This window comes from Triticum aestivum, chromosome 7A (assembly GCF_018294505.1).
Source record: "Triticum aestivum cultivar Chinese Spring chromosome 7A, IWGSC CS RefSeq v2.1, whole genome shotgun sequence".
In the NCBI taxonomy this organism is placed as follows: Eukaryota; Viridiplantae; Streptophyta; class Magnoliopsida; order Poales; family Poaceae; genus Triticum; species Triticum aestivum.
Window position 1 is genome coordinate 66,278,747 of NC_057812.1, and position 64,978 is coordinate 66,343,724.

The following is a 64,978-nucleotide window of genomic DNA, read 5'->3' on the forward strand; positions in this document are numbered from 1 at the left end:
TCCAGCGCAATTCCAGGGCGTTCAAAAGGGGCGCGTGGACGCGTCACAAGATACAGTTGGAGTGCGACATGCACGTGATGTGGCACAAGACCGGCAATATCTTGTCGGTGATGGTCAACGGCCGGCAGATGGGCAGCAAAAAAGGTTCTGGTGCTGCACACCAACAAGAACTTCGACCAGCAGAGGACCAACTGGGTGATGCACCAGTACCACCTCGGGGACCTGGACCAAGAGAAGGAGCGGGAGCTGGTCCTCTACGAGATTTTCTACCAGACGAACACTAGGGCCAGGAGTAACAAGATTATAAGTTAGTTTGGTATTGGTAGTTGTACTACCTTGTCGTCCGCAAGTTGGTATTGTTGTTAACGATCTTTTGGTATGAACTTGCATTTGCTTCCAACCATCATGCGGAGGGTCGACGTGGATATAAAGCTGAATCATTTTTTTCGAAACGAATTTTTAGGCACCTGATTTTCATTTGATGGGTAGCATAAGCACCCGCCATTCGAATTCCCAGTTCTCTAATTTTTTTTGAAACAAGTGCATGCACTTATTATCACGATAAAAAAAACAATATCCATGCTGCATCCAAGTTATCAGTCTGTACTTGCAGAATTCTCTCGTTTATTGAGCACGTATATTGTTTTTTCAGGTCGAGCAAGTTTCAACTGGGTTGTAGATTGTCAGGGTTGTTTTGTTTTTAACAGGCCCAGCCCATGACGACAACGGGGCACAAAGATCCAGCAGGTATCTACTGGCCTCTGGCCTGCCAGTGTTAGTTATATTTTGTCTTACAACATCCGCACACAGTTTTTTTACTGAATCAAACACACAACCCAGTTCTATTTTCTTCTTGAAACTCATGTCCTACATCCGTTTTCTAAGCTCTACCTATAGTTTTACTAGTTCATATACACGTATCATTATATTGAAAACACATAAAATTCCCTTTTCATATTTACATCCTTATTTTTGTTGTTTTTTCCCACCCAGCGCTGATTTTTTTACCACTGGTTTTCCCTTAAACCAACTAAATTTGTCCCACGTCTTATTTGCTTACAAAAACAAAACGGTTTTTTGGCAAATCAATAAGTTCTTAAAAAATGTTTATCATTTCGGGATTACAACAGTTCAGACTCCACAGAAATATGCAAAATAAGGTTGGACTTTTTGACTGTGGTCCTAGGTAGAAAATGGGCTGTAATAAATTACTTAAGAATTAGCAAATGAGTTGCAAATTATAAAAAATAGCAAATGGGCTTTATGTTGTCTGCCACAGATTTGGAGGCTGACTTGTGGGCCTACTAAGTTCATGCGTACACAAGGTTTCTCAAAAAAGAAACTTAGTCAACAATCGACTCTACCGGCGTCAGACCGTTAGATGTCAATCTAACAGCAATCATGCTTCTTCAGTCTCTGATCCTCTTGCCCCAGCCGCCCAAACCAGCGCCGTCGGAACCGCCTGCTCCCGCCTCCCGTGACCGGCAGTGCTGCCGGGAAGGCCTCACGGCCCCATCATACTCGCATCCCTGGCCTATCTATCCCTCTACTCACCCACACCTCCTGTTATTTTCCGGCGACGGCAGCCGAACCAGTCAACCCTCATTGTCGGTGTCAAAACCGGCGGATCTCGGGTAGGGGGTCCCAAACTGTGCGTCTAGGCCGGATGGTAACAGGAGGCAAGGGACATGAAGTTTTACCCAGGTTCGGGCCCTCTTGATGGAGGTAAAACCCTACGTCCTGCTCGATTAATATTGATAATATGGGTAGTACAAGAGTAGATCTACCACGAGATCAGAGAGGCTAAACCCTAGAAGCTAGCCTATGGTATGATTGTTAATCTGTATGTTGTCCTACGGACTAAAACCCTCTGGTTTATATAGACACCGGAGAGGGTTAGGGTTACACAAAGTCGGTTACAATGGTAGGAGATCTACATATCTGTATCGCCAAGCTTGCCTTCCACGCCAAGGAAAGTCCCTTCCGGACACGGGACGAAGTCTTCAATCTTGTATCTTCATAGTCCAGGAGTCTGGCTGAAGGTATAGTCCGGCCATCCGGACACCCCCTAATCCAGGACTCCCTCAGTAGCCCCTGAACCAGGCTTCAATGACGATGAGTCCGGCGCGCAGATTGTCTTCGGCATTGCAAGGCGGGTTCCTCCTCCAAGTACTTCATAGAAGATTTTGAACACAAAGATAGTGTCCGGCTCTGCAAAATAAATTTCCACACATTGCCATAGAGAGAATAATATTTACACAAATCTAATCTGCTGACGTATTCCGTAGCGCGACACACCACGGCCAAGCCTTTATCCAAGTCGTTTTATTATCCCACCTCAGCGCATCATGCGAGGCGGTTTCCTTGGCATGTCTTGTTAAAGCAGAGATCGTGTCCCCTTATTCCGGGATTCTCATCAATACGGGCGTGGGTAACCCAACCGCTTCTAGGGCTCCTAGATTATAGGCAAGTCCAAACGGACACGGAGAGGACGCTTGATATTCACCCTCTTTATAAAGGGACAAGGCTTTTATTTTTCCCTCCCGTGCTCAATCGAATCCTTCCCCCACCTCAAGCTCAAACGCCCAAAGTTCAGGTCAGGTGCTCCGAACCTTCAATCATGTCCGGATCTAGCCTTCAAGGCCGATGGGTGGCTTCCTCCGTCACTGAAGAAGACATCAAAAAGTTGAGGGAGGCCAGATATCTGACCGCCGAGATTTTGCATCGGCTGCCTCCCCGAGGGCAGGCCGTCCCCTCCCCCGAACCCAACGAGAGCGTCGTGTTCGTATCCCACTTCCTCCGAGGTCTAGGCCTTGCTCTGGATCCTTTCGTCAGGGGCTTGATGTTTTATTACGGGCTAGATTTCCATGATCTAGCTCCGAACTCCTTTCTTCATATCACGACATTTATTGTTGTGTGTGAGGCCTTCCTCCGGGTTACCCCTCACTTTGGCCTGTGGCTCAAGACCTTTGAAGTAAAGCCGAAGATGATCGAGGGGCAACATGCAATGTGTGGAGGTGCCTCAATATGCAAGATGATGGGAGCTCCATGGCCCAAAGGTTCCATTCCAGAGGTGTCTGAATTGTGCCAACAGGAGTGGTTTTACATCACGGCTCCTAGAAGTGCCAAGTGGGCGGCTGCCCCTGTTTTCTGCTCGGGCCCTCCACCACAACTGACGTCATGGATCAGCAGAGGCCTGAGCTGGGGTCCAGCCAAGGATGTGCCTATACTGCAAAGCCGCATTCGAGATCTCTTCAATGGAGATTTTAGTTTGGTTGCGGTAATACAAGTTATGTTGGTTCGTCAAGTCCAGCCTTGCAAACGCCGGCCCCTTCGCTTGTGGGAGTTCAATCCCGAGGGACCGCGTGTCATTCAAAATTTCCTCGGCCTGACGCACGAGGAGATGTACAAGTCGTTCTTTAGACCTCATGTAGAGTGTCCGAAAATCTCCGAGGACGTGGGCCTGAGTAGTAACCGCGCCGCCGAACAGGTAAGGAATCTTCCAGCCGAACATACTATCTCTCATTTGTTACGAAGTTATTTCTGAGAGTTCGCTTTTTGACCAGGGCTGGCTAACAAAGGCGAAGTTGATTCGGTGTTCGCCCCCCCTCCCTGAGGGTTTGGAAAATCCGGTATTGGAAAAGATGCTCCAGATCGCACCTTGCCTGGAGCCCTTGAAGGAAGATACTACGGAGGATAATACGGGCGGATGCGTGCCCCCAACGCTGCCCATTCAAACTGAGGGAGCGAGCGTCTCCATGAAGGAAGACAACCAGAAGAGGAAAAGGACTGCGCCCGGGGATTCGGAAGCCGAAGCTTCCAAACGGGAGAAGAAGTCTCCCACAGAGGGTCCTACCTTGGGGGGTGCTGTTGCCGCACAAAGTCCGCGGGGAGATCAATTCTCCCGCGAGTCGTAAGTGACCCGAAATACTTTAATAGTACAGATATGCCATCTTTTTCTTCTGAGAAAATAACGACCGCATATATCTTTGCAGTTCGGGCCTTAGCCCCTCCCAGATGAGCTCGTCTTCGGGGGATCTTCTTCCAGAGATGATGGAGAGTGAAACGCCTCCTCCGGACTCCTCCGCTCCGGAAGCGGGCGACCCTGAAGTGTCGTCGCTGAGGGCCTCTCCGAGTCCAGTGAGGCCAGAAGATAATCCCATTGACCCCCAAAGCTCCTAGTGTCCGGCTCCCGAAGAGAGCAGACAAAAGAGTCCGGCACCGTCTAGTGTGCGATTGGATGTTCTGAGGGAGTTGGTGGGGCGAGCGGTCATCTCAGATGAACACCGTGTGCTGATGAATACGGTGATGAAGAGAATCTCGTCCGCCGAAAGCGGATTGCATGAAGCTTTTATGAGTCTACTGACAGGCTTTGAGGTACGTAAAATAATGTATGATAGTCCTGCACATGCTAGGTGTGCCCTGTGTAGATAGTAGCCCCTGAGACTCTGGTTGTCATCGGAGACGACGACGAACAGAGGATCATATTCCTAGGTAATAACCATACTGCCTTTATGTGCACGTGATGGAAGCTCCGGTGGCTAGCCGGACTAGCGAGTTTGCCCATTTAAAACGGCAGTTGGATGCGGCAGACACCGACATCGAGCTTGTTAACAAAAGGCTTGACGAGGCACAGGGTAAGTGTCATTATCTGGTAAACGCCACATAGGAAGAGCAGCATAATGCCAGTATCTTTAATATGTTGTGACTGCAGATGGAGTTGCCCCTGTTGAAGCCTTGCGGGCAGAACTTGCCCGAGCCAAGGAACAAGCGAGGTTGGGTAATGCGGCTGCTTTGAAGGCGGCCGAAGAGTTGAAAGCCGAGAAGGCCACGCATGGCGAGAGCTGAGATAAGATGGCCAAGATGGCCATAGAATTAAAAGCCGCCGCCGACCGTTGTCGGGTTCTTGAAAAGGAAAACCTAGCGAAGGCATCGGACCTTGAGAAGTCTGCTGCGACGAGAAAAGACCTCCGCTCTGCTATGAGGACGAAAAAGGAGGAGCTGCGGGAAGCCGAGGATATTGTAGCTGGGAAATACTTTATGTTGCGGGGGGAGTTCGGAGATCCACGGTATGCCCCTCTGGATCGGATGTGGAGTTCGGAGGATGTGTATATGGATTTGGCGGCGAGCGCTGCCGATGCGGCCAAGTACTTCCAGGGTCAGACGGACTGTGAAGTAGACCAGCTGTTTTGGAGACAATTCCATTCTTCCGAGCATCCGCTTTCATTGACTGACCAATTAGCCGAATGGGCTGAACTGAATAGGTTGTCCGGACTCGCCATAAGATCTGTTGTTGATCAGCTATGGCCAGAAAGGCCAAAACCGAACAGCTATTTCAGCTTGGTGCAGTAGTTCCTTGACGTGGTGCCGCGCATTAATGTGATGAAGAGGTCGGCGTGCATAGAGGGCGCACGAATGGCCTTTGCCCGTGTTAAAGCATACTGGGCGGAGATGGATGCTACCACTGTTGCAGCGCGGGATTCGGCCATAGGTCGAATGGCTGCTGGACACTACTTTGAAAAAGTTCTTGAGGGTGCTCGTTTGATAGAGACCCAGTGCTCAAAAAGTATTATGTTTGAGTGATATGTAATCTCATTGTAAGTGAAATGCTTTTATAAATTTTTATAAGGCTATTTTTATACTTTTTCCTGAAAGTAATATCATGCCTCCTGGACGGCCGTTTATGTATACATGTGTATAACTTGAAAGATTGCAGCCGCCGGCTTCAACCCTCACGCATATAATACGGAGGTGCTCGCAGAAAACACGCGTGCACACTTAACCCAACGTCTTGGTCCTATTAAGGAGGTGATAGCGGAGCGAGCGAGGCAACCGGACTATAATGCTTTAGCACTTTCACTTAGCCATAGGAGTTTGACAGTGGGGCTACTAGATAGCCCCTGGTGGCTCTGCACTCTCCCGATCCCGGGGTGCGTATATGCCTGGCCGGAAAACGGCCCTTCGTTAAGGCGGGGGAATTCTAACATTCCAACAGGTCATCGAGTGGTTGACCAGTCTCACGCTATATCATGACAGTCAGTTTTCGGCTTTCTCTACTGAGGTGCTCGTCCGGATGAACCAGGGCACAATCGCAGTAGTTCTCCTGGTGCTACCTTAGCCGGTAAAGTGGAACGTAAGGCACCAAAACACAGGAGCCAGGCAAACTCAACATTTGACCAAAGACAATGATTCAGAGCTGATGCATATAAGGCCAAACTCGCGACGCCGAACACTCCCCAAGGTATTCGGTCTTTGTGGTATAAACCGGGCCTAAATAATGGCCTTTGTAAGAAGCCCCTTGTGTCCAGGTACGTGCATTGTTCTGACATGGCCACATGCCAAGACATCAGCATCCTTCTCAACGGTGGATATGTATCAACAAGAGACAGTAAAAAAGGTTTACACAGGGTCTTAATCTAAAAAGAATCCTTGGAGCGGGTCCCTGCTGCACGTCTGCGCCTGTGTCTCCGTTGTGCCGTATCCTGGACGGGTGTAGCACGATGATCGTCTGTAAAAGAGAGGAATTTAGGTGAAAAATTTGTCGTGCAAAAGGATAGTTTTTAAAGAAACCATGTATAATTCAAGATGAGAAGAAATTGCCACTTGTCTGCGCGCGTTGAGCCCCTTGTATGGACAAATAGGGGTGTAACCATTTATTCGGTATAAATAGCGGCGTCGGACTTGATTAGTTGTGTCTGAGGTCTTGACGACCTATTGGATGCTTTCACTGGTCCGGGCACCTTTAGTGTGCGGCTGCCAAGGCAGCCACACTCTCTTCGGCGCGCAGAGATCGCTTGATATTTCCGTTCACTGAAATGATGCCCTATGGACCGGGCATCTTGAGTGTGAGGGAGGCGTAGTGTGGTATTGCATTAAAGTGAGCAAAAGCTTCACGTCCGAGCAGTGCTTGGTAGCCACTTTGGAACAGAGCAATGTGGAAGGTTAAATGCTTGCGGCGGAAGTTATCGGGGGAGACGAATATAACTTGTAGTAGGAGGGAGCCCGTACAACGAGCCCCTGGGCCTGGCGTTACTCCTTTAAAGGTAGTATTGCTATGGCGAATTTTTGTTGGGTCTAACCCCATCCCGCGGATTGTATCCTGATATATTAGGTTTAGACTGCTGCCACCGTCCATCAAGACTCGTGTGAAGTGATATCCTCCAATTACTGGGTCTAATACCAGGGCAGCCCATCATGCGCATCGGATACTTGCTGAGTAATCATGATGGTCGAAAGTGATCGGTTGAGACGACCAGTGGCACTTGGGTATATTTTCCTGGGAGTGCCGCGTTATTTTTTCCCATGATCACGTGTAACATGTTTACTGTTTTGACTTTTGGTGGAAATTTCTTTTGTTCCCCGGTGTCTTGTTTGGGAGGCTCGTCCTCGTCTTCACTTGGTGTATCCTCCCCCTTGTGTACGGCGTTGAGCTTGCCGGACTACTTGAAGACCCAACATTCTCTGTGGGTATGATTAGCAGGTTTACCAGGGGTACTATGGATCTGACATACTTGGTCCAGAATTTTGTTGAGGCTGGACAGTTCATCCCTGGTGCCTTTAGAGGGCGGCTTTTGACCTGGCCGAGAGCTTTTGAATCCGGCGTTTACTGCCGTGCCCTTCGTGCTGTCTTCTTTATTTCGGCGTTTGTTATTGCTATTGCGCCGTGATTTCCCGTTTCCATCTCTAACTTCAGATGTACTGGGGTCGCTGGTGTTGCATCTGGCTAGCCAGCTGTCCTCACCCGCGCAAAAGCGGGTCATGAGGTTTGTTAACGCGGCCATCGTTCTCGGCTTATTTTGGCCGAGGTGTCTGGCGAGCCATTCGTCACGGACGCTATGCTTAAAAGCTGCCAAGGCTTCGGCGTCCGGACAGTCGACAATCTGGTTCTTTTTAGTAAGAAACCTGTTCTAAAGCTTTCGGGCTGACTCTCCAGGCTGTTGAGTTATATGACTCAAATCGTCCGCATCCGGAGGTCGGACATAAGTCCCTTGAAAATTTGCCGAAAGGCGTCTTCGAGCTCTTCCCAACTTCCAATGGAGCTTTCGGGGAGGCCCTTAAGCCAGTGACAAGCTGGCCCTTTAAGCTTGAGGGGTAAGTACTTGATGGCGTGGAGATCATCTCCTCGAGCCATATGGATATGAAGGATGTAGTCCTCAATCCAGACCCCAGGGTATGTGGTTCCGTCGTATGTCTCTATCTTTACAGGTTTAAATCCCTCTGGAAATTCATGGTCCAGCACCTCATCGGTGAAACATAGAGGGTGTGCGGCACCCCTGTAGCTGGGTGTACCGTGTTGTTCGGATGTTTGTTGTGTTGCATTGTATGCTGGGGCGCGCTTGCGTGGTCCATAGATGGATCTTGTTGCACTGTCCTTTGGGTGCGAGCCCTCGCATGGGTCGCGTGTTGTATTGTGAGTGGCGTTGTATGCCGCCCTGTGTTGGTAGAGGGGTCGTCTATCCGGCCAGGTGGCTGCTTTGATATTTGGTTGTGGGGGGTCTGAGGCCTCCTCATCGAATTCAGGTAGCAGTTTCCGCTTTGGGTAGCTCTTGGAGGGGCGATTGTCGCCGTACCTCGCTGTTGTGTTGAGTATTTTGACTCCATCTGATTTGGAGTGTGTCTTGCGCAGCCTTGAGCCTTTGCTTCTGCTTTTTAAGACTCCTCGCGGTGGCAACAAGCCTTTTACGGGCATTCTGCTGCTCCGGGTGCCTGTCCGGCGTTATGTCGTCCGGACCATTATCCTTGATAGAATTTGTTTGTTCGGTTTGATTATCCGGATTGCCGTTGTCCGGCGGCGGTTTGCCCTGCTCCAGCGATGGGTCTGTGTGATCGTTATTTCTGTCGAGGCGGGATTTGGGGCGGCTGTCGGTGTCAAAACCGGCGGATCTCGGGTAGGGGGTCCCGAACTGTGAGTCTAGGTCAGATGGTAACAGGAGGCAGGGAACACAATGTTTTACCCAGGTTCGGGCCCTCTTGATGGAGGTAAAACCCTACGTCCTGCTTGATTAATATTGATGATATGGGTAGTACAAGAGTAGATCTACCACGAGATCAAGGAGGCTAAACCCTAGAAGCTAGCCTATGGTATGATTGTTGTATATGGAGTTGATCGCCTACGGACTACAACCCTCCGGTTTATATAGACACCGGATAGGGTTAGGGTTACACAGAGTTGGTTACAATGGTAGGAGATCTTGAATATCCGCATCGCCAAGCTTGCCTTCCACGCCAAGGAAAGTCCCATCCGGACACGGGACGAATTCTTCAATCTTGTATCTTCATAGTCCAGGATTCCGGCTGAAGGTATAGTCCGGCTACCCGAACACCCCCTAATCCAGGACTCCCTCAGTAGCCCCTGAACCAGGCTTCAATGACGACGAGTCCGGCGCGCAAATTGTCTTCGGCATTGCAAGGCGGGTTCCTCCTCCAAGTCCTTCATAGAAGATTGTAAACACCAAGAGTAGTGTCCGGTTCTGCAAAATAAGTTTCCACATATTGCCATAGAGAGAATAATATTGACACAAATCAAATCTGCCGACGTATTCCGCAGTGCGTCATCACACTACGACCAAGTCCTTTACTCGAATCGTTTTTACTTTTCCACCTCAGCATGTTTTGCGAGGCGGTTTCCTTGGCACGTCTTGTCAAAGCAGAGATCGTGTACCCCCTTTACGGGATTCTCATCAATACGGACGTGGGTAACCCAACCGCGCCATTTATCATGGTGCTTGGGAGGCAAGCGAGTTTTACTAGGCAGGTGGGGACGCACAACGGCATCCGCCCATATAAGGGGACAAGGATCCACCCTTTTTACCTACGCCTTCTTCCTCCTTTGCCTACCCATCTCCTGCGCACTCGAGCTCCAGCGCCCAAGCCTGCACTTCCCACCTCGACCTTCTCCAGCGATGTCCGGAGCGCGAGGCAAGTGGAAGGTCTCCTCCGTCACGGAGGGCGACGTCAAAAAGCTTAGGAAGGCCGGATACTTGTCCAAAGACATCACGCACCGGCTTCCCGAGAAGGGGCAGCTCCTCCCCACCCCAAGGCCCCACGAGAGGGTAGTATTCCTTCCCCACTTCCTCCGCGGACTGGGTTTTCCACTTCACCCATTCGTCCGGGGGCTCATGTTCTACTACGGCCTGCATTTCCATGATCTGGCTCCGAACTTCATCCTCAACATCTCGGCGTTTATCGTCGTGTGTGAGGCTTTCCTCCGCGTCCGCCCCCATTTCGGCCTCTGGCTTAAGACCTTCAACGTCAAGCCCAAGGTGGTGCGCGGCAGCCAGGCGGAGTGCGGAGGCGCCATGGCGGGCAAGATTGCCAACGTCCTGTGGTTCGAGGGCTCCTTCGTAGAGACCCTAAAGGGGTGGCAAGCCAGGTGGTTTTACATCACCGAGCCACGCGATCCAAAATGGATCGCAGCCCCCAAGTTCTGATCTGGACCCCCCACGCGGCTCATGTCCTGGAAAGAGACGGGCCTATCATGGGGTAACGAGGAAGAGGTGACCAGACTGAAGACATGCATCCAGTCCCTGGTAAACAAGCCAATCAGGCTTGTAAATGTAGTCCAGGTCATGCTCGTTCGCCGAATCCTCCCGTGTCAACAACGGGACTTTACTCTATGGGAGTTCGACCCGGCACAGCACCGAACCCTTAACAGGCTCTTCGGCACGACGTATGAAGACGTCTGGAAGGCGCTAATCAAAGGTGTCGAGGCTCCCGCATCCACTTCCAAGGACCGCGGATACAGCTCGCAGCGTCACGCTAGCGAGGTAAGCTATTTTCACCTTTTACAGGGCGTTCAGCTTTTTTCATAGTTTAACTCTATGCGGGATCTAAACTCCCTTACCTTTGACAGGCTTGGCGGGCGATATCCGGACCGATTAACTGTCCGGCTCCGCTGCCCGAAGACCCAGCCCCAGCTCTACTAGTGAAGCTGCTAGCTCCGGCGCCTTATGTGGTGCCGGAAAAGAAGGCCAAGAAGAAGAAGACCACAGGGACTCGAAAGAGTGCCCATAACATGGTGGTGTCGGACTCGTCGTTTGACGAGTCCGAGACGCTCTCCTCCCGTGAGAACGAGGATGAGGAAGAAGAAAACTCTCCCCCTCCAGCGGGGGGAGGAAAGAAAAGGAAGGTCGCCCCAACGGGGGAGGCCGAAGGGTCCAGGAAGAGGAAGACCCCTCCGCCGAACTACTCCCCCAACACCGAAGAGGACGAAGAGGAGTGGCCAGATAGGGCCAAGCGTCCGGCGAAATCGTAAGTATTCGGATATCAGAGTAACTCATGACGTTCCTTTGTCGCACAGCTTTCCCTAATGTCGAACATAATTATGCAGCCCGCCCCGGGCCGAACTCAACGAGTCGTCGAGCGGCTCCCTGGATTCATCGGACGTGAAATCAGTTCCGCCCGCTGTCTCCCCCCGCACTGCGAACGACGCCGAAGTGGTGTCACAACGAGCTCCGGGGCAGGAGGAGGTGGTCCTGGAGGAGCCGCAAGGCGACCTCCCGGACCCCAGGAGTAAAGGGGACAAGACCCCCCAGGGCTCCAAGTCCGGCTTTGTGCCGGACACCGCACTGGAATCTTCAACAGTTCCGGACCGCGGTAGGCGAACTCCTTCCAAGAGGAGCAAGCCTTCTGAGCCGGCAGCCTCCGTCCAACCGGAGGTGCCGGACAATCTGCTTGAGGTGCTTGACGGCGCCTCCATGACAAGGAGCACCGTAATATTATGAGTACGGTGATCCAGAAGGTTCAGTCCGCCAAGAGCAGACTGGCTGAAGCTTGCGCTAGCCTTCTAACAGGCTTCGAGGTAAGTAAACATATATAAAAATAGTACCGCATAGACAGTAGCCCCTGATGCTCTGTTTGGCGTTCGGAAAGAAAAGCCGAATAGAGGATCTAGTAAATTTCGCAGGAGTCTAACAATAAAGAGTCAATATGCGTGTGCAGGCTTCGTTGCTATCCACTGCCGCACTGACTGCGGAGGTGGGTGTCCTGAAACAGGACCTCAAGCGGACCGAGCAAGAGCTCGGCCTTGCCAAGCGGCAGCTCGAGGAAAAAGAAGGTAGGAAATACCTTACAGAAAAAGTGCCTATAGAGAGGCGTGATTGCAAAAAATAACAGGATTGCACTGCTTATTATAGGACCACGACTGAGGTGGCGACCCTCAAGCAGGCGCTGTCCGAGGCCGAAAAGAAAACGGCCGCGGAGCGCACCGAGCGAGAGAAACTTGGGGCTCATGTCGGCGAGGTGCAGCAAGAGCTTCAGGCTCTCATGAAAAAACATGAGAGTTCGGAGCTTGAGTCAAAGACCCAAGCGTCCGAGCTCGGCGGCCCTTGAGACTGCCAAGTCTGCCAAGGCCGAAGCCCAAAAGGCCCTCCAAGAGTTGGAGGAGATGAAGAAGATAGCAGCGGGTAAGGCATTCTTTATGCAAAGCAGAAATATAAAAGTAAACTACTTGTTACTTACCTGAATCCGGAGTTCTCCAGGGGCATTCGCAGATCTTCCCCGCAGCGTATCCGACGCTGCCGCATTCTACCGAGCTGAAGAGGGCAGCTCGACGGAGAAGGTGTTCTGGTCTCAGTATGCTGAGGCCGGACACCCTGTGCCCTTCAGAGACCAGCTGAAACAGCTGGTCGAGCTCCACAAGGCGGCCAAACAGGCCATGAAGGGCTTCATAGTTCGGCTGTGGCCTGGAGAGGCCCTGCCTGGGAGCTACTTCGGGCTGGTGCGGTGGCTGGTGGAGGCCTGTCCAAGGCTCGAGGTCATCAAGCGCTCCGTCTGCATCGAAGGTGCCCGTCGGGCCCTTGCCCGTGCAAAGGTGCACTAGGTAAGCTGGACGGTGAGAAGCTTGTGAAGGACGGGCCGCCGCCGGGGAAGGAGCATCACAAGCCCGAGAACTATTACAAGGATGTTCTTGCGGGTGCCCGCCTTGTGGCGGATGAATGTACCAAGGATGTAATTTTTGAATAAACTCGCTCGTTTTTATCCTGTGCGCTGAAAACTTGTTCATAGGCGCTTAAGCAATGCTTGTTGAATTTAAAATATTATTTTCTGTGCGGCCATTTATCAAAAATTGAGAGATGGCCAGTCGTCGGCTTCTGCCCCATGCCACTAGTGCTGGGGTGTTCGGGATAAACCTGAGCGCTCTTTTTCCCATAGTTGGGTCCTTCGAGGGAGGCGCTCAGCACAACGAACCAGGCAATCGGACTATAATGCTTGAACACTCTCACTTAGCCATAGAACTTTATAATTTTAAATTTCGGCGAAGCCCCTAGTTCGGAAGACCGAGTTCGGGGCGCTATCCACGCCTTGGCCGGACAAATCCGGCTCCTCGCTCGAAGCGGCATAAGTCTTTAGGGACTCAAAAAACCTCTCGAACAGCGACCGGTCTCTCGCCTCATCATGACAGTCAGTTTTAGCTTTCTCCACTGAGGTGCTTAACCCAGCTCAACCGGGGCACAATCGCAGTGGTTCTCCTAGTGCTACCTTAGCCGATATAGCGGAACGTAAGGCACCAAAACATAGGAGCCGGGCAAACCCAACTATTGACCCAAATCATGATTCGGAGCCGATGCATATAGTGTTATAAGTTCGGGGTGCTGCACTTGTGAAAGTGTACGGACTTCTCACACCATATTAAAGGGTACTGAAGCCCCTGGCGTACTTGCCGTACCACAGTGTACGGGTGCAACATGTCATTAATGAACATATATAAAAGAGAGTAATGCAGAAAATAGACAAAAGCTATGCATTGTTTATATAAAGGCTGCTGTCAGAGTAGAACGATACAAGTGGTATTATAAGGTAAAGATATTGGACTATTTAACATGTCCTAGCCAGGGGCATGCCGCGGAATTGTATTCAAAACAGGTATACTGCTCGTAATAGAGACCACCTGGGGGTTCCATAATGCGGCATGGCTTGTCTGCCTCCCTAGATCTTGCATCGTTTGTGCGGAAGTCGAATTGCCGAACAGGTCGTCTAAAGTATGGAGTCCTGAAAGTAAGAAAAAAATTAAAAAAAGAATCTGGCAGCCCCTAGTACGTTTTAAGCCGTATTTTGGGCGTGCCGTTATTGTGCCCCTTCCCCTGTGCCCATGGTATTTCAAGGGCGTAGTTATGTACGCGAGGTACTGGTTTCGCTATGTCGCGACAACTGGGGTTGGGGCCACATTGCTACGCTTGCTCAGAGTGTGCCAGGCGGTCCTGCTATGGGTTACTCTGGGCGCGCTTGGCAGTGTCTGACTTTTTAATGGCCGGACTGGAGAATTGCCTGAGAAGGCTACTTTGTACCTCCGCTGCGAGAGCCGCCGTATGATCCTCCGTACGGAGGGAGCATTCGGTGTTTCCGTTGACCGTAATTACTCCTCGAGGGCCTGGCATCTTGAGCTTGAGATATGCGTAGTGCGGCACCGCATTGAACTTTGCGAATGCGGTTCGTCTGAGCAGGGCGTGATAGCCACTGCGAAACGGGACTATATCGAAGATTAACTCTTCGCTTCGGAAATTGTCCGGGGATCCGAAGACCACGTCAAGTGTTACTGAGCCTGTACAGTTGGCTTCTACACCTGGTATAACGCCTTTAAAGGTCGTTCTTGTGGGCTTAATCCTTGAGGGATCTATGCCCATTTTCCGCACTGTATCCTGATAAAGCAGGTTCAGGCTACTGCTGCCGTCCATGAGGACTCTTGTGAGATGAAATCCGTTGATGATTGGGTCGAGAACCAATGCGGCGAAGCCGCCATGACGGATGCTAGTGGGATGGTCCCTTCGATCAAAAGTGATTGGGCAGGAGGACCATGGGTTGAACTTTGGGGCGACTGGCTCTATCGCATATATGTCCCGTAGCACACGCTTCCGCTCCCGCTTGGGAATGTGGGTTGCGTATATCATATTCACCGTCCGCACTTGTGGGGGAAAGCCCTTCTGTCCATTGTTGTTCGGTGGCTTGGGCTCCTCGTCGTCGTTGTGCAGCCCCTTGTCTCTGTTTTCGGCCCTTAACTTGCCTGCCTGCTTGAACACCCAACAGTCCCTGTTAGTGTGATTGGCTGGCTTTTCGAGGGTGCCATGTATCTGGCACAAGCGATCGAGTATTCGGTCCAAACTGGACGGGCCCTGAGTATTCTTTTTGAATGGCTTTTTCCGCTGACCGGATTTATAGCCTTTGAATCCGACATTGACTGCCATTTCTTCATTGCTGTCGCTGTTAACGCGGCGTTTTTGCTTTTTCCGACGTGTCTTGCCACTTTTGTCCTTGGTATCCGAATTACCAGGGTTCTTTGATAAGTTGTTACTGCGAGCTAGCCAGCTGTCTTCTCCCGCGCAAAAGCGGGTCATGAGTGTCGTGAGGGCTGCCATGGATTTCGGCTTTTCATGTCCCAGGTGCCGGGCAAGCCACTCATCGTGGATGTTATGCTTGAAGGCTGCTAGGGCCTTTGCGTCCGGACAGTCGACTATCTGGTTTTTCTTTGTTAGGAACCGTGTCCAGAATTGTCTGGCCGATTCCCCTGGCTGCTGAATTATGTGGCTTAAGTCGTCGGCATCCGACGGTCGCACGTAAGTGCCCTGGAAGTTGTCGAGGAATGCGGCTTCCAGGTCCTCCCAAGAACCGATTGAGTCTGCTGGCAAGCTGTTAAGGCAATGTCGGGCCGGTCCTTTAAGTTTGAGCGGGAGGTATTTGATGGCGTGTAGATCATCGCCGCGTGCCATGTGGATGTGAAGGAGATAATCCTCGATCCATACCGTCGGGTCTGTTGTGCCATTGTATGATTCGATGTTTACGGGTTTGAAACCCTCTGGGATTTTATGATCCATTACTCCATTCGTGAAGCATAGCGGGTGTGCGGCGCCTCTGTACTGGGCTATATCACAATGCAGCTTGGAAGAGCTATGTCTATTGTGTTCGGCCCGGCCGGATTTGTTGTATCTGGAGTGAAGATCATTGTCACATGCCGTAAGGCGCCTGCGCGATCCGTAGATCGATCTTGTTTGTCTTGCCTTATCCTCCAGTATGTCTCGCAGGTCGGGCGCATTTTCCCGTGCCTTAGTTGAGCAGCGTCGGGGCATGGCTTGGGTGGAGGGCCGAGAGGCCTCTCTGTCACGGCCGCGAGGTGGCCGGTCTGCCATGTCATGCGCTGGTGATGTAGGTGCTTCCTCCTTTGATCGGGGTAGCGGCCTGTGCTTCGGGTAACTCTTGGAGGGGCGTTCGAGTTTATACTCTTTGGCCGCAAGGACTTCAGTCCATCTGTCAGCTAGCAAATCTTGGGCAGCTCTAAGTTGTTGCTGCTTTTTCTTGAGGCTGCTTGCCGTGGCTAAAAGCCTGCGTTTAAAACGCTCTTGTTCGGCGGGGTCTGATGGTATGACGAATTCGTCGTCATCGAGGCTTGCCTCGTCTTCGGAGGGAGGCGTATAATTATCATCCTCGACCTCTCGATCTGCCGCTCTCTCATGAGGGTTGGCTTCTCCATCTTCCTGTGCCGAATCTTGCTGAGGTGGGTGTTCTTCGGTGCTATCTGGGGTAGTATTATCTCCCGTGCCGGAATCACCGTTTTCGTTTTGGCGGGATTTAGAGCGGCGCCACTGACGCTGGCGCTTTGGCTGTTTCTTGGGGGCATCATCCCCCACTGTTCCATCGCCATCTCCATCTTTTGGAGTGTCCACCATATATATGTCATATGATGAGGTGGCCTTCCAGCGCCCTACAGGTGTTGGTTCCTGTTCGTCTCCTACATCGTCGTCCATGTCGTCGATGTCTTCGGAGCTAAAGTCAAGCATGCCGGTTAGATCATCGACAGTGGCTACAAAGTGGGTGGTGGGTGGGCTTTGAATTTCCTCATCGTCCGTATTTCACCCTCGCTGACCGTAGTCCGGCCAGGGCTCTCCTGATAAAGAGAGAGACTTAAGAGAATTCAGGATGTCGCCAAAAGGCGAATGCTGAAAGATGTCTGCGGCGGTGAACTCCATTATCGGCGCCCAATCGGATTCGATTGGCAGGGGCGCGGGGGGTTCGGAGTCCGGGGAGGAGTCCGGATCCTCGGAGTCACGGGTAGTGCAGAGTGCGGGGCTAGCGTTCGGCTCGATCGCCTCTGAGATCGCAGCCCCTGAGGCAGCATCCAACCGCTGATCCTCGATCGGCGCAATAGGCTTCGAATCAATGGTCGAAACCGATGCGTATGCGGCCTCCAAGGCGCTGTTCGGCGGCAGAGCTATATCATGCCCATCGAGACAGTGCGACGCGCTTGGCTGTGGCTCGAATCCGTCGAAGATCAAGTCCCCGTGGATGTCAGCCGTGTAGTTAGGCTTCCAAACCTGACCTGATGGCCAGGGGCGTAGCTTTCGATCTGCTCCAGGTGGCCGAGCGAATTGGCCCGCAGAGCGAAGCCGCCGAAGACAAAGATCTGTCCGAGGAGCAAAGTCTCACCCTGGACTGCATCGTTGTTGATGATCAAAGGAGCCATCGCCCTAAAGGCGACGACACAGAGGAACTCTCAATGAAAGCACCAATGTCGGTGTCAAAACCGGCGGATCTCGGGTAGGGGGTCCCGAACTGTGCATCTAGGTCGGATGGTAACAGGAGGCAGGGAACACGATGTTTTACCCAGGTTCGGGCCCTCTTGATGGAGGTAAAACCCTACGTCCTGCTTGATTAATATTGATGATATGGGTAGTACAAGAGTAGATCTACCACGAGATCAAGGAGGCTAAACCCTAGAAGCTAGCCTATGGTATGATTGTTGTATATGGAGTTGATCGCCTACGGACTACAACCCTCCAGTTTATATAGACACCGGATAGGGTTAGGGTTACACAGAGTTAGTTACAATGGTAGGAGATCTTGAATATCCGCATCGCCAAGCTTGCCTTCCATGGCAAGGAAAGTCCCATCCGGACACGGGACGAAGTCTTCAATCTTGTATCTTCATAGTCCAGGAGTCCGGCTGAAGGTATAGTCTGGCTACCCGAACACCCCCTAATCCAGGACTCCCTCAGCGGCGCTTGCGTCGCCGCTTTGACTGCTTCTCAAGGGAGCAAGCCTTCGGTGCATCCTTCCGCTCCTCGTCGTCATCTTTTGGTGTGTCCACCATGTATACGTCATATGACGAGGTGGCTTTCCAGGGCCTAATAGGCGCTGGTTCTTCATCGTCTCCTTTATCGGCGTCCATACCGTCGATGTCTTCGGAGTCAAAGTCGAGCATGTCAGTTAAATCGTCAACAGTGGCTACAAAGTGGGTGGTGGGTGGGCTTTGAATTTCTTCATCGTCCGTATCCCAACCTTGCTGACCGTAGTCCGGCCAGGGCTCTCCTGGTAAAGAGAGAGACTTTAGTGTCTTCAGAATATCGCCGAAAGGCGAGTGCTGAAAGATGTCCGCGGCAGTAAACTCCATGATTGGTGCCCAATCGGATTCGATCGGCAGGGGCGCGGAGGGTTCGGAGTCCGGAGAGGAGTCCGGCTCCTTGGCGTCACGAGTCTCGCGGAGTGCGGGGCTGGTGTTCGGCTCGATCGCCGTTGGGATCGCAGCCCCCGAGGCGGCGTCCAACCACCCATCCTCGGTCGGCGCAGTTGGCCCCGAATTAAGGGTTGAAGCCGATGTGGGTGCGGCCTCCAGGGCACTGTTCGGTGGCAGAGCTAGATCATGCTCGTCGTGACAGTGCGGCGCGCTTGGCAGTGGCTCGAATCCGTCGAAGATCAAGTCCCCGCGGATGTCAGCCATATAGTTTAAACTTCCAAATCTGACCTGACGGCTAGGGGCATAGCTTTCGATCTGCTCTAGATGGCCAAGTGAATTGGCCCGCAGTGCGAAGCCGCCAAAGATGAAGATCTGTCCGGGGAGGAAGGTCTCACCCTGGACTGCATCGCTATTGATGATCGTAGGAGCCATCAAGCCTGACGGCGATGACACAAAGGAACTCTCAATGAAAGCACCAATGTCGATGTCAAAACCGGCGGATCTCGGGTAGGGGGTCCCGAACTGTGCGTCTAGGCCGGATGGTAACAGGAGGCAAGGGACACGAAGTTTTACCCAGGTTCGGGCCCTCTTGATGGAGGTAAAACCCTACGTCCTGCTCGATTAATATTGATGATATGGGTAGTACAAGAGTAGATCTACCACGAGATCAGAGAGGCTAAACCCTAGAAGCTAGCCTATGGTATGATTGTTAATCTGTATGTTGTCCTACGGACTAAAACCCTCCGATTTATATAGACACCGGAGAGGGTTAGGGTTACACAAAGTCGGTTACAATGGTAGGAGATCTACATATCCGTATCGCCAAGCTTGCCTTCCACGCCAAGGAAAGTCCCTTCCGAACATGGGACGAAGTCTTCAATCTTGTATCTTCATAGTCCAGGAGTCCGGCTGAAGGTATAGTCCGGCCATCCGGACACCCCCTAATCCAGGACTCCCTCACTCGTACTCTCCACCGTGTGGGCAGCCACTGCCGTGTCTTCCCCGGCTCCGAGGCGTTCCCTTCGTAGGCCTCGCCGTCGTCCACCGCCCTGGTGCTCTCGGCGCGGCGTGGTCAACGATGTCCATCCAATGACCGTAGTGCTTCTTCAACCTCTGGTCTTCTTGCCCCATCCGCCCAAAGCAGCGCTGGTCGTGCCGCATGCTCCTGCCTCCCGTGGCCGGCTGTGCTGCCGCGGAGGCCTCACCGCCCCCTACTATTCCCACCGCTGGCCAGGCCCTGCGGCGATGGCAGCCTCACACCGCAGCCGAACCAGTGAACCCTCGTACTCCTCTCCACGCGGGCTTCCACTGCTGCGTCTTCCCCTTCCTAGGCCTCCTGTCGTCCACCGCCGTGGTGCTCTCCGCGCGGCGTGGTCAATGTGGTCAAGGAACGACTTCCATCGGAAGAGTACTGTACGTGGAGAGGCTGACAGCTGGGTCCACGGCCGCACCCTAGTTTTTTTTTGTGATTTTCCAAGCAAGTCGCTTTGCCAGGCATGTTGGTCTGCAATCTTTCAAGACGAGGAGAGCTTTCATTCGGCTGGCCGAGAAAATGGCCCATCAGTAATGAGAAATGGGCTGTACATTTTTAAAACACATCAAACCATTAATTTTTATGCGTGGAGAATTTGTTGGATTTTATATTGATATACATTTATTTTTAAAATCAGTTTGAACGTGAGTCGAAATTTCGGGATTAAAAACAGTTCGGACCGCACCGAAATATGCAAAATTTCGTATAATTTTTTCACCGTGGCCACAATATGGGTTGTAATGCTAAGAAAAAGAATATGGGCTCCAAAAAAACCTTAATAATTAGCAAATGGGCTATAAATTATTAGAAATAATGGCAGATGGGTTGTATGTTGTTTCCCACAGATTTGAGGCTTTCCTAAAAAAAAGGTTGACGCACAAGCAGTGACTGTTGGATGGCCATCCAACGGCCGTCGTGCTTCTTCAATCTCTGCTCTTCCTGCTCCAGCCGCTCAAACAGGCGCCAGCGGGACTGCCTGCTCCCTCCTCCCCGTGGCCGGCTCTGCTGCCGCGCAGGCCTCACCGCCCCACTGTACTCCCGTCGCTGGCCTAGCCATCCCTCTACTCACCCACACCTGCTGTTATTCTCCGGCGACGGCAGACGAACTAGTAAACCCTCGTACAATCGTACTCCCCTCCGCGTGGGAAACAACTGCCGAGTCTTCCCTGCCTCCGTGTCGTTCCCTTCCTAGGCCTCGCCGTCGTCCACCGCCTTGGTGCTCTCGGCACGGCCTGGTCAATGTGGTCAACGACCAACATGCATCTGAAGTGGACTTTAGGTGGAGAGGCCGATAGCTGGGTCCACGGCCGCACGCAAGGAAATGCCTCCTTATTACGCGCAAAATAATGATTCCTCCACCTGACATCTGGGACCCACCGAAAGGGCCTCTGTATTTTGCGAAAAAAATGTTACCGCCGCTGACAGCTCGGACCCACCAGCTATATCTTCACACGCAAGGAAGTGCCTCCTTATTACGCACAGAAAAATGAATACTCCCCCTGTTAGCTGGGACCCAGTATAGTGGTAGGCTGACTTGTGGGCCTACTAAGTTGACGGGGACGGAGGGCTTTGTCAACTTAGTCAATATGCACGATTCTAGCTCCAGTGACCGTACGATGTCCATCCAACGGCTGTAGTGCTTCTTCAACCTCTGGTCTTCTTGCTCCAGCCGCCCAAATCAGCGCCGGTCGTGCCTTGTGCTCCTGCCTCCCATGGCCGGCTGTAATGTGGCGGAGGCCTCACCACCCCCTACTACTCCCACCGCTGGCCAGGCCATCCCTCTACTCACTCACACCCCCTATTATTCTGCGGCGACGGCAGCCTCACACTGCAGCCGAACCAGTGAACCCTCGTACTCCTTTCCACGCGGGCTTCCACTGCTGCGTCTTCCCCGGCTCCGTGTCGTCCCCTTCCTAGGCCTCGTCGTCGTCCAGACCACCGCCCTGGTGCTCTCGGCGTGGCGTGGTCAACGTGGTCAATGACCGACTTTCATCGAAAGAGTAGTGTACGTGGAGAGGCTGACAGCTGGGTCCAGGCGGCCGCAAGGAAGTGCCTCCTTATTACGCGCAAAATAATTATTCCTCCACCTTACAGCAGGGACCCACCGGACGGGCCACCTTATTTCACGAAAAAAACGTTTCCCCCCTGACTGCTCGGACCCATCGGACGGGCCAGCGTATTTCGTGAAAAAAAACGTTCCCCCCGCTGTCAGCTCGGACCCACCGGAAGTGCCTCCTTATTACGCACAAAAAATGAATACTTCCCCTGCTAGTCGGGACCCACCATGGTGGGAGGCTGACTTGTGGGCCTACTAAGTTGACTGGGACGGGGGCCTTTGTCAACTTTAGTCAATATGAACGATTCTAGCTCCACTGACCGTACGATGTCCATCCAACGGCCGTAGTGCTTCTTCAACCTCTGGTCTTCTTGCTCCAGCCGCCCAAAGCAGCGCCGGTCGTGTCGCATGCTCCTGCCTCCCGTGGCCGGCTGTGCTGCCGCGGAGGCCTCACCGCCCCCTACTATTCCCACCGCTGGCCAGGCCCTGCGGCGACAGCAGCCTCACACCGCAGCCGAACCAGTGAACCCTCGTACTCCTCTCCGCGCGCGCGGGGGCTTCCACTGCCGTGTCTTCCCCGGCTCCTCGTCGTCCCCTTCCTAGGCCTCGTCATCGTCCACCGCCCTGGTGCTCTCGGCGCGGCGTGGTCAACGTGGTCAAGGAACGACTTCCATCGAACGTGGACTGTACGTGGAGAGGCTGACAGCTAGGTCCATGGCGGCAGCAAGGAAGTGCCTCCTTATTACGCGGAAAATAATGATTCCTCCACTTGACAGCAGGGACCCACCGAACAGGCCACCGTATTTCGTGAAAAAAACGTTTCCCCCCTGACTGCTGGGACCCACCAGCTACACCTTCGCACGCAAGGAAGTGCGTCCGGGCAAAAAAACGATTTGCCCCCCTGACTGCTGGGACCCACCAGCTACATCTTCGCACGCAAGAAAGTGCGTCCGGGCAAAAAAAAAAGAAAACCAAAACGATTCGCCCCCCCCCCCTGACTGCTGGGACCCACCAGCTACATCTTCGCACGCAAGGAAGTGCGTTCGGGCAAAAAAACGATTCACCCCCTGACTGCTGGGACCCACCAGCTACATCTTCACAGGCAAGGAAGTGCCTGACAGTCGGGACCCACCTGGTCGAAGCGTACATAGCATTGTCATTCTGGTCGCGAACGTGTACGTACATACTGGTCGATGTAGAGGCGCACATGTGTCGTAGTAGAGGCGCGCACGTGTCGTAGTAGAGGCGCGCACATAGCATGTACACGTACGTACAGTGGCCAGGGTGCAAGAAAGAAAATACGGCCACGTATGTGTACATACGGGCGGGGTCTCGAACGCCTACTCGCGCATACGTACGGCAAGGGCTCGTGTACATGGTTGGGTCGGAACGGAGAAACAGCGTCGTCGTCGTGTTCATGGGGAGGCAACGGAATGCGTGGTCGTGTTTATCGAGAGGGCTTGGACGGAAGAGGCGATGGAAACGAGGCCTGGCGTACCGCACAACGGAGGAAACAGACCTCCTACGGTCGAAACGGGGGTCGTGTTGATCGGGAGGGGTGTGGCGTACCGCAAAACAGAGGAAACGGACCTCCTACGGTTGAAACGGGGGTCCTGTTGATCGGGAGGGGTGTGGCGTACCGCAAAACATAGGAAACGGACTTGTGTTGGAGCGCTACGGTCGAAACGGGGGTCCTGTTCATCGGGAGGGGTGTGGCGTACCGCAAAACGGGACTCCACGAGATATTGTTCATCTCCACCGTCGACCCCCTCCAGCCTCCACGAGCTACTGTTCATCAACTGTCGACCTCCTCCAGCCTCCACGGGCTCCTGTTCATCCAGCCTCCACCGCGCGCTACTCCACCGGCTACTGTTCAACCACCCCTCCACCGTCTATTGTTTATCCAGCCCTCTATACCATGGGGTCCTGTTCAACCACCCCTCCACGGGCACCCCTCCATCCTTTACTATTCATCCAGCCCTCCACACCACAGGGTCCTGTTCATCCACCCCTCCACGGGCACCCCTCCACCGTCTACTGTTCATCCAGCCCTCCACCACACCACGGGGTCCTGTTCATCCAGAGGCAACGCCACCGCTCACTGTTCATCCACCCCCCCCTCCCCCGCAACGATCACTGTTCATCCCATCGATCGGCTTCAGTTAGCAGCAGTAGCCAAGGAATCACTCGATCGGGTTCATTTAAGAGCCATCGATCGATCGCTCGGGTTCAGTAACGCGTAGCCTATAGTGCAATCGCTCGAGTTTAGTTAGAGCCCAACGCCTCGCTCGGGTTCAGTTAGAGCCAACGCCTCGCACACATGCGTGTACGTGTACGAGAGAAACACGCATCGCTCGGCCCCCGACCTCCCACCGTAACCGGGAACTCCCCGAAATTTTCCTCCCCCTCGCTTCTACCACGGTTTTTTCCGTCATGGACGGCCCAAAGAATGTCATGCAGCTGCGTCTCCGGTCCGCCCAGGACGAAAAGCCCATTTTCTGTCATGATTTTTTGTCATAGAAGTAGGAGCCCACCACATCTATGATGATACCGGGTTTTGTCACAATTATCGTCATAGAAGTGTCATATGTATGACAGAAAAAAATTCGTTCGGCCCAAAATGTCACGGATGTGTCTTTTTTTGTAGTGATTAGAACTAAGTTCATGATAAATTAAAGTTCAAGTAATCATATTACTTAAGAACTCCCACTTAGATAGACATCCCTCTAGTCATCTAAATGATCACGTGATCCATATCAACTAAATCATGTCTGATTATCACGTGAGATGGAGTAGTTTTCAATGGTGAACATCTCTATGTTGATCATATCTACCATATGATTCACGTTCGACCTTTTGGGCTCAGTGTTCCGAGGCCATATATGCATATGCTAGGCTCGTCAAATTTAACCCGAGTATTCCGTGTGTGCAAAACTGGCTTGCACCCGTTGTATGTGAACATAGAGCTTATCACACCCGATCATCACGTGGTGTCTCGGCACGACGAACTGTCGCAATGGTGCATACTCAGGGAGAACACTTATATCTTGAAATTTTAGTAAGGGATCATCTCATAATGCTACCGTCATACTAAGCAAAATAAGATGCATAAAAGATAAACATGGCCATTATCATCTTGTGCCTTTGATCTTCATCTCCAAAGTACCGTCATGATCTCCATCATCACCGACATGACACCATGATCTCCATCACCTTCATCTCTATCAACGTGTCGTCACATGGTCATCTCACCAACTATTGCTTTTGCAACTATTGCTATCGCATAGCAATAAAGTAAACCAATTATATGGCGCATGCATATTATGCAATAAAGAGACAACCATAAAGCTTCTGCCAATTGCCGATAACTTCAAAAAAACATGATCATCTCATACAACAATTTATATCTCATCATGTCTTGACCATATCACATCACAACATGCCCTGCAAAAACAAGTTAGACGTCCTCTACTTTGTTGTTGCAAGTTTTACGTGGCTGCTACGGGCTTCAAACAAGAACCGTTCTTACCTACGCATCAAAATCACAACGATTTTTCATTAAGTGTGTTGTTTTAACCTTCAACAAGGACCGGGTGTAGTCACACTCGATTCAACTAAAGCTGGAGAAACAGACACCCACTAGCCACCTGTGTGCAAAGCACGTCGGTAGAACCAGTCTCATGAACACGGTCATGTAATGTTGGTCTGGGCCGCTTCATCCAACAATACCGCCGAATCAAAGTATGACATGCTCGTAAGCAAAGTGATTATCATCGCCCACAACTCTTTGTGTCCTACTCATGCATATAACATCTACGCATAGACCTGGGTCGGATGCCACTGTTGGGGAGCACAGTATTTCAAAAAAATTCCTACGATCACGCAAGATCTATCTAGGAGATGCATAGCAACGAGAGGGGAGAGTGTGTCTACGTACCCTCGTAGACCGAAAGCGGAAGCGTTTAGTGACGCGGTTGATGTAGTCGAACGTCTTCGCGATCCAACCGATCAAGTACCGAACGCACGGCACCTCCGCGATCTGCACATGTTCAGATCACTGACGTCCCTCGTACTCTTGATCCAGCTGAGGCCGAGGGTGAGTTGCGTCAGCACGACGGTGTGTTGACGGTGATGATGAAGTTTCCGACGCAGGGTTTCGCCTAAGCGCTACGACAATATGACCGAGGTGGAAAACTATTAAGGGGGGCACCGCACACGGCTAAAGACCAACTTGTGTGTCTATGGGGTGCCCCCTCCCCCGTATATAAAGGAGGGGAGGAGGAGGAGGGCCGGCCTCAAGGGGCGCGCCCAAGGGGGGGATTCCTACTCCTAGTAGGAGTAGGTTTCCCCCTTTCCTAGTCCAAGTAGGAGAAGAAGGAAGGAGAGGAAGAAGAGAAGGAAAGGGGGGCCGCCCCCCTAGCCCTAGTCCAATTCGGTTTGGGCTAGGGGGGCGCTCCACCTCTTGGCCTGCCTCCTCTCTTCCATTATTAGGCCCATGAGGCCCAATAACTTCCCGGGGGGTTCCGGTAACCCTCGGTACTCCGAAACTTATCCGAAATGACCCGAATCATTCCGGTGTCCGAATGTAGCCTTCCAATATATGAATCTTTATGTCTCGACCATTTCAAGACTCGTCATCATGTCCGTGATCACATCTGAGACTTCGAAAAACCTTCGGTACATCAAATCACATAACTCATAATATATATCGTCATCGAACGTTAAGCATGCGGACCCTACGGGTTTGAGAACTATGTAGACATGACCGAGACACATCTCCGGTCAATAACCAATAGGGGAACCTGGATGCTCATATTGGTTCCTACATATTCTACGAAGATCTTTATCGGTCAAACCGCATAACAACATACGTTGTTCCCTTTGTCATCAGTATGTTACTTGCCCGAGATTCGATCGTCGGTATCATCATACCTAGTTCAATCTCGTTCCTGGAAAGTCTCTTTACTCGTTCCGTAATGCATCATCCCGTAACTAACTCATTAGTCACATTGCTTGCAAGGCTTATAGTGATGTGCATTACTGAGAGGGCCCAGAGATACCTCTCCGAAACACAGAGTGACAAATCCTAATCTCGATCTATGCCAACTCAACAAACATCATCGGAGACACCTGTAGAGCATCTTTATAATCACCCAGTTACGTTGTGACGTTTGATAGCACACAAGACGTTCCTTTGGTATTCGGGAGTTGCATAATCTTATAGTCAGAGGAACATGTATAAGTCATGAAGAAAGCAATAACAATAAAGCTAAACGATCATAATGCTAAGCTAATGGATGGGTCTTGTCCATCACATCATTCTCTAATGATGTGATCCCGTTCATCAAATGACAACACATGTCTATGGCTAGGAAAATTAACCATCTTTGATTAACGAGCTAGTCAAGTAGAGGCATACTAGGGACACTCTGTTTGTCTATGTATTCACACATGTACTAAGTTTCTAGTTAATACAATTCTAGCATGAATAATAAATATTTATCATGATATAAGGAAATATAAATAACAATTTTATTATTGCCTTTAGGACATATTTCCTTCAAATGGTACCATATGGTAGTATAAGCCATATTGAATTTTCACCCCTACAAACTGCACTAGAATCACAAAAATATTCGATGCATTGGTGAAGATCATGGGCACTCTAAGACATTATATAGCCGGAAGTACTTCACACACGACACAGGGGTGGACGACACTTGCACGATTGGTAATCCAGCCGTTTGCTGTTGTTTTAGACATGTCCGTGGATGGTGTGATATGCATGCCGTGCAATTATCGGTTGATAAATGTCGTCCCTGTAGCAATGCTCTTAAATAGCCGAGAATGATTAAAATAAATGTAATTTGTACAAATCTTTTATACTTATTTTTTGTGATGCTACGCTCTTAATGAGTAAGCTTAGTTTCATAGATAAACATTGTTGTTAAATATTAGTTATAGTGTGCTTTGTTATGCATTTGTAATGTAATACATGTTTTGTGCGAAATAGAAGTTGTATTTTGTAATAAAAATGCTCCTTGAACTATTTTCGACAATCGCATCAATTACACAGTGCATATGTTGTTGTGTGTGATAGTGTATATATTAATATTATTAAATATCATAGTAGAGATCCCTTGAGCATATGCTTAAACAAATATCTTAATAACAATCTCTAGTGTATGATTAGGTAATCAAATTTACAGAAACTTCGACATTGATTCTTGGTATTTTGGTGGTCAAACGTGTCTTACAAATTATGATGTGTTCAATATTATTTTAACATTGTATGCATGCTATGCATTTTGTGTTGAAATATTATTGTTTATAGCAATTATCGACGAACATATGGATACTATTGATTCTACTACTTCTAGATACAAATGATCTGATCATTCGATACGCTCACATGCAATGCACTTGATATCATATGGTGTATACAGGTGCTTGTTGATGATTAATGCACTACCGATACTATGATAGATATGTGGTCACGTATGAAAGTAGAGAGAGTGGTGGCGCAGAAGGGGACTTAGTCGGCGACGAAGTTGACACGCGATTGTTTACCCAGGTTCATGACCCCGGTTGGGAATAAGCTATACATCTTGCCTATCGAACTTTATTAGTTGATGCTACGATTACAATAGTGTCGAATTGGTATTTTGTTCTAGGTTACAAGGCTCTCCTCACTCAATGAGATGTCCCTCTAGCGAGGCCTTGTCCTTCCTTTATGTAGGTAGGCCAGGGTCGATAATCCAGTAGTTGCCTTTAGCGAGTACGATGCAAATCATGTGATCTTGCGATTGAGGGCAAATATCTTCGGTAACCACAAGATCTCTAACATAGCACACCCGTCCTTATTCCCTTGGAATGCATACTCTAGTGTAGTGGGACACAAGATGAAGGGAACTTGTCAGGTGAATGACGTGTGGGCACGCCCCCAAGGTATCATATTTCGACTAGGTACTTGTTGGACTCACCGAGAGTGGTCATGATTGATTATGAAAAATCATACATGAATAAACAATTGAATTTAGTCACCATGTATAAGAAAAGATCCACGTAACCATGCAAATGGGGAAAAGCTTTCTATTATATTATGCTACCTATATTCAATAATTTTTTACAATTGTATATACAATATTCAAATACAACCGATCCTATATAAATAACTAGTTAATCTCAACCAATCTCTTTTTTTTCTCACCATGCGAAGATGCCACCTTAAATATGCAATCGTTCATGAAAAAAATGCACTATCAAATGACATACAATTCATCATTTGCATTTCCATCTTCAGCTATCATATTATGAAGCCGAACATCCATGCCCCATAAAACCAAGCCTCACTAAAATGAATCGCAACAAATTCTCGGAGCAAAGCGCAGGGTTGTCGTCTGGTCAGGGTCGTGTTTAAGGTCAAGTACGAAATTTTCTAAATAGTACATGCAGCGGAAGAAGACATAAACTATGAAATTTCAAAGAAAACAACATTTAAGAATTTAATAAATTACTCAATCCGTCTGATAATATAAGATATTTTTTTACATTACGAGACCGAGGGAGTAGAAATCAAATGCCTTTGGCTCACTGCCATCATAGTCGTCAATCAAGTCTGCAGGGGTCCTTATCCACATCTGTCTGCCAACGCAGCATGGCATCAGAGCAGACGCGCACGAGGCTCCCGTGGAAGAAAAACACTCTGGAGAGATCGATATCCGCTCGAGCTTCCGTGCGGGAGTGTTCCTCCGCCAGTATACAGAGAGGCATCGCACACTCTGACACAGACTGCTCACTCCACTCCCCACCGGCGCATCCATCATCGTCGTCCGCCGGAGATGCTCAGTCGACTGGCCGCACGGCGGCCCCGCCCAGGCAGCACCCTCGCCGCCGCCTACCGCTCCTCGGCGGCAGCCTCCTCCTCGGTCCTGCCCGACGCGCTCGACCGGGGCTCCGACGCCTACGCCCGCAACGCCGCCGCCGTCGGCGGCCTCCTCTCCGACCTGCGCTCCCGCGTCTCCCAGGTGCGTGAGCGCGTGTCGCCGGTCTCTCTCTCCCTTGCTTGACCAGACACCTTCCCCCCCCCCCCCCCCCTCTCTCTCTCTCCTGACGAGGCGGAGGGCGCTGCCGCTGCAGGTTCTGGGCGGCGGAGGCGCGGGGGCGGTGAAGCGGAACGAGGGGCGGGGGAAGCTGCTCCCCAGGGACCGCATCGACCGCCTGCTCGACCCGGGGGCCTCCTTCCTCGAGCTCTCTCAGGTCGGCCATCACTCATCAGCGAGACAGGCCCCTTTTCCTCCGGTGATCAGTTTTATCAAGCAACGGCGTTAAGGAAATCGTACTCCATGTTGGTCTGCTTATCGTAGTTATTCTCGTAGTCTGGCGATTGGACCAGTTACCATTTTCATTCCCGAAAAATGGGACTGAATTTCTCACCCTGCAGCTCTGAATGAAGTGAAAGATTTCTTAGTAGTTGCCATTTTCGTTTGAGGAAAACGGGACGAGTTTTTCACCCCGCGCCTTTCAAAAATGCATTCCCGTTTCTCTATTTTTTAGAGTAATCTTGTATTTATTTTTCAGGAACACGCACCTCTATTTTAAGGACGCATCCTGATTTCCTAAATACCTTAATTTAATAGAGCAGCATGGATGTCACGAATGCACTAAGTATTACATCAGAAAAGACACTGGATGCAAGTCTCAGTACGATATTCGTTTATGTGAAATAATTGACCAGAACGCCATTGTCTTCCAACCCATATTGTTATCTGGTAGGATGCTTCAGAATAGAAACAAATGTTTTCATACTTGTCCAACTTGTTGTGGACTATGAGCTGCTGATGATACTTTTCGCGATAAAGCTTGCAGGATCTGATGTTTATGAGGAAGCATTACCATCAGGGGGAATAATTACTGGCATAGGACCTGTTCATGGACGACTATGCATGTTCGTGGCAAATGACCCAACTACAAAGGGGGGTACATACTATCCAATCACTGTCAAAAAGCATCTGCGGGCGCAGGAAATAGCTTCTGAATGTAAATTGCCCTGCATATATCTTGTTGACAGTGGAGGTGCTAATCTCCCCAAGCAGGCAGAAGTCTTCCCCGACCGTGATAATTTTGGTCGAATATTCTACAATCAGGCTAAGATGTCTGCAGATGGTATTCCTCAGATTGCAGTAGTTTTAGGTTCTTGTACTGCTGGCGGGGCTTATATTCCTGCAATGGCTGATGAGAGTATAATAGTTAAGGGAAATGGAACAATATTTCTAGCTGGTCCACCCCTTGTAAAGGTTAGTATTGTCTGCCTACGATCTTGGGAAAATATCTAAATTATACATGTGCAAGTCTAAATGGCCAATTCTGTAGGCTGCTACGGGGGAGGAGATATCTGCTGAGGACCTTGGTGGAGCATCAGTGCATTGTAAAATATCAGGAGTCTCTGATCATTTTGCACAAGGTATATTTTAACACAAATTGCTGCATAATACGACTCGATTACTGCTCTTTTAGATATAACGAATGGAGGATCGTCTGCTTAATTTCTTAAAAGATGCATTTCCGGCAAGCTTTTAGTGTAAAAATTCTGCTTCTTTCTGTCATTATTTCTTTTTACATGTTCTACATCCACGGTGGTACACGTCCAGCTTGGCGGTTCCAAAAAAAGAAGTATTAACAAGTACCTTATTAGATGTCGTCTCTGAGCATTCTATGGAGATTGGAGAGTACTGTTTGTTTCTGCCCTGATTCATTTGATCATGCAAATAGTTTCCAGACCCTTGTTTGTTTCTTCCCTGATATATTTGATCATGCAAATAGTTTCCAGACCCTGATACTTTGCATTTTATTGTCACTCATTGGATGTTTCTATCTTAAACCATAGATCACCCTCTTATGTATCATTTTTTTCTATACATATTAGTTGGATGTTGTTGCGACTTAGACATGTTTTGCACTGTAAATTGCAATAGATGAACGCCATGGTCTTGCGCTGGGAAGGAACATTGTGAAGAACCTCCATTTGGCCGCTAAAGAAGCAAGTATACACAATTCTGCTTGTGATTACCAAGAACCATTGTATGATGTACAGGAACTTCGTTCAATTGCACCAGCTGATACAAAGCAATCTTTTGATATTCGCTCAATAATAGCTCGTATAGTCGATGGAAGTGAATTTGATGAATTCAAAAAATTGTACGGAACAGTAAGGATTTCTCTTATGCTTGATTACCTTTTGCATTCTGTATTGTGCGTTGTGCAACTCAAATCTGTTTCATTTGCATTTACACAGACACTAGTGACTGGTTTTGCAAGGATATGCGGGCAGCCAGTTGGAATTATTGGAAACAATGGCATTTTATTTACCGAGTCGGCACTAAAGGGTACCCACTTCATTGAGTTGTGTGCTCAACGCAATATTCCTTTGATATTCCTTCAAAATATTTCTGGATTCATGGTATGGCATCTTCTTTACTTTTCAGTTCATTCTTTCATTTCAATTCATGTTCAAAATATTTTCCTTTCCCGCCTCCTATTCATCTACAAAACTTTGTATTTCCGTCATTTCAATGGAAAGTGGTTTAGCCCGGTTCAAAATAATAATAATTCATGGTCATAAATAAAGTGACCTAATTGAGATCGCGAACGCCCCTCACCTCACAAGTTGGCTTTTGACGGTGAAAAGACCCTTTATGACCCAACAATTGTTATGAAAGCATGATTCCAACAACAACAACAACAACAACAACAACAACAACAAAAAGCATGGTTCTAGCATATCTAGCATGATGGAGTCTAGTGTTTGAAGGCCTAATAGACCGTGGGTGCCTGAGGACCATCCATGTATATTGAAGGGGCATGTCAGCCACATACAGTGGCGGCTACACACAGTTTGTGATGTCAACTAACATCAGAACTGGTGGAAAATACTCATAATTTTTTGTATTCATCATCTTATACAGTCATCAAGAGTTTGGTTGGTTGACATCACAAGGTCATAAGTCTAGCACTGCCACTGCACAGAGACCGCCATCTACAGTAAAGGGGCAGATTGAGGCACAAATGAGTGAAGGGGCAGATTGTTGGAATAGTCTGACATTGGTTGTACGAGGGAAAGACCCCTAAGAACTCTAACCACACAAGATAGCTTCTGGGGATGAGAAAATCTTTTACAGTCCAACAATATGAACTGCATACATACTAAATAGTTGGTCAGGGATACTAAAGTTTGAACATAACAGTTGGTTTTATTTTGGAGTACGAGCCTTCTAACCTTTTGCAGTGACAATGTTTAATAGGTTGGGTCGAAATCTGAAGCAAGTGGAATTGCGAAAGCTGGGGCAAAAATGGTTATGGCAGTTTCCTGTTCAAAGGTCAGACATTTTTACTGTTTCCCATTCTTGGTCTTAGTAAACTAGCGGCCTAGTCTTGCTTTCTTCCGCATTTGCACAGCATGCCACATGACATAGCATGAGTAGAGCAGAGTAGCACTTTTGTCTATTTATTTTCTGTTCTTTTTTTTCTCTTTCGCGTTTTGGTTTTTCGTATGTTCTTGTTGGGTTTCATATCTAGCCTACCGCAACTTGCTTGGGACAAAATGCTATTATGGAATCTATAGCTAGTCCTGTATTTTTATCTACATCTAAAATTCTACTCCCTCCGTCCCATAATATAAGAGCGTTTTTGACACTACACTTGTGTAAAAAACGGAGTATAAAATTATATGAATAGCATGACCCTATATATCTATATTTCTGCACAGGTTCCTAAAATTACCATAATTGTCGGTGGAAGTTTTGGTGCTGGGAATTATGGAATGTGTGGACGTGCATACAGCCCGAATTTTTTGTTCATGTGGCCAACTGCTAGGATATCTGTTATGGGTGGCATTCAGGTAAGACTGTTGGACCTGTCATTGGCTACAAATTGTCTTACTATTTTACTAGTATCATTACCTGGCGAAGGATGTCACAAATGTAACTCTTGGTATCAATTCCCTTGAAGCCTAGGGACATAGGTTATTAGGCAGCATTAGTAGTCCAAAATGTAAAGAATCTCAGGTGTTACTCAGCTGCAAATAAAAGTAGCCAGCATGCTACACTTTGTTGTAGAAACATTGTGCACGGTTGTTAGAAACTTTTTCGTGAGGCGCAACCAGGCAAAACAAAAGCAGAATGGCGGAATACCAATATGAGAGCAAAGCAGGCTCTCAGTCCATCAAAAGGCTATTTAGTTTTTTGTGTCTCCTAGGCATGTGCATTGGACATTAAAACGGAAACTGCGGTAGCATACATCGATCATGTTCTTGTACACGTGAACATACTTGCACTGGTTTCTTATGGATATTTTAAGCCTCAAACAAGAGCCAAGCTACCACTGGTTTTAACACATCTTTCTCTTGAACCATTTCAGGCAGCTGGTGTTCTCGCCCAAATAGAGAAGAACAACAGGAAAAGGCAAGGAGTGGAGGTATAGTGCATCGTTTATTGGATTCAGTAAACATAAGACAAATACTGGTATAAGATGAGACTTTCTTTGTTATGCAGTGGACCAAGGATGATGAAGAGGCCTTCAAAGCCAAAGTCGTCGAGGCATATGACAAGGAAGGAAGCCCGTATTACTCGACCGCTAGGCTTTGGGACGACGGGATCATAGATCCCGCGGATACCAGACGGGTTCTAAGCCTTTGCCTCTCTGCTTCCGCCAAGCCGGTTCCAGAAGACACGAAATATGGCGTGTTTCGAATGTAATTATTATGTAAATCATGTATAGTACACATGTCACAGACCTGTAAAATAAAACCTGCTTTACTGCTTCCAATATAAATTGAAATGAGGTGCTTATTCAAGGCTTGTTTCTCTGGGGAAATTTTGCTAGCCCTGCTGTATTGATTTTGTCCATGTGCTTTTCTAGTGCTTGGAATGGGCTAAAAGGCGTCTTGCTCGAGAACGAACTTTGCATTGTGTTGTGTGAAAAGAAACCAGCGCGTGTGGATGTTGGTTACCATGTGCACTACTTCGGGAGTAATATTTAGCAAGTAGCAGACCAGAGTGGTGACAACAAATTGTGCCCGGCTCCGGCAATGACGGTGACACATCTTCGACTTGCTTAATAATCGTAACTGGGTGGTCTACATATTTGATATAACTTTTACTCCCTTCGTTCACTTTTGTAACGTTTTAGATATTTAAAACAACATCCAAAACGATAGTGCTGGGCAGACGACACGCCATGCACGACAGTGGAACGACGCCGAATCCAGCCGTCGGCTGCACTTCATTCACGTGCATGGATGGACTGATATATACGATGTTCACAAATCGTTCGCACACCATCGTGTGTATAGCATCGCTCCATCCAAAACAGTTCAATTTTACCTGTCTTAAACGTCTTACAAAAATGAACAGAGGAAGTATTATTTCGGACGATTGTGCCATAAATAGATCGAAAGTTTTTCTGCTGCGTTGCTTTAGAGTGACTTTTATTATTTCTGGTAATCATGCTATGAATAAAAAATGAATAGATCGAAGCTTTTAGAAGAAAAAAAAAGAGAGTAGCAGACCAGAGTGGTAACATGCATGGAAGATTCAAGGCTTCTTCTCCGGCGTGTCCGGGGTCACGGCAGCCCATAGCTCCTCAATCTCCTCGAGCGCCGCCATGTTGTCGGGCGTGAGCGTGAGCTCTGCGTCGATGCTCCCGCCGCCCTCCCGGCCGGGGTACAGCGACGTCTTGCCGTCGAACTTGTTGGCCCGGCCGCTGCGCGCCGCCACGGGCCTCCCCCACCCGAAGTCGCAGCCGTACATGTCGAACCGCGGCGAGCTGCCCATCATGGTCCCGGTCGGGTCGAAGAAGCGATGCGTGTACACCATGGGCTTGGCCGTCCACGCCGCCACGCGCGCCCTGATGGCCGCGTCCGTGTGCGCCGCCACGGCCCGCCCCACGGCCGCCGCCGCCCACCCGTGCCCGCGCTCCAGGAGGTCCGCGGCGCGCGCCGGCTCCGTCCCGATGGCGTAGATGGCGTTGCCGAAGTACTCCCTGGGCAGCTCCGGCCGCAGCCGCCCGCGGTTGTCGATGGCGGCGCGGCACACGGTCTCCTGCTCCGGCGCCAGCCGCCGCGCGCGGGTGATGCAGCGCCAGAGGAGCGAGGACAGCGCCTGGAACCGCGTCACCGCGGCGGCGCCGGCTGCGTCTCCAGCGGCCAGGAGCTCCTCCCGCGCGCGCTCCTTGAGCGCCGCCAGCGAGTCCGCCGAGAGAAGTGCAGCATCCGCTCGCGCAACGCCAGCGGGGCCGCCCGCTCGACGAGCTCCGACGCGTCGGCGCACGGCAGCACGGCCGGCCCCGCCGCGCCGCCGTCCGGCGACCAGCGCTCGAACGAGGGCCTCGGCGTCGGGGGCGCCGGGGCGAGGCCGAGCGTGGCGCGCGCGAGGGCCGCCCAGCTGTTGACGAGGTCCCAGAAGGCGGTGCCGTCGGAGAGCGCGTGGTTGTAGGCGAGCCCGACGAACACCCCGTCGGCGAGGTCGGTCACCTGGACGGCGAGCAGCGGCTGCTCGCGGCCGCCGTAGTTGACGGCGTCGGTGAGCTGGAAGAACTGCGCCAGCACGTCGCGCGGCACGTCGGCGTCGGGCGGGACGATGTCCGCCATGGCCACGCCGTCGGCGACGGCATGCACGACCTCCACGCCCTGGCCGTCGCAGTCGATGTGGACGGAGCAGCCAACGACGGCGCCGGTAAGTTGGTCCCTGTGCTGCTCCGTGGCGCAGCGGCCGGCAACGGGGTAGTAGTAGACAAGCGCGTCGCCGAGGGCCGCGGCGAGGTGGTCGACGACGCCGGCGGCGGTGGAGAGGGCGGATGCCGAGGAAGAGGGTGAGGGTCTGTGGAAGAGGAGGCCCTTCTGGATGTAGTTGGCGGAGAGCATGGCGGCGTCCCAGGAGGTTAGCGGGATGCGCTCGCGCGGGCGCGGCGGCGGCGCCACCGTGCGCGACGACACCACGCGCACCACGGACGGCGACGGCATCGCGCTTGTCTGGGGAGTAGCAGGTTTGTTGCTAGCTGCAGGCTGGACAGTGAGTACTGATTTGGTTGGTTGGTGGCAGTAAAAAAATTGGACCTTTACCAGGCCAGCCAGATCGATCTCATATTTAATTTGGACACGTGATATCAGATACGCGCATAGCTTACATCGGAGGAACTTAGAGTAGTAACATGTTATATATTACTAGTCTATGTTATTATCTCCACAGTGGGTAGTAACATATGTGTTGTGCCATGCATCATTTTATTTATTAGGTTGTAGACACATATTTTTTTGATATGTGTGATGTTATTGTAACTAGCTATGTTTTCACATGACTCTTTTTCTTTATTAATTACATGCCACATCATCTATTTTGTCTAGATAAGTGTGATGTTATCATCTATGTTACTTCCACTGTGGGTAGTCTTAGCAATTCTATTTTAGCAAATCAGTCAGATTTCTTTTACTCCCTCCGTTTCAAAATAGACGGTGTACTATTTTTTGAAACGGCAAACCTCTTTTAAGTTTGACGAAATTTACAGAGAAATATATCAATATACATAATATCAAATCGGCACCATTGGATTCATCATGAAATGAATTTTTATTTTATATTATTTAGTATTGTCGATGTCAATATTCTTGGCTTTGAACTTGATCAAAGTTAAGGAAATTTAACTTTTCAAAATACTAACACACCTTATCCTTTGGAACCGAGGGAGTATTTGGTTTGGCAAGTGCGGGAGATGATGGATTGTGTTTCTTTTTATTTCTAATGTGTGGAGTTTTGGCCCGCCATCGGCGGTGTGATTCAGCGTCACCTGCTAATCGAACTCGTAGTTGTGTATTTGTGAAATTTTCTATGTCGGTGACTGCGTGTACTACATTATCCTATAGTATGGCATGTTGGTACTTCTTTTCTCTAGGTGGTGAGAGAGTGTTGTTATGGGCCTCAATCTAGGGTTGGAGCGGAGGAGGAGAGGAAGGAAGGGGAAAGGGGATCGGCCGAGGAGGACGAAGGTCAACTTCATTTCTCTTTAGATTCATTTACAATAATTCTCGATGCCTCTCATCGACTCGGCCAACATGCTATAAAGCCAGGCACGCAGGCCTCACCACCCACACCACTCACTAGGCCCTCTCGCTCGGTCCACTGGTCAGCCCAGCTCAGGACCGCCAGTCCTTCGCTCTGCTTCGTCATGGCCCTTTAGTGTAGTCGTGTCGCTGATCAGTGGGGTCACGCCAGCGGCCGTGACAGTCCCCCCCCCCCCCTCTTGAGAGCCGCCTTGTCCCCAAGGCGGAGACCGCGGGAAACGTAGTTGAAGAAGCTCTGGATCCTCCCATGTCGATAGCATGTCAGGCAGGTTGCCCCACTTGATACGGAGACACAGTTTTGATCTACCTCCCACACGAACCAGCTTCTCTTCCAGGATGGACTCCGGTTCATGCTTCGCCTGCAGAATAGCACTGTCAGGGGGTAAAGTATCACTTACTGGAACCATAGCTTCTTCCGCCTTCTTCAACTGGGACACGTGCTCCACATTGTGAATCTTGCTTGACAGCGGCAACTGCAGCTTGTATGCAACCGCACCCACACGCGCAATGACTCGGTATGGTCCAAAGTAACGAAATGCCAACTTCTGGTGCGGACGTTGAGCCACCGACGATTGGATGAATGGTTGAAGTTTCAGCTGCAATGCATCCCCCACCTGGAATTCCCTGTCAGTGCGTTTTTTGCCTGCCTGAGCCTTCATTCGGTCTTGCGCTTTCTTGAGCTGTTGTTGCAAGTGCTGCACCATGATTTCTCGCTCTTGCAACCACGCTGCCAAGTCTGGTACAGCACACTCATCCACCTGCGCAATCCCGAATTCTCTGGGAAGATGTCCATAGATTACTTCGAATGGTGTGCGTCCGAGAGCCGAATGGAACGAGGTATTGTACCAGTATTCCGCTAGAGCCAGACATTTGGACCAATTGCCAGGACAAGAGTGAACTGCACTGTTGGTGAACGTAGCAGAATTTTAAAATTCTCTACGCATCACCAAGATCAACCTATGGAGTCATCTAGCAACGAGGGAGAGAGGAGTGCATCTACATACCCTTGTAGATCACGAGCGGAAGCGTTCAAGAGAACGGGGATGATGGAGTCGTACTCGCCGTGATCCAAATCACCGATGACCAAGTGTCGAACGGACGGCACCTCCGCGTTCAACACACGTACGGAGCGGATGACGTCTCCTCCTTCTTGATCCAGCAAGGGGGAAGGAGAGGTTGATGAAGATCCAGCAGCACGACGGCGTGGTGGTGGATGCAGCAGTGATCGCAGCAGGGCTTCGCCGAGCTTCTACGAGAGGGAGAGGTGTAGCAGGGGAGAGGGAGGCGCCAAGACTTGAGGTGCGGCTGCCCTCCCTCCTCCCCTCCTTTATATAGGCCCCCTGGGGGGCGCCGGCCCTGGAGATGGGATCTCCCAAGGGGGCGGCGGCCAAGGGGGGTGGAGTGCCCCCCAAGGCAAGTGGAGGCGCCCCCACCCTAGGGTTTCCAACCCTAGGCGCAGGGGGGGCCAAGGGAGGGGCGCACCAGCCCACTATGGGCTGGTTCCCCTCCCACTTCGGCCCATGGGGCCCTCTGGGATGGGTGGTCCCACCCGATGGACCCCCGGGACCCATCCGGTGGTCCCGGTACAATACCGGTGACCCGAAATCTTTTCCGATGGCCGAAACTACACTTCCTATATATAATTCTTCACCTCCGGACCATTCCGGAACTCCTCGTGACGTCCAGGATCTCATCCGGGACTCCGAACAACTTTCGGATTACTGCATACTCATATCTCTACAACCCTAGCGTCACTGAACCTTAAGTGTGTAGACCCTACGGGTTCGGGAGACAAGCAGACATGACCGAGACGACTCTCCGGTCAATAACCAACAGCGGGATCTGGATACCCATGTTGGCTCCCACATGCTCCTCGATGATCTCATCAGATGAACCACGATGTCGAGGACTTAATCAATCCCGTATTCAATTCCCTTTGTCAATCGGTACGTTACTTGCCCGAGACTCGATCGTCGGTATCCCAATACCTTGTTCAGTCTCGTTACCGGCAAGTCACTTTACTCGTACCGTAATGCATGATCCCGTGATCAACCACTTGATCACATTGAGCTCATTATGATGATGCATTACCGAGTAGGCCCCGAGATACCTCTCCGTCATACGGAGTGACAAATCCCAGTCTCGATTCGTGCCAACCCAACAGACACTTTCGGAGATACCTGTAATGTACCTTTATAGTCACCCAGTTACGTTGTGACGTTTGGCACACCCAAGGCACTCCTACGGTATCCGGGAGTTGCACAATCTCATGGTCTAAGGAAATGATACTTGACATTCAGAAAAGCTACAGCAAACGAACTACACGATCTTTGTGCTATGCTTAGGTTTGGGTCTTGTCCATCACATCATTCTCCTAATGATGTGATCCCGTTATCAATGACATCCCCATGTCCATAGCCAGGAAACCATGACTATCTGTTGATCAACGAGCTAGTCAACTAGAGGCTCACTAGGGACACATTGTGGTCTATGTATTCACACATGTATTACGATTTCCGGATAATACAATTATAGCATGAATAATAGACAATTATCATGAACAAGGAAATATAATAATCATTTTATTATTGCCTCTAGGGCATATTTCCAACAGTCTCCCACTTGCACTAGAGTCAATCATCTAGTTACATTGTGATGAATCGAACACCCATGGAATTCTGGTGTTGATCATGTTTTGCTCTAGGGAGAGGTTTAGTCAACGGATCTGCTACATTCAGGTCCGTATGTACTTTACAAATTTCTATGTCTCCATTTTGAACACTTTCACGAATGGAGTTGAAGCGACGCTTGATATGCCTGGTCTTCCTGTGAAACCTGAGCTCCTTGGCAAGGGAAATTACTCCAGTGTTGTCACAGAAGAGAGTCATCGGCCCCGACGCATTGGGTATGACTCCTAGGTCGGTGATGAACTCCTTCACCCAGATTGCTTCTTGTGCTGCCTCCGAGGCTGCCATGTACTCCGCTTCACATGTAGATCCCACCACCAGGCTTTGCTTGCAACTGCACCAGCTTACTGCCCCACCATTCAAAATATACACGTATCCGGTTTGTGACTTAGAGTCATCCAGATCTGTGTCGAAGCTAGCATCGACGTAACCCTTTACGACGAGCTCTTCGTCACCTCCATAAACGAGAAACATTTCCTTAGTCCTTTTCAGGTACTTCAGGATATTCTTGACCGCTGTCCAGTGTTCCATGCCGGGATTACTTTGGTACCTTCCTACCAAACTTACGGCAAGGTTTACATCAGGTCTGGTACACAGCATAGCATACATGATAGACCCTATGGCTGAGGCATAGGGGACGACACTCATCTTTTCTCTATCTTCTGCCGCGGTCGGGCTTTGAGCCGTGCTCAATCTCGTACCTTGCAATACAGGCAAGAACCCCTTCTTTGACTGATCCATTTTGAACTTCTTCAATATCTTGTCAAGGTACGTACTCTGTGAAAGACCAATGAGGCGTCTCGATCTATCTCTATAGATCTTGATGCCTAATATATAAGCAGCTTCTCCAAGGTCCTTCATTGAAAAACACTTGTTCAAGTAGGCCTTTATGCTTTCCAAGAATTCTATATCATTTCCCATCAACAGTATGTCATCCACATACAATATGAGAAATGCTACAGAGCTCCCACTCACTTTCTTGTAAATGCAGGCTTCTCCATAAGTCTGCATAAACCCAAACGCTTTGATCATCTCATCAAAGCGAATGTTCCAACTCCGAGATGCTTGCACCAGCCCATAAATCGAGCGTTGGAGCTTGCACACCTTGTCAGCATTCTTAGGATCGACAAAACCTTCCGGCTGCATCATATACAATTCTTCCTTAAGGAAACCATTAAGGAATGCCGTTTTGACGTCCATTTGCCATATTTCATAATCATAGAATGCGGCAATTGCTAACATGATTCGGACGGACTTCAGCTTCGCTACAGGTGAGAAAGTCTCATCGTAGTCAACCCCTTGAACTTGTCGATAACCCTTAGCGACAAGCCGAGCTTTATAGATGGTCACATTACCATCCGCGTCTGTCTTCTTCTTAAAGATCCATTTATTTTCTATGGCTCGCCGATCATCGGGCAAGTCAGTCAAAGTCCATACTTCGTTTTCATACATGGATCCTATCTCGGATTTCATGGCTTCCAGCCATTTGTCGGAATCCGGGCCCGCCATCGCTTCTTCATAGTTCGAAGGTTCACCGTTGTCTAACAACATGATTTCCAAGACAGGGTTGCCGTACCACTCTGGTGCGGAACGTGTCCTTGTGGACCTACGAAGTTCAGTAGCAACTTGATCTGAAGTTTCATGATCATCATCATTAACTTCCTCTCTAGTCGGTGCAGGCACCTCAGGAACATTTTCCTGAGTTGCGCCACTTTCCGGTTCAAGAGGCAATACTTCATCAAGTTCTACTTTCCTCCCACTTACTTCTTTCGAGAGAAACTCTTTCTCTAGAAAGGATCCATTCTTGGCAACAAAGATCTTGCCTTCGGATCTGAGGTAGAAGGTATACCCAATAGTTTCTTTAGGGTATCCTATGAAGACGCATTTTTCCGACTTGGGTTCGAGCTTTTCAGGTTGAAGTTTCTTGACATAAGCATCGCATCCCCAAACTTTTAGAAACGACAGCTTAGGTTTCTTCCCAAACCATAATTCATACGGTGTCGTCTCAACGGATTTCGACGGAGCCCTATTTAAAGTGAATGCGGCAGTCTCTAAAGCATAGCCCCAAAATGATAGCGGTAAATCGGTAAGAGACATCATAGATCGCACCATATCTAATAGAGTGCGATTACGACGTTCGGACACACCATTACGCTGAGGTGTTCCAGGCGGCGTGAGTTGTGAAACTATTCCACATTTTCTTAAGTGTGTGCCAAATTCGTGACTCAAGTATTCTCCCCCACGATCTGATCGCAAGAACTTGATTTTCCTGTCACGTTGATTCTCAACCTCACTCTGAAATTCCTTGAACTTTTCAAAGGTCTCAGACTTGTGTTTCATTAAGTAGACATACCCATATCTACTCAAGTCATCAGTGAGGGTGAGAACATAACGATAACCACCGCGAGCCTCAACACTCATTGGACCGCACACATCTGTATGTATGATTTCCAATAAGTTGGTTGCTCGCTCCATTGTTCCTGAGAACGGAGTCTTGGTCATTTTACCCATGAGGCATGGTTCGCACGTGTCAAATGATTCGTAATCAAGAGACTCTAAAAGTCCATCTGCATGGAGCTTCTTCATGCGTTTGACACCTATGTGACCAAGGCGGCAGTGCCACAAGTATGTGGGACTATCATTATCAACCTTACATCTTTTGGTATTCACACTATGAATATGTGTAGCATTACGCTCGAGATTCATTAAGAATAAACCATTCACCATCGGAGCATGACCATAAAACATATCTCTCATATAAATAGAACAACCATTATTCTCGGATTTAAATGAGTAGCCATCTCGAATTAAACGAGATCCTGATACAATGTTCATGCTCAAAGCTGGCACTAAATAACAATTATTGAGGTTTAAAACTAATCCTGTAGGTAAATGTAGAGGTAGCGTGCCGACGGCGATCACATCGACCTTGGAACCATTCCCGACGCGCATCGTCACCTCGTCCTTTGCCAGTCTCCGCTTATTCCGCAGCTCCTGCTTTGAGTTACAAATGTGAGCAACCGCACCGGTATCAAATACCCAGGAGCTACTACGAGTACTGGTAAGGTACACATCAATTACATGTATATCACATATACCTTTCGTGATGCCGGCCTTCTTGTCCGCTAAGTATTTGGGGCAGTTCCGCTTCCAGTGACCACTTCCCTTGCAATAAAAGCACTCAGTCTCGGGCTTGGGTCCATTCTTTGGCTTCTTCCCGGCAGCTTGCTTACCGGGCGCGGCAACTCCCTTGCCGTCCTTCTTGAAGTTCTTCTTACCCTTGCCTTTCTTGAACTTAGTGGTTTTATTCACCATCAACACTTGATGTTCCTTTTTGATTTCTACCTCCGCTGATTTCAGCATTGAATATACCTCAGGAATGGTCTTTTCCATCCCCTGCATATTGAAGTTCATCACAAAGCTCTTGTAGCTCGGTGGAAGCGACTGAAGGATTCTGTCAATGACCGCGTCATCCGGGAGATTAACTCCCAGCTGAGTCAAGCGGTTATGTAACCCAGACATTGTGAGTATGTGCTCACTGACAGAACTATTTTCCTCCATTTTACAGCTGAAGAACTTGTCGGAGACTTCATATCTCTCGACCCGGGCATGAGCTTGAAAAACCATTTTCAGCTCTTCGAACATCTCATATGCTCCGTGTTTCTCAAAACGCTTTTGGAGCCCCGGTTCTAAGCTGTAAAGCATGCCGCACTGAACGAGGGAGTAATCATCAGCACGCTGCTGCCAAGCGTTCATAACGTCTTGGTTCTCTGGGATGGGTGCGTCACCTAGCGATGCTTCTAGGACATAATCTTTCTTGGCAGCTATGAGGATGATCCTCAGGTTCCGGACCCAGTCCGTATAGTTGCTCAGCTTGGTTTTCTCTAGGAACGCGTTGAAGTTGAGGACAACGTGGGCCATTTGATCTACAAGACATATTGTAAAGATTTTAGACTAAGTTCATGATAATTGAGTTCATCTAATCAAATTATTCAATGAACTCCCACTCAGATAGACATCCCTCCAGTCATCTAAGTATAACATGATCCGAGTTAACTAGGCCGTGTCCGATCATCACGTGAGACGGACTAGTCAACATCGGTGAACATCTTCATGTTAATCGTATCTTCTATACGACTCATGCTCGACCTTTCGGTCTTCTGTGTTCCGAGGCCATGTATGTACATGCTAGGCTCGTCAAGTCAACCTAAGTGTATCGCGTGTGTAAATCTGGCTTACACCCGTTGTATTCGAACGTTAGAATCTATCACACCCGATCATCACGTGGTGCTTCGAAACAATGAACCTTTGCTATGGTGCACAGTTAGGGGGAACACTTTCTTGAAATTATTTCGAGGGATCATCTTATTTAAGCTACCGTCGTTCTAAGCAAATAAGATGTAAAACATGATAAACATCACATGCAATCAAACAGTGACATGATATGTCCAATATCATTTGCTCTTTTGATCTCCATCTTCGGGGCTCCATGATCATCGTTGTCACCGGCATGACACCATGATCTCCATCATCATGATCTCCATCATCGTGTCTTCTTGAAGTTGTCTCGTCATCTATTACTTCTACTACTATGGCTAACGCTTTAGCAATAAAGTAAAGTAATTACATGACGTTTATGTTGACACACAGGTCATAAATAAATAAAGACAACTCCTATGGCTCCTGCCGGTTGTCATACTCATCGACATGCAAGTCGTGATTCCTATTACAAGAACATGATCAATCTCATACATCACATATATCATTCATCATTCATCACAACCTTTGGCCATATCACATCACAAAACACTTGCTGCAAAAACAAGTTAGACGTCCTCTAATTGTTGTTGCAAGTTTTTACGTGGCTGCTATAGGTTTCTAGCAAGAACGTTTCTTACCTACGCCAAAACCACAACGTGAATTGCCAATTTCTATTTACCCTTCATAAGGACCCTGTTCATCGAATCCGATCCGACTAAAGTGGGAGAGACAGACACCCGCCAGCCACCTTATGCAACTAGTGCATGTCAGTCGGTGGAACCGGTCTCACGTAAGCGTACGTGTAAGGTTGGTCCGGGCCGCTTCATCCCACGATGCCGCCGAATCAAGATAAGACTAGTAACGGCAAGCAAATTGACAATATCGACGCCCACAACTACTTTGTGTTCTACTCGTGCATAGTAACTACGCATAGACCTAGCTCATGATGCCACTGTTGGGGAACGTAGCAGAATTTTAAAATTTTCTACGCATCACCAAGATCAATCTATGGAGTCATCTAGCAACGAGGGAGAGAGGAGTGCATCTACATACCCTTGTAGATCACGAGCGGAAGTGTTCAGAGAACGGGGATGATGGAGTCGTACTCGCCGTGATCCAAATCACTGATTACCAAGTGCCAAACGGATGGCACCTCCGCATTCAACACACGTACGGAGCGGATGACGTCTCCTCCTTCTTGATCCAGCAAGGGGGAAGGAGAGGTTTATGAAGATCCAGCAGCACGACGACGTGGTGGTGGATGCAGCAGTGATCGCAGCAGGGCTTCGCCGAGCTTTTGCGAGAGGGAGAGGTGTAGCAGGGGAGAGGGAGGCGCCAAGACTTGAGGTGCGGCTGCCCTCCCTCCCCCTCCTTTATATAGGCCCCCTGGGGGGCGCCGGCCCTGGAGATGGGATCTCCCAAGGGGGCGGCGGCCAAGGGGGGTGGAGTGCCCCCCAAGGCAAGTGGAGGCGCCCCCACCCTAGGGTTTCCAACCCTAGGCGCAGGGGGGCCCAAGGGGGGGCGCACCAGCCCACTATGGGCTGGTTCCCCTCCCCACTTCAGCCCATGGGGCCCTCCGGGATGGGTGGCCCCACCCGGTGGACCCCCGGGACCCATCCGGTGGTCCCGGTACAATACCGGTGACCCCGAATCTTTCCCGATGGCTGAAACTACACTTCCTATATATAATTCTTCACCTCCGGACCATTCCGGAACTCCTCGTGACGTCCAGGATCTCATCCGGGACTCCGAACAACTTTCGGATTACTGCATACTCATATCTCTACAACCCTAGCGTCACCGAACCTTAAGTGTGTAGACCCTACGGGTTCGGGAGACAAGCAGACATGACCGAGACGACTCTCCGGTCAATAACCAACAGCGGGATCTGGATACCCATGTTGGCTCCCACATGCTCCTCGATGATCTCATCGGATGAACCACGATGTCGAGGACTTAATCAATCCCGTATTCAATTCCCTTTGTCAATCGGTACGTTACTTGCCCGAGACTCGATCGTCGGTATCCCAATACCTTGTTCAGTCTCGTTACCGGCAAGTCACTTTACTCGTACCGTAATGCATGATCCCGTGATCAACCACTTGATCACATTGATCTCATTATGATGATGCATTACCGAGTGGGCCCAGAGATACCTCTCCGTCATACGGAGTGACAAATCCCAGTCTCGATTCGTGCCAACCCAACAGACACTTTCGGAGATACTTGTAATGTACCTTTATAGTCACCCAGTTACGTTGTGACGTTTGGCACACCCAAGGCACTCCTATGGTATCCGAGAGTTGCACAATCTCATGGTCTAAGGAAATGATACTTGACATTCAGAAAAGCTACAGCAAACAAACTACACGATCTTTGTGCTATGCTTAGGTTTGGGTCTTGTCCATCACATCATTCTCCTAATGATGTGAACCCGTTATCAATGACATCCCCATGTCCATAGCCAGGAAACCATGACTATCTGTTGATCAACGAGCTAGTCAACTAGAGGCTCACTAGGGACACATTGTGGTCTATGTATTCACACATGTATTACGATTTCCGGATAATACAATTATAGCATGAATAATAGACAATTATCATGAACAAGGAAATATAATAATCATTTTATTATTGCCTCTAGGGCATATTTCCAACATGCACATCGAAAGTAACTTTCCAGACAATGATTGACCCTCTCGGTCTGTCCGTCCGTCTGCGGGTGGTATGAGGAGCTGAGCCGGATGTCAGTTTTGCAGAGGCGAAACAGCTCTTGCCAAATGTTGCTCGTGAATATCTTGTCCTGATCCGAGATGATTGCCAACGGCAATCCATGAAGCCAAAAGATCTCGCGCATAAAAAGTTTGGCCACTTGCAAGGCGGTGAATGGATGGGACAGTGGCAAAAAGTGAGCGTACTTGGAGAACTTGTCCACCACGACAAGAATGGTGTCATGCCCACCCGAGCGCGGCAAAGCTTCGATGAAATCCATGGATATGACAGCCCATGGCTTCTTGGGGATGGGAAGCGGTTGAAGCAACCCAACAGGTGATATCTTCTCTGTCTTCGCCTGTTGACACATCATGCATTCGCGAACCACGGTTTTGACTTGTTGTTTCACCCCCTGCCACGTGAAGAGCCGCTTGACTCGGTTGTAGGTAGCATGGAAGCCCGAGTGCCCACCTGCCGCACTAGAGTGCAGTGTTCTGATCAGGTTCTGCTGTACTTCAGTGTCATTACCAATCTACACACATCCATGAAACTTCAGAATTCCGTCTTGCAAGGAGAACCCTGGTTCGCTGTCCGGGGCTAATGCCAGTCTTGTCATGCGCTGGGTAGCTGCGGCATCCTGCTGATAGCTTCATTTGATCGCTTCTAGCCAAGTGGGCTTACAAATTCAGATTGCTGCCAGTTATGTTTCCTGTCCAGGTGCGCGACGAGATAGCGCGTCCGCAGCTTTGTTGGTCAGTCTTGCTTTATACTGAATAGTAAACTGCAGTCCAATCAGTTTGGTAGACGCTCGCTGCTGTATTGGCGTGTTAAATCTCTGATCTGTTAAGTTGAGCAAGCTCTTTTGATCTGTCCGCACTACAAATTCTGCGTGCTGGAGGTAGGGCCGCCAGTGATCCACTGCCAAAAGGAGAGCCAGCCATTCTTTTTCGTAGGCCGACAGTCCCATGTTATGAGGGGCCAGAGCTTTACTTAAGTAGGCCACCGGGTGGTTGTTCTCCATCAGAACTGCTCTGATGCCCATGGCACTTGCATCTGTCTCCACCACGAACTGCTACTGAAAGTTGGGAAGCGTCAGTACCGGAGCCTCGATCATCGCTTGCTTGAGAGCGACGAAAGCTTTGTTGGCTTCTGGTGTCCACACAAACAGAGTATTCTTCCTGAGCTGATTGGTAAGCGGCTTGCTGATCACGCCAAATGAGCGCACAAAATTTTTGTAGTACCCGGCTAGCCCCAAGAAACCCCCGAGTTCTTTGGTATTGGTTGGAACAGGCCACTGTTGCACAGTCCGGATTTTGGTGTCGTCTGTGGCAACCCCTTGTTCGCTGATAATATGCCCCAAGTAACTGATTTTTCTCTGCGCAAAGGTGCATTTGGACATCTTGGCTTTGAGTCCGTGCTGATGTAGTAGCTCAAGGACCTGACGCAGCAACCTCTTGTGCGCCTCTAACTCCTCCGTGTGAACTAGGATATCGTCCATGAAGACAAGCACACCATGGCATAGCACGGGAGCGAGTACAATATGCATGCCCCCTTGAAACGTGACAGGCGCATAAGCCAATCCATATGGCATCACTCGAAACTGATAGTGACCCAAATGCGTTTTGAAGGCTATTTTATGTTCGTCTTCTGGGCGCAGTCTGATCTGGTGATATCTTGCACGTAGATCCAGCTTCGAGAACCACTTGGATCCGACAATCTCATCTATGATCGGCATTGGGTAAGTGCTTTTGACTGTGATTGCATTCAAGTGCCTGAAATCGACACATAACCTCCACGTCTGGTCCTTCTTCTTGACTAGCAGCACTGGGGAAGAAAAGGCACTGTTGCTGGGTACAATAAGCCCCAGGCGAAGCATCTCTCTGACTTGTGCTTCGATTTCGTCTTTTTGCTCTGGTGTGTATCTGTACGGACGCATGTTGATAGGGTTTGCACCTGCAATGAGGGGAATGGCGTGATCCCACTCTCTGTGCTCGGGCAGACTGGTTGGTTCTGCAAACACCGACTGAAAGTCATCGAGTATGTGTTGTATCGCATGAGGCACCGGATCACCCCCTTCTTGCTGTTCTGCTACACAAACCATCACAATATGCGCGATTGAGTTGCCCTGTTCCATCTCCATGAGCTACGACAGGGTAGCCTGTTGCACTTGTTTGACTTGTGGTTGCAACCCTTTTAGCACAACTTGCTGTCTGGCCTGGTCGAACTGCAATGTCTTGGCTGCCCAATCGACAAACATCGGTCCACATTGTTCCAACCAGTCATTTCCAACTACCATATCATAGCATCCCAATGATAAGACGCGAACATCCGTGTTGAATTTGTACCCTTGAGTCTGCCACTTGCACTGTGGTACGATCCCAGAACATTTGAGCACACCCCCATCCGCGATCTCAACTGACACGGGATCCATTGGCAACACCTGTCCCGCCATCTTTTCTGCCACTGCCTCGCTGATAAAACTATGGGAGCTCCCTGAATCCACCAGTATGAGGACCTCATGCCCTTTGATTTCACCAGCCGAACCGTACGGGGTGTAGTTGCCCCCGTGGTGGCTAGTTTCGATATGGACATAAGTTGCTCTTCTTCTGAATCAGATTCATGTCGTTGTTGATCATTCTCCTCAGCTTGAAGCATCTCCCACAGCTCTTCAACCACGTGAAGTTGCACCGTGGCCGTGCATTGGTGACCTTGTCCCCAACGCTCTCCACAATTGAAACAGAGTCCACGGGCATGCCTGTAGTTGCGAAGCGCCGCGATGCGATCTTCGCCGCGCCCTGGATCTTGACGGTGATTCGGAGCTCGCGCCGCGTCCAAAGCGCGACGATCTTCAGCAACCGCTTGGGGCGCTGGTAGTGCTGGCCATGGGGGAGGTGCGCCCAAAGCCAACAATGGCCGAATTGGGGCACGGGCTGCACCTTGCTCGTGCCGCGGCTGCTCCTTCCGCGGCATGCCTGCCAATAGCTCATCCTGCAACGTGGCAAGATAAATGGCAGTATCCAAGTCTTGGGGGCGGTGTAAAGCTACACCGGGTTTAATTTCAATTTTCAGACCATCTAGAAATTGAGTTGTAAAGAACAGGGGATCAAAGGCTGAATTATGCGCAAGCAAATGGTGCATAAGTTCCTCGAATTGCTCTAGATACTCTGCTACTGACCCCAACTGCCTAAGAGAATTAAACTGGCGCAATTGAGCCTGATACTGTTCCCGGCTGAATTTGGCGCAAACAGCGACACACAACTCCTCCCAAGTAAACGAACCCCGACATGCTTCCTAGACTTGGAGCCAATGCGTTGCGTTGCCCGAGAAGTGCAAAGTAGCTACCCGAACCCACATGTCACTCTGAATCCCATACACTTCAAAATATTTCTCGTACTTGGCCTTCCAAAACTGGGGATTGTCTCCATCGAATGATGGAAAATCAAGTCAGGGAAGCGACCAACTGTGATGAGGAGAGTGTGATACGTCTCCAACGTATCTATAATTTTTGATTGTTCCATGCTATTATATTATCAACCTTGGATGTTTTATATGCATTTATATGCTATTTTATATGGTTTTTGGGACTAACCTATTAACCCAGAGCCTAGTGCCAGTTTCTGTTTTTTCTCTTGTTTTAGAGTATCACATAAATGAAAAATCAAACAGAGTCCAATTGACCTGAAACTTCACAGAACTCTTTTTTGGAAGGAAAGCAACCCGGGAGACTTGGAGTCCACATCAAGGAAGCTTCGAGGAAGCCACGAGGTAGGGAGGCGCGCCCACACCCTTGGGTGCGCCCTCCACCCTCGTGGGCCCCTCGTGGCTCCCCTGACGTACCTCTTCCGCCTATATATCTCCATATACCCTAAAACGATTGGGGAACACAATAGATCGGAGTTCCGCCGCCAGAAGCCTCCGTAGCCACCGAAAGCCAATCTAGACCCGTTCCGGCACCCTGCCGGAAGGGGGAATCCCTCTCCGGTGGCCATCTTCATCATCCCGGCGCTCTCCATGACGAGGAGGGAGTAGTCCACCCTCGGGGCTGAGGGTATGTACCAGTAGCTATATGTTTGATCTCTCTCTCTTTCTCTCTCTCTCTCTCGTGTTCTTGATTTGGCATGATCTTGATGTATCGCGAGCTTTGCTATTATAGTTGGATCTTATGTTTCTCCTCCCCCTCTACTCTCTTGTAATGGATTGAGTTTCCCCTTTGAAGTTACTTATCGGATTGAGTCTTTAAAGATTTGAGAACACTTGATGTATGTCTTGCCGTGCGTATCTGTGGTGACAATGGGATATCACATGATTCACTTGATGTATGTTTTGGTGATCAACTTGCGGGTTCCGCCCATGAACCTATGCATAGGGGTTGGCACACATTTTCGTCGTGATTCTCTGGTAGAAACTTTGGGGGACTCTTTGAGGTTCTATGTGTTGGTTCAATAGATGAATCTGAGATTGTGTGATGCATATCGTATAATCATACCCATGGATACTTGAGGTGACATTGGAGTATCTAGGTGACATTAGGGTTTTGGTTGATTTGTGTCTTAAGGTGTTATTCTAGTACGAACTCTAGGGCTGTTTGTGACACTTATAGGAATAGCCCAACGGATTGATTGAAAAGAATAACTTTGAGGTGGTTTCGTACCCTACCATAATCTATTCATTTGTTCTCCGCTATTAGTGACTTTGGAGTGACTCTTTGTTGCATGTTGAGGGATAGTTATGTGATCCAATTATGTTATTATTGTTGAGAGAACTTGCACTAGTGAAAGTATGAACCCCAGGCCTTGTTTTAACGCATTGCAATACCGTTTGTGCTCACTTTTATCATTAGTTACCTTGCTGTTTTTATAATTTCAGATTACAAAAACCTTTATCTACTATCCATATACTACTTGTATCACCATCTCTTCGCCGAACTAGTGCACCTATACAATTTACCATTGTATTGGGTGTGTTGGGGACACAAGAGACTCTTTGTTATTTGGTTGCAGGGTTGCTTGAGAGAGACCATCCTCATCCTACGCCTCCTACGGATTGATAAACCTTAGGTCATCCACTTGAGGGAAATTTGCTACTGTCCTACAAACCTCTGCACTTGGAGGCCCAACAATGTCTACAAGAATAAGGTTGTGTAGTAGACATCAGAATGCACCGGGGGAAACTGCTCTCGCTCCTGAATGACTCCTACAGACGCATCGGTAGGAAGTACAAGAGAAGGTAAATTGAACGCACCCTTGACCGGAGGAGGCACCAGGGTGGTGACCACCCCGTGAGCCGACCCCCCGGGTTCGATGATGCCGTCGTGGCCCTGGGGCCCGTGGTGCGTCGTGGCAGGCTCTGGATGCGCCTCCGCGGAGCGCCCTACTGGATCCGCCACCGGATCCCTTTCCGCGCCGCTTGGATCGGCCAGGGCGGGGTGGAGTGCAATCCGTCCCACTTGCGTACGCAGTTCGTCGAGTTGGTGCTAGAGGTTCGTAATCGCCGGTCGCCACAGCTCGAGGGACTCTTGAATTGCCTCCAGGCGCGCGTCGTTGGCCTCGCGGCCCTCGTTGACGGATTTGATGAGTGCAGCGATCTGCTCCTCCATGCCTGCCGCCTTCTGCGCTTGTTTGGTAGTGTAGCGGGGGCGGGGTAGGCTGTCTCCAGGGCGACTGACCTCTGATACCACTTGTTATGGGCCTCGATCTAGGGTTGGAGCGGAGGAGGAGAGGAAGGAAGGGGAAAGGGGATCGGCCTAGGAGGACGAAGGTCAGCTTCGTTTCTCTTTAGATTCGTTTACAATAATTCTCGATGCCTCTCATCGACTCGGCCAACACGCTATAAAGACAGGAACGCGGGCCTCACCACCCACACCACTCACTAGGCCCTCTCGCTCGGTCCACTGGTCGGCCCAGCTCAGGCCCGCCAGTCCTCCGCTCTGCTTCGTCATGGCCCTTTGGTGTAGTCGTGTCGCTGACCAGTGGGGTCACGCCAGCAGCCGTGACAAGTGTGTGGTATGATATTAGAAGAGTTGGGCGCGCTTTACTATGCCATTGATGTCATTGGCTTTTCATATTTTGTTTACTCCATCTATTTGAAAATATAAGGTGTTTAATTTTTTGAAATGTCAAACCTCTTTAAGTTTGACCACATTTGTGTGGAAATATCCCAATATCCATAATATCAAATCAGATTTTTAATTAGGTTCATCATGCAATGAATTTTCATATTTCATTTATTTAGTATTGTGGATGTCGATTTTTTTGTCTCTAAACTTGGTCAAAGTTAAAGGAATTTGACTTTCAATAAACTAATACACCTTATATTTTGAAACAGAGGGATTATTTGGTTTGGTTAGTGGGGAAGATAATGGAGTGTTTTTTATTCATATAATTCGGTGTTTTGATGGGCCTTTCGTGGTGTGATTTTGTGTTTTTTGCTAATCAATTCATACTTATGTGGAGCAATTTTCTGCATCGATGGCTGCATGTACTACATTGATCCAACAATTTCACATGTTGGCGCTTCTTTTTTCTAAGTGATGAAGGTGCGCGGAATTAGTATGGTTTTATAGGCCGGTTGCTTTCGATTGATTTAAAAAATTGTTGATCCAGTCTAAATTATGAACCAAATTCAATATTGAATTTCTAATTTGAATGAGAGAGCTCCAAAATAAAAGAGCATTATCAATTAAAAGAATTGAGTGAGAGATTGTGGACTCGGTCAAAATCCGTAACCCAATTCCAAATTAGTGGCCTCAATTGAATAAGATTCCTCCAACCTAGGGAGCTTAGTGATATAGTAGATGGTGAATTAAAATAATTAAATGGGAGAGATACTTGAGAAATTATTGACCCGGTCAAAATCAAGTGACCAAGTTTTAAACTGAGGAACTCAATTAATTGCGAGGACTTCAAAATTAGAAAGCATAGTGTATAGTATAAAAGAATTAAATGAGAGCTTTGAGAAATTGTTGACTTGATCAAAATCAGGTGACTTAATTTTAATTGGACACCTCAGTTGATTGTGAGGCCTTTACCCTTAGGGAGCTTAGTGATATACTAGATGTTTTTATAGGCCAACTGCTCCCGACTGATTTGAAAAATCGTTGACCCATTCAAAATCGTTAATCAAATCCAAAATTGAACACCTCAATCAAATGGAAATGCTTTAAAATTAATGAGCATAATGAATAAAAATAATTTAATAAGATAGCTTCTTCAGAAATTGTTGACCTGATCAAATCGAATGACTCAATTTTAAATTAAAGACCTTAATTGAATGTGAGGCCTTAGAAATTAGGGAGGATATTATATTTATAGATTCCAATCAAGAGGCGGGCTGTACTGAATGGGTAGGTGTAAGTGGCACCAGAATCCTTTTTCTTTTTCTTTTGAGTTGGACGGCCACAGAGATAAACTACGAAATTTCACACCCATGGCATTACTCGTGTACGAAGGTATGATAGCTAACTACTATTCCTTTCGTTCCAAAATATAAGACATTTTAACAGCTCAAATTAAACTGCAAAAGTCGTATTTTTATGAACAGAGGGACTAGAAAATTTCGTTGCAACATAAATAGATTTTGGTGCAAGTTATATAAGTTTTCACCCGTGTGTTGATTTCACATGACACATATGTACATTTTCTCGTCGAAACTGCAGGTGTCCATTTTTCGCAAAAATAAAGGAAGGCTGCGAGTGTCCATAATATTGACAAAATCCACATAAATCAATGTAATCGAAGATTGTTTAACTCATAACATGCTAGTACAAATATGAGTATTGGAGGCATTAAAAATCTCTATCCACCTGAGGTGGGTTTTGTCAAGAAGCCCCCTCCTATATGAGTAAATGAATAATCCCTAGCGAATATAAACCCTTGGAAACTGAACCGTCCCTTCTCCAACCCCCCCCCCCCCCCCCCCCTCTCCCATGTAGCAACCACTGTATTTTTCCATCATCGGCTAGTCCGCAAATAGGTACGGCAGGGTTCCCCCCGCGTAGGCTAGCACCGCCCAAGGAGACGACTTCCCCTTGTGGCCGCCATGAATGTCGGACCATGACCCGAGAGGAAGGCTCCTCCTCCCCCGCCACCATGAATGTCATTGCAAGTCGATTCATTGCAACATATATAGCTTTTGGTGCAGGTTATATAAGTTTTCATCCATGTTTCGATTTCAGATGTCACGTATCTACATTTCCTCGTCCAAACTGCAGCTGTCCATTTTTCGCAAAAAAAGAAAGAAAAAACATTTGCGAGTGTCCATAATATCGGCAAAATCTAGACAAATCATTGGGATCAAAAACCGTGTAGCTTGAGTGTTTAATTCATAACATGCTAGTACAAATATGAGTAATTGAGGCATTAAAAATATCTATCCACCTCAGGCGGGTTTTGTTGAGAAGCCGCCTCCTAGATGAGTAAACCCTAGCAAAAATAAACCCTCAAAAACCAAATTGTTGCACTGTTCCTTCTCCACCCCCCCCCCCCTCTCCCGTGTAGCAGCAGATGTAATTCTCCACCAATGGCTAGTCGACAAATGGGCGCGGTAGGGTTCCCCATCAGTCGAGGGCTAGGGCATGATCGGTGACGCGTTGGCTAGCACCGCCCAAGGAGAGGGTTTCTCCTTGTATCCGCCATGAATGTTGGGCCGTGACCCGGGAGGAAGGCTCCTCCTCCTTTGCCACCATCATCCCCATAAGGGGCGAGCATAAGGGGTTTGACACGGGTTCCATCGCTACCACCATTGACCCCAAGAAGGAGGACCAGGTAAGGCCGCCATAAACAGACTAAGGAAGTGAGGTGGAGCAGCCCATTATGTTGGGTTTGGTGGGCATGTGACCTCCCGCAAGATCCGATCTTGCGAGAGGCGAGAAAGCCATGACCATATCAGTAGAAGTTATCTCTTGATAGAGGTCAAGAACATACATCTATGGCGTTGACACAATGCAGAGTGATTAATGTCAAGAGTCTTCTATCAATTGGCGCGGTTGGCCGATAGAATCCACAGGAAAAACATAATCAACAAAATATAAATAATTATTTCTTTTGTTTGCTCAATACAACCTTTTTTTAAAATATTGTTGCATATGTTTATTGCAGACATTTGAAAATATATGAATGTATTATGAAATGCAATGCAAGTATGCAACTATGAGACGAATGTGGATGTGTATAACACAGATCATTAATGTGTGATCGATGTTTGCTATGAATTTCCTGTAAAATTGATTTGGAATGCATGGCTGGCTACAAACAAGAGTTAAATTTTAGCCCGGAAAGATCAATGCATGTGATTTTGAAGAATAAATTGCTTCCAACACTTAAGTATTGAAGGCGGTTCTGCAGCAAACCGTCTATAATACTTAAGCATTTGCATAGTTTTCCCCTATAAACTGTTGTGTCGAGTAAATTATTCCAAGTAGTTTTCGAACCGCCTCAATGCTAAAGGTTTTACATTGTTGCTCTATTATGTACCAGTGACAATGCAATGTCCAGAAACATGCAATGTTTAAATACAAGTCTTCAGTATTGCCACTTCTTTAATTACTTCTATAATATTCCGCAAAAGGGAAACATGAGTATAATAGTTGGTTGATACCTCCGATAGTAACAAAGCCACACATGTGGGAGAGTAGAGATGGAAAGGAGGGGAGGGGGCTTATTTTTGCCCCACTATGGAGATTACTGTGGACGATATGTGGAAGAACCATGCCACCAATTTCATTGCGGTCACCACCGGTGAATTGTTGCTCGTCATCTTTGCCGAGGCTGGATAGGGTCTGTCCGAGAAGACTACGATCGCATCCCCTGCACTGTTCTTATCACGTCAAATATAATTTAACGAGGTTGGTCTATCACTTTCGTAGCAACGATTGATTGCATAACTACGAATAAAACAGCTCATGTGCATGGACTAGCGGTTAATGAAACCAGTTTTCCAAGAATGTTGGTGGGATACTCGTTGTAAAATAGTATTCACTCCTTTCAAATATGTGAACCCCTTGGACTTAAGTTTAAATTTGATCACAAATTTGACTAAAAAAAATATGAGTTATATGGAGTAGATTTTTACGATGTATGTTGCATTGATCCACCTAGTGGTGAATAAGGTTAAAAAGGAAAGGTGGGCTGAAAGAACGATATACTTCCTCCATCCGGAAATACTTGTCGGGAAAATGAATGTATCTAGACGTATTTTAGTTTTAGAATCTATTTTTATCTATTTTTCCAACAAGTATTTTCAGACAGGGGAGTACATTATATGGACCAGTTCATCATTAAGGCATCAACGTGAAAAGTTGTGCCTGACATAAAAATTAAATCAGTGGACAAGCCAAAGAAAAACATGGACGAAACTATTATCTATGTCGAATTTTTTTTAGAATGGCACATCAGATTACAAACCGCAACTTTCCACTTAAGTTAAATTCATTATAGAAGGATATAGCATGTTTCCCGGTTGGATAACTTGATATTTGAAGTTAACTTTCATACATTAAAATGATTTGACGTCTCGAGTCAAAAATTGCACAATTCTCAAGCAAGTTATTTGGCAATTAATTACAGCGCGAGGCTATATAAATTTGCTCATGCTACAGCTTGTGACTCATGAATTAATCACTCACTTTAAGGTGCTCGTAGCAAGTACTCCTCGAGTGTTCCACGCAAAAAGACACGTTCTTGATTAAACTAACAGCCATGGGTCGGAGCTGGGGCGCGCAGCCACTCAAGCTCCAAAAAAGACAAAAACAAATAGCAATTTGACAACTTGCAGGGCGGATTCATCAGCCGTCGCTGCTCTAGCTAGTAGAGCATTCATCCATGGCGCCGGGGGCGGAGGAGGCGGAGGGGGCTGGCAGGAGAGGGGTCCCTTCCCTGCTCGCCGGCGGCGGAACCGGGCAGGAGGAGCACATCGCCACCGACGTCACCCAGGCAAGCCTCCACCCCTTCCCCTGTATATCGACTCTGACGGAGATTGAGGTGGGCTGAGGGATTCAGGAAAGGCTCACGCGGAGCGGTTGGTTTGCTTCAGCTGATAGGGTGGACGCCGCTGATCGAGCTGAAGCGGATCGCCGGCAAGGAGGGGGTGGGTGCCCGCATCGTCGGCAAGATCGAGGCCTACCAGCCCCTCTGCTCCGTCAAGGACCGCGGCGCTCTCAGGTATGTAAACTCTCACAAATCATGGGATGAGATTAGATTTGAGAGCTAGTTTTATTAGTGTCGGCTGACCAAATGAGGTGGATGACACTGTTGAACTGAACCACTGACCTTCAGTAAGCCACCCTTTCTATTGTTTACAGTTGCCTAGAACACCAAAACATCTGTAAGCAGACTTTTTTTACAAGAAAATAGTGACTTCAGCTTCTGATCGGGTCTTGCTGTTGTCAGAACAGTAAAACATATGGTAAGTATTGGAATTATGAGCTTATGATGTGTCTGCTTCTTTATGTATCCTTCAGGATGATAGAAGACGCCGAAGAGAAAGGGCTGATTTCACCTGGTGTCACGACTTTAGTCGAGCCGACAAGTGGTAATTTGGGGCTAGGACTGGTGCTCATTGCTCTGAGCAAAGGGTACAGGTTCGTCGCGGTGATGCCGGGCCAGTACTCGCTGGATAAGCAGATCTTGTTGAGATACATGGGTGCTGAGTTGTTCATAACCGGTAAGATTAAGATAGATAGCATCTTGGTTGATTCCTGTCTCAAATGAAGAACAAAAACACAGAAGCTTACTTGCTTGCTTAGTTCTGATTTTCCTTGCATACCGATTTGTTTACAATGGCCAATTCCTATGATTTGTATTGGTGACTTGCTCCATTTGGTGTGAGTAAATTGGCAGATCCAGCACTTGGGTTTCCGGGGCAAGTCGAAAAGGTTGAACAACTCAAGAAAGAATTGCCCAATGTACATGTTCTTGATCAGTTCTCGAATCCAGCAAACCCCGAGGCACACATTCGATGGACTGGTACATCTCAAGATGACTTGACACATGCTGTTCATAATTAATGAAGGAGCTCTATTGTTGCAAGTTAGGAGTAGCTTTTAAAGTAGTGCCCAATTTTCAGGACCCGAGATTTGGAAGGATACTGCTGGAAAGGTGGATATATTTGTTGCAGGTTCAGGCTCAGGAGGCACAGTATCTGGTGTTGGGAAATATTTGAAGATGCAAAATCCAAATGTAAAGATCATCTGTGTGGAACCTGCAGAAAGTCCGGTTATTTCAGGTGAAATCATCAATAAAGGACTACTTCCCCCATATCCCTTGGAAATCATTAATAATGACTATTAGGGTCAGACGAATATTTTTGTAGTGTTTCTATGCTTCAAAGAATTAAACTACCAGGACATTGTGCGAAATTATATTTACTGTACAGAATGCGCACAATTACTTGGCATATAATATTTGCTACAAAGTGAAGTACTTCTCCCTTTACAGTTGTAACTCTGCTTGTTGTTAACTTTCAGTCCGTTAGTTTAACCCACCATCTTCTTTCAGGGAAAATATTTCACATGTCACCCCGAAAGCATTGTATTCATTTTTTAGGCAGCAGATAAGTGCCAATATATTGTGCTTCGTCGTATCTACATGCTTGAAACCTGTGGTGGTCCAGATAATTATATCACATGGCTCCACATATGCTTCAGATCGTGTGGTGCCAGTTATGAAGATCACCCGAACAGCATCAAAATAGTACCTACCGTGACACTGACACTGACACTATTGCCTTGCTTGTTGTCATTATTCAGGTGGGGAGCGAGGTAAGCACAAAATCCAAGGAATAGGACCAGGATTCGTGCCTGAAATCTTAGACAGCTCGATCATCGACGAGGTGCTTACCGTGACCACCGAGGAAGCAATGGTGAACGCAAGGAGGTTGGCAATGGAAGAGGGCCTGCTTGTGGGCATATCTTCCGGGGCAAACTTGGCGGCTTGCTTGAAGGTTCTTACATCACCGAGGACCAATCTGGGACAAACTTTCTTTGAGTTATCTTAAGATTTCTCTTCCTGATCTTTAGTAACTTTTGAAATCAAATATATTTTTAGGTTGCGGTGAGAGAAGAGAACAAGGGAAAGATGATTGTGACCATGTTCCCCAGCGGGGGCGAGAGATACATGAACTCTGACCTCTTTGCAGCTGTAAGAGAGGAGTGTATTGCCATGACCTTTTGATCTCACATGCTACAAATTTAGAGTTCTTGTATGTAAAAGGTATATGTAGCTAGTTATCGTATTGTGTTGCACGACCTTGATACGGAGTTCATCTACAAGGGACCATGAATTGTTGTTAGTCATTGAATGATGTATTACCAGATCATCGATGCCACAACGGCACCAAAACAGAACATCTATGTTGTGAATTTGGTGTCCAGTTGGTTCTTGGTACATGGTACAGAACATCTATGTTGTGAATTTGGTGTCCAGTTGGTTCTTGGTACAGAACATCTATGTTGTGAATTTGGTGTCCAGTTGGTTCTTGGTGTGTGCAGAAATTTGTTTTATTTTAGAAAATTGAAGATTTTTTTTTCTGTCATGTGGACTCTGCATCATAGATGCACACATCCAATATTTATTACGTCCGTCACATACCAAGGATAACAAGTTGAACATCGTCCCAGACCATGAAAACTCTACTCTCCAATAAACATAATTTTTCCTTTGATGAATCCACAGAAACAAGTGCACCGCTCGGTTCTCCCGGGGAACATATCTCGTGCACCGGGGAATCTTGTGCTACCGGTGCACCCAGTCTCCGTATTTTGCATTTTACACATTGTAAAATTATGAACTTTGTGAGAATATAAATACGATACATCTCTATAACAATATAATATTTTAGATACAAACTTCACAGTGCATATTTACAAACAAAATGATAAATTATGGTAAAAACCGTGGCTAATATGAATTGTACCTTCAAACCAGTCCATTTTCATTATCAGCAATGAATTTTGTCATTTTTAGTTCTTATACTATGATTTGAATATGTATCTCAAATTTTATGGGGCGATTGATTCTTATAGCTACTATAATATAATTTGTTTTTAGAATTTTTCAACATTTGTAAAATGACTAATTTCAATCGGGTGCACCAATAGCACTAAATGCCTCGATGCACCAGATATTTACCCGGTTCTCCTGTCCTTTTATTTAACTAGAAGATACCCCGCGCGTTGCTGCGGAAATTCTTTACAAATTTAGGAGACATGAGAATTAAGAAAAAAGTTTAGTTGATAATGTAAGTTTAATAGCTGCAATACATATCTCACCGGGCATCAAATATAAGTACTAATGTCTAGAGACTACTCCATATCGTTCCAGAACAAAAAAACATACATAACTGTCATGCCATGGAAATTATTACACATGCACGTATGTATGAATTTATGATGATGCGGTTGTAGCTAGGCGTCTATAGTTCCAGTTAAGAATAGGACGCTATGGCACACAACGGTAACATCAAAAAAGAAACATCATCAAGTGCAGTAGAAATAAACGGTAATCTTTTTTTGACATAAATAAACTGCTTCTGCTGGCACATATCAGTTGGTACCGTAAGGATGACTAAATTATTACACCAAGTAATCCGACATCAAAGCAGCCAATGTGGTGACAAATCAAGCAGCAAGGCAACAGATGTGTGGTGCATAATGAAGTGTTGGGCATGGCACAATAAATGGCAACGAATACTGCTTCCATTTTTGCATGTTTTTAGGCGTCAATTACTGCATGCATGCGTGCATGCACTTGATGCAGCAGTTCTCCAGTGTCTATCGGACGACTATGGTGGATTGATCTAGCATATCCAATGGCTAAATTAATTTAGATGATGTGGCTCAAGGAGAAGGCAAAGAATTCCTTGTAGTGGGGGCTAGCTATTTAGATATAGTAGATTATCATAATATGAAGAGCCGATAACCAGTGAAACAGATGTGAAGTTTGGTGGTATAGTGATTGGGAAGAAGAGATGTGTCAGCTAGGCATGACAATGAGGTCACACGTCAGGTTGTGCAATGTTGGCTCTGGAAATGTTTAGCTTCTAGGAAATTAACAATACATTGAAATTAAATTGAATAGAATTGGGCGGGTATATACACAACCAATTAAATGAATTGGTGTGCGTGACAGTAATTATACTAAACATTTATACTTTTATTAAAATAATTCAGTAGCTGTTACATTATTTATTACTTAGTTTGCAAAATTTGTAGTGTTTTTTGTTGCACTGTTTGAATGTATGCACTTCATAAAATAAACACTTGTATTATGCTAAATTTAAAACGTCTTTTGTAAATGAAAACAAGTTACATTAGCCTTCCGAAACATTGTCCCTCAGCAGGATATTTACGAAGAATCCTCTTAATGAAAAAAAGATTGAAATAAATAAATAAATAAAAGATGGTGCGACTCTCAGGATTAATTTTGTCACTCTCATGAAAATTTTCTTTGTGTATATTTGAGTGTGTATGTGTCTTCTCTATATATTAGCATTCTTAAAGAGTGTACCGTGGTTTCTAGTGTATGGTTAGGAAAGCACATTAATAGAAACATCTAAAATACATGTTTCTTATGCAAGCTTTTCATCGATTGTTAACATGATTCTTTACGCGTTGTGTCATCATATATGTCTTGCATGTTACCGTGGGTTAAGTATTCGGTTTACATTATGTGCTTAGATTGTACTTGTATTGAAATATCATGGCTTATAACAATCACTAGTGAATATAAAAAATCATCGTTTTTTCAACTATCGCATACATATGATTTGATATACTTGTCGGAATGGACTTGGTCTCATCTAGTGTGTACAACTGCTAATTTTTTTGAAAAGGGAAATATATTAATATCGCGAAGATACCAATTACACCCAGCCTCTGCACCTACAAGATGTCTCAAGATAATCCAGGATGCACATAGCCAAAGGAGAAAAACAAAATAGAAAGGGAAAACAAAGGTCCCGCCACAACGATTAACTCCTCTCGGCAGTAGCACACCAACCACCACCAAATACAACACCCAGAAAACATAAGAGGTCTTCAAAAGCAATGCCTTCAAGAAGGGAACAGTGCACAAGCGCCGTCGTTGTCTGATCCAAGATCTTAGGTTTTTACCCAGAAGGAAGTCCGAGCTCTCAAAACAATTCCTTCAACAAAGCAATTGCTAGGCACAACCAATGAAGGTCTAATCTTAGGCTTTCACCCTAAAAGTCATGACTCAGCACCCAAAGAGCACCACCAAAAATGAAATCATGCAATGCTGCCGCCCCCACTTATCAGTTTTGCTTCTGAGAGTTATCAGACACCTGGCTGAGTCCATCGCCACCAAGGCCCCGTCCGACTAACTGATTCTCAATCTCAGCCACCATGACCTTCCCCATCGTTGTCTACTCCATGGAAATTGAGAGGCTGACATATCCCATGGTATCAACAAAATCCAAAGTTTCACGTTGTGCCCTGAGAACCATGTAGGATGATATGGACGCGCATCAAATGATACTGTCCAATATAGATCACTCTCAATAGTTTCGAAACCCGTCGATGGCCAGATCAAGGAGGGCCGATCATGACGAACATTGTCGTGATGCGGGCATAGCACGAGGACCGCCACCTTTATTCGCGGTAGCAGGCCCCCACGCCGCCCCGAACCGGCCTGCCGCTGCCTGGCTGGCCACCATCGGCACCACCACGGCGCCTACCCGGTGTCTTCAGGCCCCCAAGCACGCAATTGTAGCCGACGTCAGATCTGGACGATAACAGAGATCCACGACCATCACCTCCGCCATCATCTGGCAGAGAGCAGTGGACACGCTGGATGCCCGCGTGATACGTTGGAGCCGAGCCCGGACGTCGCATCATCGCAACGCGGTGCTTGCACATGGATCAAAGCACGCCGGCCAGATCCGCCATGGAGGAGACCTGCCCGTTGTGACGCCCGGATAATCTTGCTACAGTAATCCCACGCTAATCGTGCCATGACACCTCAGTTACTGTTGCTATCCTCGCAAAATTCGAAACCGTTCAAAATTCAAATTCAAATTAGTGACAACAATAAAAGTTTTCAAAAATTGAAACAAAAATGTTCAGTGGTTGCCGAATATTACCAGGGTAATTATGATGCAACAAGCACATTTTTAAAAAATGGCTAGATGGTTTTAAGTTAAATAAAACAGAAAGAAAATAAATAAAAGAAAGAAAATACAAAAGGAGAAAACAGAGAACAAAAATAGAAGGAGAACACCCCCTTCCCTGGGTCGTGGCCCAACTGGGCCAACCCACCTAGCCCAGCCGGCCCACCCCCGGCTATAACCCCCCCCCCCACTACCAGAAACCCTAACCCCATCCACCCCACTCTCCCCACGACACCCCCACTCCCCCCCGCAGAAATATCTCCCTTCCCCCCCCCCCATCTCTCCCGATTGGATCGGGAGGAGACGGCCGCCCCGACGCCCGTCGTTGCCGGTCCCGCCAATCGCCGCCGCGCCCGACGCAAGCCACCACTCTGCTACGGCCACCGCAGCCGGCGCCGGTGCCGCCCCCAGGGCCTCCTCTGCGCCCCTGCGTCCCCGTCGCCAACCCCGCCGACCTCATCGCCTCCCCATCGAGAACGGCGCATCGGTCCCGTCGCCAACGTCGCCCGTCGCCGAACCTCCCCGCCGGATCGCCGCCGTCCTCCTCGTCCTCCTCCCC

The 64,978-nt window shown here is 48.3% G+C and overlaps 2 protein-coding genes and 1 pseudogene across 3 annotated transcripts; 2 read left to right on the plus strand and 1 right to left on the minus strand.

Annotated features, from left to right (window-relative positions):
* Window positions 1–29,236: 29,236 nt before the first annotated feature.
* LOC123148371 (methylcrotonoyl-CoA carboxylase beta chain, mitochondrial) lies at window positions 29,237–34,378 on the plus strand. 2 transcript variants are annotated; one of them, XM_044567761.1, is made up of 10 exons: window positions 29,238–29,555; window positions 29,668–29,787; window positions 30,390–30,824; window positions 30,901–30,991; window positions 31,503–31,735; window positions 31,823–31,987; window positions 32,829–32,903; window positions 33,293–33,424; window positions 33,943–33,999; window positions 34,077–34,378. In XM_044567761.1, the coding sequence occupies exons 1-10, from the start codon at window positions 29,370–29,372 to the stop codon at window positions 34,278–34,280; spliced, it is 1,698 nt and encodes a 565-aa protein (XP_044423696.1). In that variant the 5' UTR covers window positions 29,238–29,369; the 3' UTR covers window positions 34,281–34,378. The 2 variants fall into 2 exon arrangements, with proteins under 2 accessions (XP_044423697.1, XP_044423696.1); XM_044567762.1 differs by lacking the exon at window positions 29,668–29,787 and having other exon boundaries at window positions 29,237–29,555.
* Window positions 34,379–34,926: 548 nt separating this feature from the next.
* LOC123148372 (uncharacterized acetyltransferase At3g50280-like) lies at window positions 34,927–36,754 on the minus strand (annotated as a pseudogene).
* A 21,205-nt stretch (window positions 36,755–57,959) lies between these two features.
* Window positions 57,960–60,734, plus strand: LOC123148971 (cysteine synthase). Its single transcript, XM_044568508.1, has 7 exons — window positions 57,960–58,226; window positions 58,327–58,454; window positions 58,754–58,956; window positions 59,133–59,258; window positions 59,359–59,517; window positions 60,041–60,234; window positions 60,339–60,734. The coding sequence occupies exons 1-7, from the start codon at window positions 58,116–58,118 to the stop codon at window positions 60,462–60,464; spliced, it is 1,047 nt and encodes a 348-aa protein (XP_044424443.1). The 5' UTR covers window positions 57,960–58,115; the 3' UTR covers window positions 60,465–60,734.
* The last annotated feature ends 4,244 nt before the right edge of the window (window positions 60,735–64,978 follow it).

What these genes read in the sequence shown, in the direction of transcription:
- LOC123148371 (XM_044567761.1), top strand. Translation starts at nt 29,370, where the DNA reads ATGCTCAGTCGACTGGCCGCACGGCGGCCCCGCCCAGGCAGCACCCTC. An exon ending in TGCGCTCCCGCGTCTCCCAG is followed by an intron (nt 29,556 to 29,667) that starts GTGCGTGAGCGC and finishes CTGCCGCTGCAG; the next exon opens with GTTCTGGGCGGCGGAGGCGC. An exon ending in CCTTCCTCGAGCTCTCTCAG is followed by an intron (nt 29,788 to 30,389) that starts GTCGGCCATCAC and finishes TTCGCGATAAAG; the next exon opens with CTTGCAGGATCTGATGTTTA.
- LOC123148971 (XM_044568508.1), top strand. Translation starts at nt 58,116, where the DNA reads ATGGCGCCGGGGGCGGAGGAGGCGGAGGGGGCTGGCAGGAGAGGGGTC. An exon ending in TCGCCACCGACGTCACCCAG is followed by an intron (nt 58,227 to 58,326) that starts GCAAGCCTCCAC and finishes GGTTTGCTTCAG; the next exon opens with CTGATAGGGTGGACGCCGCT. An exon ending in GGCACACATTCGATGGACTG is followed by an intron (nt 59,259 to 59,358) that starts GTACATCTCAAG and finishes CCCAATTTTCAG; the next exon opens with GACCCGAGATTTGGAAGGAT.